This window comes from Corapipo altera, unplaced genomic scaffold (assembly GCF_003945725.1).
Source record: "Corapipo altera isolate COAL_440 unplaced genomic scaffold, ASM394572v1 0, whole genome shotgun sequence".
NCBI lineage: Eukaryota > Metazoa > Chordata > Aves > Passeriformes > Pipridae > Corapipo > Corapipo altera.
In genome coordinates, this window is record NW_020884872.1 from 18,297,286 (window position 1) to 18,369,374 (window position 72,089).

The following is a 72,089-nucleotide window of genomic DNA, read 5'->3' on the forward strand; positions in this document are numbered from 1 at the left end:
TTAGTCTTCTTTTCAAGGTGGAATTGCAGAAAAGCACCTTAAGGCCTGCACCAAGGATGTAAACATAGGCAAAAGTGACCTTTAAGCCCAGAACTTTGGAGGGCCTCCAAGGATTCAATGTGCTCCGAGGAGGATGAAGATGATGAAAGAGGGGTCCCAAAGTCCCCCAGACTCAATTCCCAAGGGGGTGTGCTGGGGGGCGGAATGAGGCAGAACCGGGAGGTGGTTGAATGGGGATTGGATGGACATCATTATAAAATCATAAAACCTGTGTCCGAACACACACGTGCGTGGGTTTGTATCCCTGTGGGCCAAGGGCTCATTAAAACTCTGCTCTCCTTATCTTATCTCCAACCTGGAGTCTTTTTTTCTCCTTGGTCTTTTAGACAACAGTTTGGCAGCAAAACTGGATATAGGGAGAGCAGAATTCTGACTGCTGAAGGAACAAATTAGTAAGGTCCCCTGGGAATCTGCTTTTGAAGGTATTGGGCTCCATGAAGGCTGGTCACTTTTTAAGAGCCATCTCTTCAGAACACAGAAGCAGGCAATTTCAAACTGTTGGAAGTCAAGCAAGCAGGCAAAAGTCCACCTTGGATGAGTAAGAATATTCTAAAACATAGGCAAAGTGGAGTTTACTGCCTTCTTCAGCTCTGTCTTCAACACAATGAGGGGCCCTGGGATCCCTGGAGCCCTGTATTGGAAGGCCATAACTGGGGGACTGATAAACTGCCAGCCAAATCTGAACCTTTATGAGACTTGTTGCTCCACCTGGCTCCATACAAGATTCATCCCAATGTACTGAAAAAGCTGGATGATGTCATGGGGTCTTTCTTCATTATTTTTCAACTGTCTTGGGATCCTGCAGGGGTCCCATTCAATTGGAAGATGGCAAATGTTGTTCCAGTTTTCAAGAAGGGTAAGAAGGAAGACCCCAGTAATTACATGCCTGTCAGTCTAACTTCAGTGCCCAGTAAAATCACAGAGAAGTTTATTCTGGGAGTTGTTAAAAAATACTTGAGAGACAATGTAGTCACTAGTCATAGCCAGCTCATAACCACAAGGGGAAATTCCTGTTTAACTAACTTAATTTCCTTTTATGACAAGCTTGTCCATCTAGCTGACAAAGTGAAACCAGTAGATGTGTGGGGATTTTTGGACTTTAAGAAAGCTTTTGATACTGTTTCTCACAGTCCCTTCTAGACAAATTGTCCAGTGTGCAGCCAGACAAGTCCATAATACACTGGTTTGGGCTCAAAGGGTTGCCGTAAATGGGGTTACATCAGATTGGTGGCCAGTCACCAGTGGGGTTCCCCAGGGCTCAGTTGTAGGACCAATGCTCTTGAATATTTTTAAAATTATCTGGATATAGGGATTGGATACACTCCAAGGAAGTTTGCTGATGGTAATAAAGTAAGAGGAACTGTGACTCCCTTGAGGGTAGAGAGGCATTACAAACAGATCTGGATAGACCAGAGAGCTGGGCAATCACCAACAGTGCAAAACCTAACAAGAACAAATGCCTGGGACAGATTAATCCTGGTTATACATACACATTGGGGGATGAGAGGTTGGAGAGCAGCCTCACAGAAAAAGATCTGGAAGTCTGGGTTGATGGCAAGTTGAATTGAATTAACAGAGTGCCCTGGCAGGCAAAAGGGCCAGCCATACCCCGGGGTGCATCAAGTAGAGCATTGACAGCCAGTCGAAGGAAGTGCCTGTCCCACTCTGCACTGCACTGGTGCAACTCCGCCTTAAGTACTGCATGCAGTTTGGGGCACCTCAATATTAAAAAACCTCAACCTACTAGATCGTGTCCAGAAGATGGTGATCAAGATGGTGAAAGGCCTTGAGAACAAGAGCAGCAGCTGAAGTTACTTGGCTTGTTCACCTCGGAGAAGGGTGACAGGTGACCTCATTGTGGTCTATAGTTTCCTCAAGGGATGCAACTGAGATGAAGGTGCTGATCTCCTCTCTCTGGTGACCAGTGATAATGATGCCTAAAATGGAAGAAAAATTTTCCAAACAATATTAGTTAGTATAGATAAGATAGAGAGCAGTTCTTTAATGAAGGTCTTCAGATGCATGCAATACATAGGTGTGCATGAGTATAATTTTATAGGACTAATCCATCCAATATGACAATTTTCTGATCCCTGATCCTCCCCAGATCTACCCCCTTGCAGAACTGGCATCATGATTTAAAGGCTATGATGGACACATTACTTGACAAAACAGAGAAAGAGACAGTTCAGTGAGCTGCTTGAGCGTAGCTTGAAGCTGGAACAGAGGCAGGAAACCTTCAAGGGACAATCAGTGATCATTTTCCTTTACGAGATCCAAGATGGGATCCCAGTGCAGTAGAACAGATAGAGAGGTTGAGACCCTATCAGAACTGGGTGGTGTATGCTATAAGACATGTTATTCTGAAAGCAATAAATCAGTCAAAATTATACAAGGTAAAGCAAGACAAAGATGAATCTCTGACACACTTCTTGAATAGGCCAGAAGAGAATTTTTCTTCCATTTTAGGCATCAAGATACAAAGAATGATATGAAGTTGTGTCAAGGGAAGTCCAGACTGGTCATTAGGGAAAGGTTCTTCACTGAGAGATTGGTCAATTACTTGAACAGGCTCCCCAGGGAAATGGCTACAGCATCAAGCCTGTCAGAGTTCGAGGGCTATCTGGATGACACTTCTAGTGATATGGTTTATTTTTAGTCCTGCAAGGAGCAGAGTGTTAAACTTAGTAATTCTTATGTGTCCCTTCTGACTCAAGATATTCCATGATTAAGTTGGGGACTCAAATGCCTCTATACAAACTCTCACAGTATGGGGAATAAAAAAGAGGAATCAGGAAAGTGTGTAAACCTAAAGGGCTACAATCTTATTGGCATCACGGAGATTAGGTGAGATGGCTCCTAAGACTAAAGTGTTGGAATGGAAGGATACAGGCTTTTTAGGAAGGACAGGCAGGGGAGATGAGGAGGGGTTGTCACCCTCTATGTCAGTGACCAGCCGGAGTGCATGGAGCTCTGCCTGGAGATGAATGAGGAGCTGACTGAGAGTTTATGGGTCAAGATTAAAGGGACAGCAGGGACAGGTGACATTATAGTGGAGGTCTGCTCCAGGTCACCTGACCAGGAATTCTGAGTGACTGAGGCCCTCTATAGATAGGTAGGAGTAGCCTCACATTCACAAGCCCTGGTCCTCATGGAGGAATTTCTCTACCTCAATATCTGTTGTATGGATAAGACAGCAGGGCACAGGCAATCCAGGAAGTTCCTGGAATGCATCGATGATAAATTCCTTCTACAAGTGGTAGAGAAGACAACAAGGAGAGGTGCTGTACTGGGCTTTGCTCTCACCAACCAGGAGATGCTGGTGGGGAACATAAAGATCAAGGCAGACTTGGCTGCAGTGATCATAAAAACATTTCAGACCCTTAGGAGAGGGAGGAGGACACAGACCAAGATCGCTACTTTGGACTTCAGGAGAGCAGACTTTAGTCTCTTCAGAGATGCCTGCTAGAGTGCCATAAAGCCCTGGAGGCAATAGGGGCCCAAGAAAGCTGTTTGGTATTCAAGGATTACTTCCTCCAAACTTAGGAGCAATGCATCCCCACAAAAAGGAAGTCAGGTAAGAATGCCAGGGCCTGTATGGATGAACAAGGAGCTCCTGGACAAACTCAAACACCAAAGGAAGCCTACAGAGGTGGAAAAAAGGACAGGTAGACTGGGAGGAACACAGAGAAATTGTCTGAGCAGCCAGGGATCAAGTTAGGAAGCTAAAGGCCAGATTTGGTCAACAGCAACAACAAAAGTTTCTATAGGTAATGTTGGTGATAAAATTAAGTCTAGACAACATGTGGGCTCTCTCTGGAAGGAAATGGGAGACCAAGGACATGGAGAAGGCTGAGGTACTCAGTGACTTCTTTACCTCAATCTTCACTGGCAAGTGCTCCAGCCACACCACCTGAATTGCAGTAGGTAAAGGCAGGGACTGGGAGAATGAAGAACCACCCACTGTAGGAGAAGATCAGGTTCAAGACCATCTAAGGAACCTGAAGGTACAGAAGTTCATGCAACCTAATGAGATGCATCCACAGTCCGGAGGGAAATGGGGGAGAATGTGTCTAAGTCACTATCCATCATATTTGAGAAGTTGTGGCAGTCTGGTGAAGTTCCCACTGACTGGAAAAGGAGAAATGTAACCCTCATTTTTAAAAAGGGGAAAAAAGAAATTCGGGGGAACTACAGTCAGTCAGTCTCACCTTAGTGTCTTTCAAGATCATGGAGCAGATCCTCTTGTAAACTACGGTAAAGCACATGGAAAATAAGGATGTGATTGGCAACAGCCAATATGGCTTCACAATGGGGCTGGAGTGTTGGTGGATGAGGGAAAAGTGACTGATATTGTCTTCCTGCACTTGTGCAAAGCATTTGACACAGTCTCACATGACATCCTTGTTTCTAGACTGGAGAGACATGGATGTGATAGATGGACCGCTTGGTGAATAAGCAGTTGGCTGGAGGGTTGCACTCAAAGAGCTCAATGTCCAAGTGGAGGCACATGATAAGTAATGTTCCTCAGGGGTTGGTGTTGGGAATGGTGCTGCTTAACATCTTTGTCAGTGACATGGACAGTGGGACTGAGTGCACCCTCAGCAAGTTTTCTCATGACACCCAGCTGTGTGGTGTGGTTGAAATGCTGGACGGAAGGGATGCCATCCAGAGGATCCTTGAGAGGCTTGAGAGATGGGCCTGTGTGAACCTTGTGAAGTTCAACAAGGACTTGCTCTACAAGTGCCAGATCCTCCACATGGGTTGGGGCAATGTCAAGCACAACATCAGGTTGGATGGAGAATGGATTGAGAGCAGAGCTGAAGAGAAAGACTTGAGGGTATTGGTTGACGAGAAGCTCAACATGACTTGGCAATGTCTACTTGCAGCTCAGAAAGCCTGTGTCCTGGGTTGCATCAAAAGGTATGGTCTTCTGAGGTGATTCTCCCCCTCTACTCTACTCTTGTGAGGACTGATGAGTCCAGCTCTGGGGCCTCCAACATAAGAAGGACTGGGACCTTTCAGAGCAAGTCCAGAGGAAGACCATAAAGATGATCAGAGGTCTGGAGCCTCTCTCCTATGAGGATAGGCTGAGACAGCTGGGGTTCTTCAGCCCAGAGAAGAGAAGGCTCAAGGGAGACCTTAGAGCTTCTTCCAGAACCTAAAGGGGCTCTACAAGGACTTTGTACAAGGCCAGGTAGTGATAGGACAAGGAGGAATGGCTTTAAACTGATAGAGAGTAACTTTAAATTAGATATAATTGATAAATTCTTTACTGTGAGGGTGGTGACACACTCAGGTTGCCTAGAGAAGCTGTGGATGCCCCATCCTTGTATTCAAGGCCAGGTTGGATAGGGGTTTGAACAATCTGGTGAAGTGGAAAATGTCCCTGCCCATGGCAAGATGTTTGAATGGAATTATCTTTAAGGTCTCTTCCAACCCAAACCATGGTATTATTCTATGATTCTACCTCATGAAGATAGCTGTATTACAGATCATGTTCTATTTAGAGACACAAATTGTTTAGGTTTACAGACAGCCATGAGAAACCACAGAATAATAGAATCGTTAAGGTTGGAAAGGCCTTTAAGAACACCAGTTCCAACTGTCAGCTCAGCACCACCACTATGTTTACCCTTCAAGCGTATCCTCAAGTGCCATATCCACATGTTTTTTTTTCATGATATCTAATGTAAACCTACTCCGGCATAGCTTCAGGCCATTTCCTCTCATCCTGTCACTTGCTACCCGGGAGAAGAGATTGACTCCCACCTCACTACAACATACTTTCAGGTAGTTATAGAGAGCAATAAGGTCTCCTGTCAGCCTCCTTTTCTCCAGCCTAAATAATCCCAGCTCCCTCAGCCATTCCTCATAGGACTTGTACTCCAGATCCTTCACCAGCTTTGTTGCCCTTCTCTGGACATTCTCCAGCACCTCAATGTCTTTCTTGCAGTGAGGGGCCCAGAACTGAACATAGAATTTGAGGTGCAGCCTCCTGAGTTCAGCTGGAAAATCACTGACCTAGTCCTTCTGGCCACACTATTTCTGATATAAGCCAGGATGCCACCAGCCTTCTTGGCCACCTGGGCACACTGCTGGCTCATGTTCAGCCAGCTGCCAATCAGCACCCCCAATTTCTTTTTCACCACCAGTGATCAGCTGCCAGCTGGATGTAACTCCATTCACCACCTCTCTCTGGGCCAGGCCATCCAGCCAGCTTTTACCTGGTGAAGAGTACATCTGTCCACATCATGATAAGACAGTTTCTCTAGGAGAATGCTATGGGAAATAATGTCAAAGGCTTTACTAATACCTAGACAATAATATCATCTGCTAAGCAGGTCATTTTGTCACAGATGGAGATCAGATTGGTCAAGTAAGACCTGCCTTTCCTAAATCCATGCTGGTTGGACCTTACCCCCTGATTGTCCTGTACTTGTTGCATGATGGCATTAGAGATGATCTTCATGACCTTCCCTGGCACCGGTGTCAGGCTGACAGGCCTGTAGTTCCCCAGATCCTTCTTCCAATGTCAAAATAAAACCATAAAACACCCACTCTTCTAAATAGGCCCTGCTCTTTCTCCTGCTTCTGTTGTTAATTAGTAACACCACTATGATAAATTTGGAAGAAAAACCCCCTTACTATCTGTAATATTACTATATGAACATTAGTTTTCTTGTTTGTGTCTGTGATCTTGCCTGCCTGCCTACAACTAAATCAAAAAGGAACTACATAATGAAAGGACCAGAAAAGAAAGCTAGGAAAGGAACCACCAGAGGCAGTTGAGACCATAGAATGGTTTGGATTGGAAGGGACATGGAAGATAATCTACTTCTCTGTGTCTGTGGTCTAATTGATTTTGTCCATCTGCCTTGTGCCTCTCCCTCTGCCTATCTGCTATCCTAATCCCTCTTCTTGCTCCCATGCAGCAGCTCCATGCACAAGGACTCCCTTTATCTTATAACTCCTTCCCACCCACAACCTACAAGCCCTTCTGAACTTGTTTCTCACACACCTTCCCATTTTAGTCCACACACATTCTTCAAAGTTTCTTCAGATTTACGAGGTTTTTGGCAGTGCAACAATGGGAGAGCTCCTGTACCAAACACAAACCTCTGACAGAAGTCTCAACAGAATTTCTTATCCCCAGAGATCAGGACTGTTCCCCACTCGGACAGAAGTGGCAGACTCAGAAGCTGGAAGCCTAACACGAAAAGAGAAGAAACCTTGTATTTTCCGAACTCCTAAGATCAAAGCATGAATTTTACTGAACGCATTTTCAGAGACAAATATGCCAGCAAGCATTTTGCTTGTTTTTCATAAATACCTCAAATACAGAAACTAAAATTTTCTATGAAAATCATGTTTACTCCAACAACGTCTGAACAGCAGCAATTTCAGGCATGGTCTCTCCTGCAGTCTGTGTAGCTGAGTATGTTGATAAAGTGTCTAACCCACACTTGACCCAACCACAGGAGATGCTAGAGGCCTCTAGTGAACTGAAAGCTGGAAGTGGTGATTTTGTTCTAAACCAGTGACTTCCAGGGTGTAGTGCATTATCTCTTGCTGTGCAGTAATAAATCCCAAGCAAGGTGCATGCACATCATAACAAATTTTATGGGGAAGGGCAGAGCTAAACAGTTTCTTGGAGAAGCTTGTTGTAAGCCAGCAAATTGTTTGTAGCTATGGCATTTTTCAGGCACTGCCAGAAGAAGGGCTGAGACTGAGGGTTAGTTGGCCATTCCAGGACAGAATTTCGGCACAGCCTCTTCCTCAGACGGACATAGCGCGACTTCTGCAAAACCTTCTCAAGAAATATCAAGATAATGACATCCAGTTTTTCATCTAGAAGCCGCTGGTGGGCCATGTAAAAGGTTGTCCTGAAACTGCCACTTTTAATATACTTATTGGTCAGCACAAATACAGTCTTTTTGCTTAGCTGAATGCTCTGGGAAAGGTTGTCAAAGACTGGCTGTCCTGGGAGCCAGTCCCTTGCTTCCAGGCACAAGTTGAACTGCCTGGCTTTTTGGTCTTCCAGCCTTCTAACCAGTTCTTCCATCACCCAGTCATTCACAGCTGGATCTTCGTTGTCATAGGCAATAAAAGCATCGTAACAGGCACCTGGTAAAGATAAACGCCGATAGCCCTTCAGCTTGGCAGTGCAGTAATGGTAACTATACCACACATCCCAGAAGTACAGATGGCTCATCACTGCAAGCACCATAAAGCTGAGGATGGTTGAAGCTGATAGAGCGTACAGGATCAAATATGAGGTGTCCAGCTCACAGGTATACAGATCCAAGAAAACCACACTCCTTCCCTTATGTGCCCCTGGGCCAGCACAGGTCACGTCTGAGGCCAGAAGAGGAATAGTCACCTGAGTCTGATTGATCCACCAGACAAACCACACGGCCTCGCAGTTGCACTTGAAAGGGTTGCCATGCAAAAGCAGCATCTTCAGGTTGTTGATGACATTTTCAGGGAAGCTAGATTTCTTAATTATTTCAATCTTGTTTGAGCTGAGGTCCAAATACCTCAGTTTAAAAGCACCTCTGAGAAAATGTTTGGTTAGCTGCTGAATATGATTGTTTCGGAGCATCAGTTCTTGCAGTGATGAGGAGCAATTGGACAGTTCTCGGGGAACAGTGGTCAGAAGGTTATTGCTCAGGTCCAGAGTTACTAGTTTCTTCAGATAGTGGAGATTTTCCCAGTTGAAACTCTTTAGTCGATTATTGGTTAAGTTGAGGAGCTTGAGTTTGGGAGGCATTGCTTCAAAAACAGTGGGAGGTAAAAAACTGAGCGAGTTGAAGGATATATCCAGGTCTTCCAGGCTGGTCAGATTCTTGAAGAAGGATAAGTATCTAGCATTGCCATCCATCCATAAAACATCTAAACGATTTCCTCTAAATTCTAAAATTTGAAGAGATTGACTTTCCATTCCTGTGTTAATGGTGGTAGAAATGTCATTATCGTTCATCATCAGCTTTCTCAAATGGTCTAGGTTTTTCACAAAATTAAGCACATGAGTAATACCTTCTGCCAGAAAATAATGTTGATTATTGCTCAGGTCAAGAATTTCTAAGTGTTCTAGCTCTTTGAAAGCAGTTTGGTATAGCAAATCGACCCTGTTGTTAGAAAAATCCAGATATTTCAATCCAGACAAGTAGGAGAATTCACTTCCATTTAAAGTTTGACTTATTGCATTATCTGACAAATTGAGACACGTAAGGGAGCTAAGTCCCTGGAAGTCTGAGGGGTTAATAAAAAATACATTATTTCTGCTCAAATCCAGAGTTTTTCCGTATTGCAGGCATTCTTCCTTAACTGAAGATTGGTAGGAAGCAGCCTCTTTATCTTTGGAACGGCAACTTCGTCCATACACATCATACCTAAAATAATGCATCTCTTGTAGTACTTGCCTGTTGTACTGCTCTACTGAAAACCTAGGATTAGAGCAGAATCCATTGGAGTTGCTTTCCCCTGAAGAAGGAGAAATTTTATTCACTGAGAGGTCTATGAACTTAAGAGCTGGGAATTCTTCGAACACTGTCAGGTTTGCAACTTTAATAAAATTAGTCCCAAGATCCAAGACGGTGAGATTCCTAAGACTGAGCAGTGGGCGTAGATCCTCCTTTCTCAGTTCTTTAAAGACATAACCCTTAAGCCTCAAGGTTTCCAGATTAGAGAGGGAAGAAAATGTCTCAGACAGTTTCAAGAAGGGTGAATACAACTTGAGTTCAAAATTAAAGGACAGATCAAGCTCCACCAGGCTGGGGACAAACTTCAAAAACTGAGCGTCTCCAATCTCCTTCATGAGGAAATTTTGGGAGAGGTCAAGTTCTTTGAGGTTCTTGATGTTTTTAAACCAACTGCTGGGTATGCTCTGAAGAGAGTTACTGTGAAGTCGCAAAATTCTTAAATTTTTCAAGGAATCAAAAGCCTTTGAATGTATCTGAATTGAGCCACTGGTGCAGGGAATGCAAGGATATGGGGCATCATAGCAACGTGGGCAGTTGCCACTCAGATCGAGAATTTCTAAGTTGGGAAGGGCACTTAAATCCTGTTCTTGAATCACTTGAATCCTGTTATTGTAAATATACAGTTCCTTCAAAGTAGATGACAAATTGGGTGGAATGTGTGTTAAGTTGTTGGACTTCAGGGATAGTATTGTTAATTTTTTCAGCTCCAGAAAGGCTGTTTCCTCAATTTCAAATGAAACATTGCATGGATTGCGGTAGTAACAGTTCTGTCCCAGATACAATACCTCTATGTTTCCTAGCTCTGACAAGTTGACTTTTTGGATAGAAAAGATAGTATTTGCTTCCAGGCTCAACAGGGTTAAGGTAGTAGGAAGACCTCGGGGTATTTCCAACAACTGGTTTGCATCCAAGTAGAGTGACTTGAGTCTTGTCAGGGCAGCAAAACTGCCATTCTCAATCTCCAGTCTTCTGTTGCAGACAAGATCTTTGGGCCCCAGTCTGACAGGCACACAGTTGCATCTGAAGTCAATCTCCATGAGGTTTTTCAGTTGAGCAAAGGATGTTGGATAGATATGGGGAATATGGTTAATACTCAGGGTGAGGTTGGTGGCGTTTTCAGGGATCCCTCTGGGGACTTGTGTGAGACGCCGGTAGGTGCAGTCCACTGTCACAGTACCTTCTGAAGATTTAACATCACAGGGCAAAGTTTTGGGAAACCAAGCTCCAGACAGCAGCATCGGAAACAGGAAGAGCAAGACAAATAGCAAAGCATCTGACATCTTTGCACGAAGTACCTAAAAATAAGGAAGCACAGGTATTAATGTAAGGTAATTAAACATTTCACCCACACACTGGGTCAGACCAAATAGGTCTACACTTGTAGATGTGCAGGATTATAAGTTTTGTTGGTATTTTGTTGGTATTCCTTACTTTATTATCACGATGTATTGCAGTGTTAATATAAATATCACTCTCTAAATAAGGAATTGGTAAAAAAATCTACTGAAAAAGTGGTAACACAGGTGATTGAAATTTAATCCCTATAAATGTTCTTTTCTTTTAAGGGGAAACAGGAGGTGTTAAACTTCCAGCAGATTGCCATTGCATTCTGGAGTAGATGAGCAAAGTTACTGTTTCATAGTGTATGATGGATAAAATCTATAGTCACTTAAAAACTGGTGTAGACTTTCGAACTTACTGAAGCGTCAGCACAGCTGGAGAGTTGACCTAAACCAGTCTATGGCTTTATTTCCATAAGGTTTAATACCACTTTGCATTTTCACTCTTCAATAAGGACAGGGGGTTGAGAAAACACTGTAGCGATGTGAAGTGTGAAAATGAAAATCAAAGACAGGTTTAAAATTGGGCATGTTTCATACAAGACTAATAAGCAATAAATACCCAGAGCCAAAATCCCACAGGCATTTAAAGAAACTTTCAAAACATTCTCTGTGTCTGTCAAGTCTTTGTGCTCTTGCCTACTTTATAGATTTATGTGTATTATGGGAAGGACAATAAGCTTTTAATATGTCACAGTTTACCCATTACTTCCTCAGCAGTGGTCAGTGTCAAAGAAACCCTGTCTGGCAAGTTGCCAGCCTTGGCTTGTATGACACAGGCAGAGAGGCCGTAACCATTTTGCTGCACTGCCCAACATCTTAACTGCTGGCATCAGGTGCTGGCCATTTCTCCCTTGAAAACTCAGTGTTGAAGGCTTGGAGATGCACGACACATAGAGGGCTCTTAAATAAGCAGGATTTATCTGGATAATATTGATTAAATGTTAAAACCCAGGTAAGCAGCAGAAAATTGGAGGATTAGGTAAAATGTCAAGGTAAGATACAAGGAAACGGTTTTTTCGCTTTAGCTGGGGCAGAAGAATATACAGAGACCTGCTCAAAGCAATCTGTGCAAACCCTGTTGAGTGTTACAAAGACATGCCTTGCAGGTGACACAGACTTGGAGGTGAAGCGAACCTTCCTGTTGCATGCTCTGTTTACTTCGACCACAGTGTCTCCTAGACAACTTTGTGTTTCTGTGTTACCTTAGAGAACTATGCTAAACCTACCTCTGCATCCATGTACCTGGAGGAGTGCTCTAGTGACCTGCAGGGCAGCAGATGTGTGAGAAGGCAGATCAAGTCTCACACAGCACTGCACTTCTGCTATCTAGAGTCCACAGCCTAATGGTGTCACTTTGGGGATTCAGAGCCTCAGAAGAAAAAATGTAGAAGTCCACTGCAGATGTAACCTAGTACAGTACTACACCCCAGCCTTTCCTATTCCACATTCTTTCCTATTCCCTGGCAATGCTACAGTGCCACTTTCTTTTCAGCAGATCCTCTTAGAAAAGGCAAGGGAGCTAAATTATATGGCTGGTAGGAATCAAAGAAACCACCATTTGGTTATTCATTGTGGAATTCACGTTGGACTCTCACCCAGATGGACGCCACTGAGTAAGAGAGTTTACCAGCATTTTCAGCTCAGTCTAGCCAATCCCCTTGAGAGGAGGATTAACTTTTCTGATTTCCTGATGTAGAAAAGTCTTTGGATGAAAATGATGCATAAGAATAATCAGAGTATGTGGGGGGCAATTTGGAAAAGATAATAAGCATTCATTTCCTCCAAGCTCCCTAGATCTTTTTCTTAAACTCTTTTTTCTCCACTAATGCAGTCAGGGATGTGAAAGGAAGAAGGGAGGGCTCTACCATTGCTATTCATTACATGGAATACTGAAGGTCTTTCTTCGAGTGACAAGTGACAGAACCAAAGAAAAATCTTTATATATTCTTGTAAATATTTTGTCTTCCTTCCTTCCATCCTTTTTTCCAGGAAATACACCATATTATGCATGTAAAAGACATTATGAGATTAAAGAAAAGCCAGAGAGTGCCTATCCAAACCAAATGGCCTATGATGTCCCAGCATCTGCCTCTCTCCATCTCTTGCTTTAGCAGACCAATGGATCCCAGGGCCAGGACCATTATCCAAGGCATGTTCCCATGGAGCATGGTAGAGAGGCTGTAGGGGAACTGCAGAGACTCTCTGCACTGCAGGACATATTGCTCCATTGTATTGATGCCAATTACCTTTATCTGTTGATGCAGAACACAGCAGAGCTTGAAGTGCCAGTCACCAGCCATGGACAAAGAACCTGCAGTCACTGAGGGAAAAATACTGACAGTTGCTGCACGTCAGACTCCAGGAGCCATTCTAACTTTAAAGGAAGGACGGAAAAGTAAATTAGATTCAACCTTTAAAGATTTGATAAGCCACATTAAGCCATTCTATCCAAGCACTAGAACAGGACAGGGGCAAGGTGTAATTGCAGTCTAGATTGACAGCACGAACTTCCTACATGAACTCATAAGCAGCCACTGCCCATAATTTCAGGTGCTTACCCAAGGTCCTCAATTCATTGTCACCAAACTGGGCTGCACTGATGTTCAAGAGAGAGTGGGAGAGGAGAGAGCGAGAGAAAGCGAGAGCCAGAGCAAGAGAGCCCCTCTGTAGGTGCTGCTAGGCTCTGGAGATGGAAGGAGCTCTGACTGACTACACACCAGAGACTCACACTGCTGATTTAGGTGCCTGAAATTAGGTGCAATGAATATGGGCCTTAAAAGTCTTCATAAATATGTTTCTAGGTTTCTTAAGAAGTCAAAGAAGACCTTTGGAGCATTTACAATACTCAGATTTTGAACTCTCACGTATTACAGTATTATTAGGAACCTAAGTGTTATTGCAGAGCTAGCCTAGCTCCTACCATCTTTATGCTTCATTTCTTTGTATATTCTTCTCTTTCCTAATATCTTTGTAATGTATTATGTATTTTAACTGTAAGCTGTTGCATTCTGGTGTTATATCTGACTATTTGCATGTGTAAGACTTAGGAGCTGTTTAAGTACCAGAACAAATAAAGACTTAAATAGGAGAAACAAGCAAAGTCTTTGCAATGAGAAGCTTATTTAAAAGTACAGCTGGAGTGTGCATGTGAACTGTTCTTTTCTCTGTGATCTACGCTTGGCTTCATAAGAAGTTCAAAAAGCAGTAATCTACTGATCCTAATGGGCATGTGCAAAAACCCTTAATGATTTAGAGTGTTCTTCAAATATTCAGCAACAGTACAACTAGGTGTTTCTGAAGAAAGTTTTTCTGTAGAGATTTCACATGTATTTTAAGAGATAACAGGAGGAAAGTGTAGAGAAAAATGAACACTTTAGAAGTTACAGCAATTAGAAAAGACATTATTATACACGTTCTGTAGCACCGCAGTACAAGTAAGTATTAGACCAAAGAAATGCTTTCCCTTCCTTTCATAATGCACTGCAGCTTCTAATTATAATAGTAAAACTGAACAGTTAGAAAGCAGAAAAGCAGAAAATGTTCTTAAAGTCTTCCACAACAGTTCAGCAAAATTTAAAAAAGCAAATTTAAAATGAAAGTTTAACATACCATTTTCTGTGTGCTTCCAGATCTGGTAGATTTTTTGTTTGAAGAGTCTGTAAATCAGAGCAGAAGAAAACAGCATAAAAGTGGTCCCCCTGGTTCAGATGAGGTCCAGAGGAGAGTAAAATATGACATAACTTACTCAAGACAACAGCAGTAATCACTGCTCTATTACTACTCTTCACCTCAACTGCAACTTGAGAAATAATTGAATGTGAAACAACTGTTGCAACCCACTTCCTCAAATATTTGTACTTAAAACAACAGTACCTCATTTTCTGCTCCACCCCTAAGAAATAATGGAGTACTCTTATTTTCCCCCTGAATGAGTAATTTTCACATTACTCATAAATCCACGTGCTTTTATTCTGCAGTTTATATGCTGCAATTTACTGTTTTCTTCGTTACTTTTGAACAGTTTTCATTTCAACTGCATTTTACCTTGCTACAGTGTCACACCATAAAGAACTATAAGACCTACTCAGAAGAGATAAATATTCAAGCCACAGGGAACTCTGAAGGGGGACAGTTGTGAAGTATTTGGCCACAAAATTTAAAATCAATCAGCTGGGAGACAAGCACACTACATAAGGGTAACCAGTCACTTCAGACAATTAACATTTGCAGGAGATCAAGTTCCTCCTTTCACCCATCCCCCTTTTTTAGTATAAGTTGCATGAATAGAGATACAGACATGGTTAATTGATGTTAAAAATTGTTTAGATTTAGAAGTTTAGTAAGTTTTATAATTATTATTATTATTTTGGCATTCATTCCTGATGCAAATAGCTTCAAGAACTGGGACAGTTCTAAGCTGAACACTTTATGGAAGAAATGTCTATTAAGTGAATGGGACTTTGAGGAAGGGAACCAAAATAAAGCATGATAAAAACGGTAGTGGTAAGGGCATAGGAAACAGCATACAGAAAGGTGAAAATTGCATGGGAGAGTGTAAAAGGGTCAGAATTAAAAATTACAAGGATAGACTTAAGCTGGTGACAATCCAGCATGACACAGAACACGGTGTCTGTCTGAGAGTTTCTTACTTAGAAGTCTCTGTGCTTAGCAGAACAGTCTAGTTCAATGATTAGGATATTTATTAGGTGGAGTTTGTGGGGGTTTTCATGTCTTCTTTCCCTACATATTTTTATTTATATTTTAAATAGCAATTCGTAATTTCTTTCACCATGATGGAGCTGAGAAACTCATTTCAGATGCCTAGAACCTGAAGAATGAACAGGGAAAGAATTTGCAGTCATATTTGCAAATTCCCTGTGTTTAGAGTCTGAGTCATTTAGACACGAACACAAACCCAAGAAAGTCATTGCCATTTTAATCAGGGCCTAGGAAAAGGCTCATTAATTCCCAACTATATTAATTCGGGACTATATTTCTCACCCTTGTGGCTGAATACTAAAATACTACAACAAAGTATGATTCCTCTGCTCTTTATTGATAACTGGATTTTGCTTTCCACGCAAGATGCACTGAGGTTTTCACTGAGTGCTACTGTAACTAATGCAGAAATCTTACTAAAATCCTACTATGTGCTGCAAGGACATTCAACACATTTCTAGTAGGATGAAAACCTGCACTACAAACACTAGTTATTCCGCTCTGGATTTTTCACACCCTATGTGACCACAAAGGAAAGTTACCTTCCACTCATTTATAATTATTCACCAAATATGCTTAATTAATCATGAAAGAAGAGACTGAGTTGGCACAAGTTTGACTGTGTATGTTGATTTCTTCAAGCACCCAGCCATTCCCTGGTACATGACACTGGAGCATGAGACGCTTAACGTCCACTTGCTTTGATTGCAAGTAGGTTTTCTAAATCACAGTGTCCAGTAACGCAACCCTGTAATCTTTGACAGGTGCTCAGTATCTTTGGAGATCTCCCTTGCAGCCTAAACCTACAAACTGTGGAAAGTTTAAGAGCTGTACTGACACTTAGCATTTCCTTTTGGAATAAGGCTGACTTTTTTATATTAGGAATTTGCTGTCACCCATCTAAGAGCTCGAGTTTCAATTCTGTTCAAAGTGAAACTGCAGCTTTTAGCTGAACACCAATAGAAATGCAGAGTACTTTTTTGCCGCCTTTTTTTCTTTTTCTTTTTTTTTACCTAAGAAATGTGGGTAAAAAATTACAATATTTTCCTTCAAAAGGTGGGAGTAAATGTACACTAGCATAGAAGTCCAGAATTTCTGAACTATAATTTGGTTTTTAAAGGCACAAGGAGTCACTGATTTACTGATTTCAAAAGTTCGGTTTCCATCAGATGCTGCACAAAATGTCTTTTGTCTGTGTTGTGAAACACAAGGAAACTGAAAGCCAGTTACTGCATCACATGTTAGGGGAAGATTCACTGGTAACACTAAATGTATATTGCTGCCTCTGTGAAAGAAGAATATCATTTAAAATAAAGCAGGAGTCCTTAATTGTCTAAATCCTTTGTGTAGAGGTTTGGTTGTCAGTTGGCTTGTAATCAGATCAGTAAACTCACATTTCCTTTCTTTTTATTCCTAATGTCTTGCAGTAAAATCTTTTCTTTATAGTGCCAACCCTCATATCAAGAATGATGATACCACCCCACATATTCATGGTTAATACAACATTCAGTGTAAGATTGCATAATTTACCCAGGAAATTATTCAAGAAAACCAGTTAGGTTGTGCACTTTTGAAATAAATAAGCTGACTCTTCAAAGTGATGTAGACAGATGTACGAAAAGAACCACAAAGAGACATGGACAGGAAAATTGAGGAAATTAAAACAAAATGACTTGCAGAAGCCTTAAAGCTTCTGTATGTATGATCTGTGTATGTAATGCAGGATCCTTGCTGATAGTAGTTGCAGAAATGTGTATTAAACACTAAAAGTAACCAAAACAATAAGGAGAAGACAGCAGTGGAGGAGACTGGCCAAAAACAAGGGCAGAGGAGTACTCAGAGCTCTGGTGAGGGAGGAGACCCAAACCACCCAGGGCGCTGAGGTACCACTGAGGGAGCCTCCTCTACCACAGAAATAGTCTTGGTCATTTCTGAAAGCTGAGGCTGCCCCAGGCTACATCTGTGCCAACACTGACTGACTGGTGTTTACAACAGGTTACACTTGTGTACTGGAAGCAAAGGTGCCTGCCACTTTTACTGAAAGTGAGTTGCCTTCAAGAGAGGTAGAAGGCATCCAGAACTACCTGAAATAAGATGGAGCTGTTTTCCAAGCTCTCCAGGGTCAGCAATGCAGCTACACCTCTCCTGTTTGTTTCTTCCTAAGGGACTGATAAGATAGAGTAGCCAGAGAGGGCATCCCTGCTTTTCTCTGGGAGATGAGGACGAGAAGGAGTGCCAAGGCAGTAATGTTGGGAGCAGTGGGGCACGCTAATGTAGGAACTGCTGGCAAATAATAAAACTGGCCGGTTTAGAGGAATTCTGGCACTTGTGAGAGAGATATCCTCAACTCCTACTTTTTATTGATAACATTACTAGCCTTTTTTAATGTTTAATATAGGTAATCTTGCCATGGTTTATGAAGTCATTCTCAGGTAAAAGCACTGAGAGAGTACTGAAATAACCTCTGCAGAACAAGATGGAACTCAGACACTGCTGGACCCAAACAAATCACGTATCAGGAAAACAGCTTCAAAGGAAATAAAGGCTTAAGATTAGGGCAAGCAAGTGTAATGAGGCTCATATTAAACATGCAAGCGTGTTAATATTCTGATTTATTATAGTATTTGATATTCCTTTTTCAAAAATTGTGCATGACATTTTTATGGCTGAGGGCTACCACTCAACAGAGAAGGAAATGGAGCTGTTGTACCAAGTCCAGAGGAGGGCCACAAAGTTGATAAGGGGACAAGAGCACCTCTCCTACAAAGACAGGTTGAGAAAATTTGGGCTATTCAGCCTGAAGAAGATCTCATAGCAGCCTTCCAGTATCTGAAAGGGGCCTACAAGGAAGCCGGAGAGGGACTCCTCATCAGGAACTGTATTGATAGGACAAGGAATAATGGATTGAAATTGAATGGGTTCAAACTGACATAGAGAAAAGAAGAAATTATTTGCTCTAAGTGTGGTGAGGCACTGGAACAGGTTACCCAAAGCAGCTCTTGGGTGGAGATAAAGCTGGGTTAATAAATAAGAAATAAAAAAGGGTAGATGATGGAAAAATGATCACTCACCACCTCCTCACAGTAAAGCAATGCCCAGCTGGCCTCACAGTGACATCTGGTTTTGCCAAACCCTCATCCCTCCACTCTCCATCCCAATTTTATTGCTGCACATGGAACTATAATGGCTTGGGTTATCCCTTTGGTCCGCTGGGTTCTGCAAACTTGGTTGTGTCCCCTGCCAGACTCTTGCTCATCCGCAGTCTACTCACCAGTGTAAAAAGGCCTTGAGGTTCTGAATCTACCCTCCCAATTCTCTCCCAAACCAGGTTGTGTGGAGCTTGGCTGCCAGCCTGGGGCAGCCACCACTCAACACACCAGAGACCAGAGCACTGGCATTGACAGCAGACGCCTGACAAGCAACTGAGAAAGAGACTTGTACAGTGAAAACATGCTCAGATTTCACTCCCAATAGTCCACTGCTTCAGCAACAGCCTCTGAACATTTGACACTTCAAACCCCTGGAGTCTATGGCAAGAGGTTCCAGAAAGGCTGCAAATGTCAGGTATTCTTACCAAGAAAGGCAAAAACGTATACTTCCACAAAGGCAGGAGAACAAGACAAAAAAAAGTTTCTAGACAAATATGAGCTAAATCCTCCAACTTATGCTATGCAATGTGGCTTTTCTTCATCATTTCAAAATGATGCTGCTGAATGAGGAATGTTTCCCACCAGGTTGAAGTGTCAGCTGATCTTCAGACCAGAATCCAGGCATGGAGGGGGGAGCATAGAGCGTTAAACGCCAAACACCTCACAATTCTCTGTTTCCATGGCTTTAATTCCGTCAAAATGGATGCGGTTTTCACAGAGCTGCTGGAATTCACCCATAACTCTTCATAAGCATTTCAAGTGCGCAAAAGGCAGCAGACACAGTAAGCTTAATTCTGCCATTTTCCTTCTGCTCTTTCCCCCATCTCATTCTGTTAAACAGCGTTGAGTAGGTTTACTTACAACCATGCGAGAAATACAAACTTCAACTGCTCATGAAATGTTAACTCGGACTCCCAAGGAAATTTAAACATTGTATCCCTTCTGTCAGACCATAAAAAGAAGAAGGACACCTTATTATGAAGATGTGTGCCAGTCTGGTGTGATTAACGGTTCATCTGTGTGTCCAAGACAGCTGCAGCACAATTCATGAACAAGGTTAGAATGTAGGCATTGACTCTCATGCTATTTGGCCTGTGCAGGGCATGGTCTCCAAAAAAAGTTTCAAAAGAATAGAAGGGCAAGAAATCTCTTGGCACAAGTAATTTTGAAGCTTTATTTATAGTACTTGTGCACAGAAAAGGCAAACGATTCAGCATTTTATTTGGAACAAAGATCTGATCTATAAAGCAACTGAATTGATATCATGTATCATATACCTTTTGTGTAGTATTAAGTTGCAAACTTTGGTATACTCAAGTCGTTACCCCCCAGGTCTGTGGCCACTTAACTGCTAAGTAATATTTTCAAGACAATAGGTTAAATCATCTTATATTTAAGAAATTTCTTTACAAAACCCCCACAATTCTGTAAATTCATTTCCACTGTGTTATAACAGTTTTGAAAATTCAACTGTAATGAGGAATTCCTCTGAGAACTAGTGGCTTAACTGAATTTTCATCACGATAACTTATATACCCCATTTGTGTATTCATCACTGAAAGCAGTACAGGTGAAATTCTGTTTTACTCATTCCCATGTAGGAGGAATAATTCCACAGAAGCAACAGAAAATTACTGGGGGGGGGGGGGGAGAATGAAGACCAAATAGATTTATTCTCAGAGAAACAAACAAACAAAATAAAAGGCTGTCTTGGCTGGAGTGAAAAAATCCACTTTATAAAACAGCATTTGATATAGGTAGAGCACCATAGGTTCAGTGGCTGCACAGTGAAGTATTGTGGTACTTTGTAACAGAAACCTGATGATCTATTGACGGTGCAGTTTGAAAATAAAAATAATAAATATTTCAGCTACTTTTTAATCACGTAGATATGGGTAGAGACCAATTCATATAAGTGTGTTTAAGTTTTCTGTTTGGACTTTGCACAGTAAACATTTACAATATTAACAGGAAAACTGCTACAAAAATATTCATATTATCACAATCAGAGAATGGTAAAAACTACGAAGAAAAAAGGAAATTTAAACCAGATTGCTAATGATTAAAGGTTGGTCCTTATTATTGAAATAAGGGATACCAATAACCCCAGGAATACCGAAACATTAGTCTTACAACTGCAGACAGTAACTGCATGGAACGGATGTTATGCAAATCATCTAATGTAATCATGTCATGTCATGGCAGGGCTTCGCGAACGAACATGAAGCGTACGAAACAATTAATACTATGTGTATGTCAACAGTTCCTCAAAATTAGCATGACCTTTACATACTGTTAGGGCTTACAAAATATTATTCATGGTAATTAAATATAAAAAACAAACAAAAAAACCAGCTGCCTGCCCAACAGATTAATACATACAAGATACTCAAGTCTGCAGCACTTAGCTGAACACAGAAAATGATCTTACATGTATACATCTCATTAAGATCTGTGAAGAATTTGTAGTTCTCTATGGAAAAATGGATCCAAAACAGCAGTTTGGCAGAAAGTGAGGACAGGCACATAAAAGAGAACTTAAGCAACACAGAAAACTTTCAGACTCTTGAGGCAATTCATAAGGTTGCTTCAAGATGGAGATTTATTGCCCATTTATAACAAACAAGTGGTGATTAAACATACAAGCTCTGGAATTGTACAAAGATACTCATTTCTTGTGGTTGATGTCCATCATTAAAAACAGTGCTAGCTTAAGGGACCTTTGCAAAGATGCAGTGTAATCTCCTGCAGTTACAAGGGCACATGACTGAACAGGTAGGACACAGATTCACCATTGTGTGTTCTTCGAATTGCCTCTGCCAGGATCATGGAAATGTCAATAAACTGAAAGAAAAATCAGTAAGAAAAATTTTATGGGATGCCAAGAACAATAAAACTATGCAGTTTATAAACATATAGACACATATTCAATCTACCATTGTGTTCTTTTATTTCTAGGAAGAATTGTAACATTAAAACTTTAGGTATTGAACATATACATAATAACTGCACTGATACAAAGTAGAACTCAAAAACTGAGTAAGAAAGCACTAAGATTGTTGCACAGTAATATCGTTAAGACTTCTGATAAAAGGCATGTTGTGAAAAACCCCCACTATTCTTGCCATCAGATGGCAGTGTCTGCTTGACACAAATACAGTTTAGAGGAAGCACACCTTTTAAGTGCTTGTCTTGTTTCAATAAATACCAAATAAATGTTAGGCTTTTAAAAAAATCCAATAATGCATTAAAACCCCTAATCTTTTATGCTTTGCTCCACTCTATACTAAAGAAAGCCTCCAATGAAACACATGACTTCCCAGAACAATTCCATTAGTGTTTTTCAAGAAAAAAGTCTAAGATTTCTGTGGCCTCCACAATAACATAAGTTCCTGCATGAAAATACTGTATGATTAATATTGATTAAAAAAAAAACCCCACCAAAATCCAGTCAATTTTACATTTGCCACTCTTTCACAAGCAAGCATACTCAAGATGTGGCAAATATCAAATATTTTGCAATGCTCTATTGTACTACCTGAATCCCCTTAAAACAGTTCTTTGGCATGTTTTAGTAAAACTTTTTGCAAACCATGTATTTCAGAATATTAATTTCCTCTCAAGGCACAAATTCTAGCACCAGTGAACAGTAAAACACAAAACCAGAGTTTAAAGAAATTAAACAAAAATACTACTGTACCTGTATTTTTGGGCAGTGTTTCATTTTCTCCTCTTGGGGGATTGTATTGGTTACCACAACAGCCTCAAACGAAGCATTATTAATCCGAGAGAGGGCAGGACCAGAAAAGATGCCATGAGTGAGAATGGCATAAACTTTAGTAGCTCCAGCAGACACCAACCTGTAGAACACACAAGAAAAGTATGACGTGATGCATGTTTACATACACAGCTATAGATAAAGCCAGATACAAATCTCTAAAATACATTTTACTCACAAATTCCTACACATAAAATACCTACAAAATAATTCAGACATTTGTATAACCTGAAAAAGTTTAGAACTGTCTCAAAAAAAACCCAAAACCAACCCCATACACTGATAATTAAATAAAAGAGTTCTTATTTGCAGCAGTGATACTAATTTAAATTGCTGCATTTTGACCCTATCAGCACAACACACAACTGAACTCGAGTACAAGTTTTCTATGTTAAAATCAAGTAGGTTGGACGGCAGCATTCACAACCCTATTGTGTTTCCATTATCGTCCACCTTTATTTTCATCTGCAATTCAAAGAGTTCTGCTTGGAAGGAGTTTCTGAGGAAGAACAAATGTTAATGATTAAAAGCCTAGTTTGCTGCAAGGTTGAGAGAAGACATGCTGCTGATGCAAGCACTCAGCAAATTGGTGCAGCAGAGGAGAAAGAAAAAAGAAAGTATAAATCAGAGAACTAGAACACCTTGTGAATAAGTCAAAATATCTTCAATTTGTTTTTTTACTGGCCTCGATGCCTCTAAATGCTCAGCTATGTCCTAACTGCTTTTCTAGCCTTGCAAACAGAGACCCTGAAGAATGGCATTTTATCGGATCATCACAAAGGCACAGGAGGAAGCATAAGAGAGGGAAAAAAAACCCCACAGAAACATCACCTCATTTTGAATGACTAAACAAAATCAGTTTTCTGGTCATTCTCAGCAATACATTTAGTAGCTGCAAGGAGGTAAGTAACCTCCAAGGAGGATGCACCTTGACAGAGTAGGTACCAAGGGTATGTGCTTAAGTTTGTACTTAAGTAAGTTGATCTGCTGTATCTGAAAATACATTTCTTAGTTCATCTGCTTGTTATGCATCTAGGTTGCTAAGATAAAAGGAGTTCTAAGAAGTATTTTGGTGATCAAGTCTAACTAAACACAAAGTACATCCCACCTAGATCTGACTTTACTGAAAAGTACTACTTCATGCCAACAATATGATATAAGGCAGCATCACTCAAGCAAATGCATCTTTCTTAGTGAACACTGCAGATACTTTGAAGGTGTTTGATGGTTTTAAAATTTGGTCTCTAGAAATCTACTGCAGGTAAATAAAGAGTGCTTCTTTCATAAGAGGAAAAAAATAACGGCCTTCTTTTTGACAGGAATTAACTTCCTCTAAGCACAGGAGTATAAAAAAAAATATTGAAGGTTAGGCAGTTTGTGATTTTGACTGTAAAGTGCATTAGACAGCCTAAATCTCTTTCAAGTTATATGACATTTTATTTATTCTGTGCTCTTCCTAAAAACAAATAATGTATTTCTGTAAATATTTTCTCAATTCCATGTTTTACAGAAGGACACAGTTTGATCACAGAACTGTGACCTATAGACTCAAGGATCAGAATGACTTCATGTTACAGATGTCAGGCTGGGTTATAGGCATGCAGGAAGACTGCATTCATCAGTTGTCTCCAGGTTGCAGTACAGTGAGAACAGTGAGCCAGTTCACAGTAATACTTACTTCTCTGCTGCATGACATATTGTGCCACATGTGTCAGCCATATCATCGACAAGAATTGCTACTCTATCTTTCACGTCACCAACCAAGACCATTCTGTCCACTTCATTTGCCTTCTTTCTTTCCTTATGAATGAGAGCAAATTCCACATTCAGTCTATCAGCAATTGAAGTAACCCTGAGTTATGAGAAGAAATACACCATATTTAGAGAACCATTTTAAAAGAAAGAACAGTCATACATATGTATTTGTCACAAAACACAGTTTTTGTTTCCTGGCTTTCAAATTACCACAGCAAAAACTTTTGCAAGGAATGAGACAGGCAGAAATAATCTTAATTCATTGCTAATAAATACAACCAGAGTGTCTTAAGCTATACTCCAAAAATTGATTTTTTTAATTGAATTGATTTTGGTTTTCTGTCATTAAGTGTCTGGCTTTGAAAACATTTCAGCTTTTCACAAGCTTTTATTAAGCTGCTGCAATACAAGTCACACTAGGTAATTTAAAGCAGAGGAAATTCTAAGTCAATTCTAAGCCTACCGGAGCATGCACTTTAATATTCTAACTGAAAAATACCATTGCAGGATGTGAAACCAAACCAAAGGGGAAAAACCAAAACAGGTAACAGAGATTAATAATTCTTTTCACAGTACTTGAATAGTAATCAAGTAGCTTACTTCATTAATAATTCCCTCAGCATCCATCTGCTTGACAAAGATCTTTTAAAACTATTCAGGGTGACCTCTGCTGGCCAGACAAACTTCCAATAATAAATTTAACTTGTTATAGACTTCCGATTGCTTTCTTCAGTTTAATATAACAGAGCTTTTAGGTATCAAGACACAGGAATAAACAATTCCATGCTGTCTTTTTAAATGCTAGTGCAACCTTGTAACATGTATTTTTAGAGTATGTTTAGAGTGTTGTTAACAAGCTTCTCAACATGTATGGTTAATAGAGTTTTGTTTCTTTACCACTTAAATATGAAGGAGTTGTTACAGTATTTCAACAACTGCATAATAAACAAAAAATCCAAAAGTTTTGAAATTTTTTGTGAATAGTGTGATTTAATAGCAAGTCTCAATACCTCAGAGGCATTAAGATATCGATAGAATTTGCATGCCTTATTTCAGTCACAACATTTAATAAGCTGGGGAACAAACAAACAAATAGTAAGAAACAAAAAGAATTCAGATATTTTAAATAAGAAGATGGATTTTTTTTTAAAATTAATCCTTACTGATTTAAATTTTGAGCCAACTCATGTTCAATTTTCACATTCTATTCACTTTCCATTAAGTATTACTTTGTAGTTCTACATATTTTAAATGGAAAGGCCAAACCATATTCTTCACATTACATTGCAGGAGGTGAAGGAGAAGCTGTGACTTTATTGAAAACAACATCTGCCCCTACTTAACCAGCAACTGTTTGGTTGCATTACAACAAAGATACTAAAGATAGACTGCAACTATCTATATTAAATACAGTGAGAGTGATCTTCAAAAAATAAACTTTTATGATTAACTTAATAATACATAAATACTGGGCAGGGGAAAAAATGCTGCCTTGTGACTTGAATTCTAAGCAAAGGTTGTATTTTGTTTAAAAACAAAACCAAACAAAAACAATTTCAAACAAAAAACAACTGTGAAAATAACAGTATCCAGACAGGAATGAACAAAGAAATTTAATCGACTGAGTCATCTGACCTTTAGAATGCTTTCTATAGTTTATATTCTTTACATCCTTAACTTGATTAATCTAAAAACGAACAACTATGGAGTTGTAATCAGTCTTATTTCCTTACTAATCACTGCAACATGAACACTCACAAAAGACCCAAAGATTTCAATTAAAAGAAAATTATGACAATCTTTCACATTTTTCCCCATACTACATTTCAGACATATAAATTGCTATGGACTTATAGGATTATTATTTCATTTTTCTTTGTTCCCTTTGCAGCAGCAGCACAACCAATAAAACTTGAGAATAAGCATCTTGCCTCAATGGCATGCTTTATCACCTCACCAGCCAGTGTGCTACCGAGCTTTTGCATTGGTTTACACTCAATCGATACCAAATAAAAGATAGTCTGCTAAGTGAGTAACACATGCTGTGAATGAAGAAACGAACTAAGTTTTCTATTTTTTCCTTTTGCCACTTCACTCCCTTTTTTCAGTATTTATAATGCAAAACTCAGGGTCAATAGGCTTACAGCTCGAATGCAATAACACAAAGAAAAAGGAAATAAGAGACAAGCAAGCTCTTACCTAAATGCCAGCAGGTACAGTGGGAATAGGTCATATGTTTTGATAGAGAATGGAAGCTTAGGCAATTCCAGAGTGAAGCAGGAAGAGGTGCAGCAACTGGACTAAAGAAGCAAGCAGCAGGAAAAATCTCTCCCCTCCTGTGGAGGGATTCAGCTAATGAGGCCACATCCAGGGAGAGAGAAAAATATTTTCTTTAGAGTATAGGAAGGTCCTGAATGTTTTCAAGCACAAACAACATTGGAAGGACTGTTTTTACAATGTAGTTGCATTCATCAGTGATGTACCCTATATCTTGCATATTTCATAGAGGAAAATAGAAGACTAGACAAACTAGTTCATTAACCACTAACTATATGTAAAACTAATAGTTTTAAGCTTGTATAGTACCTTTTTGCACCACCTGCATCAGGTGAGACTATGATACAATTTCTCCACTCAGGAATGTTCTCTTTAATCCACTGCAGCACTGCAGGTTCTGCATACAGGTTATCTACTGGAATGTCAAAGAAACCCTAGTCCAAAAAAGAAAGAATTTCATGAATATATGTTTGTATCTTACCTGAAACAAAGACACAGGGAAAGAATCAAGCCTTTGCCTTTCTGAATGGCAGAACTTGAATTAGTACTTTACACTGGCCTAATTCTGCCCTCTGGTACTACTGTCAAATGCTGCTCAAGTCAAACAAATACTAAGGTCTCTAAAAATCTCCCTCAAGAGTAGTGAATCAGAGAACAGATGTTCTCAATTGACATAAAAAAATCAGTAAAGGTGATCACCTTCAGGCACTCAAGTAAATTCATGCTAGTGAAAAGCTCTCAAAAAATCCAGTGAGTAATACATAACTTTCATAAATTTCAACTGCTTGACATGAACAGCAGTATTTCAACACAGGGAAGACTCCAGCTAGTATTACTTGAGCAGTAGAATCTTTGTTTTTGTCCAAATTGTAAAGATAAGAAACCTATGTTAAACCACAAATGAAACTACTTCTTATTTGAGTGATAGCCATCAAGCATAAGAAGAAATTCTAATTAAACAGAATGCCAGACCTGGAAGATAAGATATTTTCTAGAAAAAATAAGGTATTTTAAAACAAGGTACACATGAGAATGACGAATTATGTCTGTCCTATTACTGAGCAAAAAGTTTTGTGATTTGCTGGATTCAGCAGTAAACCAGGTAAGTGTTGCAAACCTTCATCTCCACTTCTTTTAAGAGAATACTGTACCCTTTGTTGTAGCAACAAAACTCTACCTAGGGCAACACTATAATTCTGACAAGGCTCAGATTAAGAGAACTTGCCGCAAGCCAGTATATTTTATGTTCTGGAAGCTCTTACATTAGGCTTGGCAAATTTTACTGAAGACTCCAATGCACAAATATTTGAAATGCCTGCAAAATCACCCCATAAAATCAAGACTGGTCCCTTTCTAAAACGAAATTTAATTAGAAACAGGTAGGGAGACTTTCTCTGAACCCTGTGAGTCCTGTACATAGCCTATCAAAACCATGAGAAAAGGCAGAGAATTACTACTAGCCTTTCCCATCAGTTCAGTAGAGCTCCTAGGCACAACTAGTAAGAACCAATAGTTACCTGGATCTGAGAAGCGTGCAAGTCCATGGTGATGATGTGGTCAGCCCCTGCAACTGACAACATGTTGGCAACAAGTTTTGCAGAGATTGGTGCACGACTCTGAGGAATAAAGCACAGATGCTTTAATTTTAACAATATTTTGACTAGATGCAAGGAGTAAGTAGTTTAGTTACTTTTATTGTTTTTTTTTCTTTAGAATATTTGGAATCTAAACATGAAAAGTTCCAGAACTTTTGCCAAACTATCCTGTCAATAGCTTGTCTTGCTACTAGGGTTTTGAAACTCAGCAAAGTATTCAGGTATATCTAAATCAGTTTGCACAGTCTGCCTAATAATGCTTTGTATTAAAAAGATATAAAATTGGGGATATAGTTTTCCAGTTCTTCTGCTTACAACTTTCCTATAGCAGAAGACAATCTCTATTTCTCTAATTCACTACCCTACACAGACATCCAACTCTAAAGCAACTACTCTGTTCTAAAAGCACTGCAAAAACCATAGATCAAAGGTAAAGTGAACCCAACTTTTGAGAACACTGCTTTAAAACAATATTAGTATCAAGCATTTCTTCATAACACATTAAAGTCTATAGCAGATCCTTATCGGTAAGGGTCTTCTACTCTAGCCTATTTATTTATTCTTTTTTTGTTAATTCATGTTTAATTCTTGGATGCAATTAGGAGTTTAGAATTCCCAAAAGAGACAGGAGGAAGTTAAAAAAAAAAACCCTAAGAAGTGAAAAGAACAAAAGAAAAAAAAATCTTATTAACAAGGTAATGCCAATTTCAAAAGCTCTTTAAAAGCATGCAAAACAAAGAGCAAAGTTAAAAAAAAAAAAGATAGAAACTATGACTGGAAGATACCCCACTTTTGATTTTGGAGAAACTTCAAAATTTTATCAGATTTTTTTAAGCTCTGTAAAAAGCAATGCTCCCCTGGACAGCTTTCTCTAACAGAAATACTAAACAAAACCTGCTGCTTTCTTTTTGTCAATCTTTAAATAGGGCTAATAGCTGGCAATAACACTAGCATGAAGGCAGAACTGCCATTCAGTCTCTGTCTCACGGGCAGACTGGTTTTTGCTGGCACAGTATTCTCTCCTGCGAACTCTCTTTATCAAACAGCCTCATTTAGCCGCCTAGGAACCTCCTCTCCATCCACACCCCACACACAATTACAGAGTATCTCTGCTTTACTTCCATTGATGCTCAAGGGCATAACTGACAACGACCTGAATCACTTCCAATTTAACTTAGATTCTTTTCCGTCTGTGTCCTGTCAAGGAACCAATATTTTCCTTAAAACTTCTGCTAATTTAGGTGGAAACTTGTCATTTCTGTTTTAACCTACAGATTGACAACATACTTCCAGAACAGAAACTGAGATGGTGCAGCCTTTCTCATGGCTAGATACAGCATATCACTATCATTACTGAAATTCTTCATTCTGAAAACCATGCCTTTTGGGCCCTGTGTTTCACAGAACATGACCACCATTTGGTCTGCGTAAGATACACAGAAGGCAGATACAACATCTAGCACTTCCCTAGATCTCTGCAATTCAGATGCAGAAGATGCAGATTCCATAAGAATTCATCATTACCACTTCAGCACAGTTGATTTTCCACTTACTGAGGACTGTGGTGCTCTTAATTTCAGTTCTGTAAGGTCAAAGTTCTCCAAGGCTTTCTGGATATTTCTATTATTAGTAGCAAACGTTTTGTTCGTGCCGTTTGAATTCCTGATCATAGCATCTGACATTTTTAAGCTGGACTTCAAAATATTCTCAAATCTCCGGCAACATCTAACAAAAGAAAGACTTAGTATCTACTCTTTTTATTCTATCACAATGTTCTCTTACCAGCTCTTCACAGAGATTTGTTTTAAAGCTTCCACTAAGCTGGACTAACAGGTGATACTGAAATCAGAAGTTTGCTCCCCTGCTTGTCCCACTCCTGGCTTTCCAGGCTAGACACTTTCACCACTTCCCTTGTGCTGCAGACCAGGACTTGCCTAAACCAACAGCAGCCATGTGAGTTAGCTGCTCAAGTGGAAGGGAAGGGAAAAGCAGATGGCAAACCAGGACCACCCCCACTGGTAGAAACAAGTAACTAGTTCAGGCTAGCAGCTAAAGGCAAATTACATTCTTCTCAGAGTTTGGTTTGCCATTTTCACTCCATCCAGCACACTGAATTTTGTCTTTGGTTTTTTTCATTTTGTTCAATATGAATACCATTCAGTTTTTCTCATGTATCAGTACCATGAGTATCACTATCACAAAAAAGACCCAAACAAAATACTTTCCTGCATCACATTCTAATATATACGTTACCAGTTGGTACTTCTTTCAGCTGCTGGCCTTGCAGGCTGCCTTCCCAGAAGGAAAAACTTGAAGTTTTACCACTAGGTAACTTGTTTTAGCACATATGCACACATCACAGATTGCCTATGTGTTGGTGGACAGAGGGTCTTGTAAGGCAAGTTAGCCAGACAACAATATCTGTTTTCTCAAAAATGGGCTAACAGGACATTAAGACAAAAGAAGTTTGCAGCTGACAGCTTCCTTTACCCAAAATTGTGCATTAAAAGAAAACCCACATGACACATTCAAAAGGATTTAATATTTGCATTAATATTAAATTAATATTGCTTGCATAGAACGTAAGTTTTGTGCTACAGTATGATCCAAATTGAAGATTATTTTAAAATCAAAGACAATATATTCATGGGAACTTCAGATAACCTGGCCTCATTATTCAGAAACTTGGATGACAAAGATGTGAAGTCATGATTTTCTTTATATTGCAGTTTGTAAGGTTTGCTTCTGATGACAGAGGTAAGAACAGAGATTCACAGTATTCATTGTTCCATTCTTTGATACAATTTTAGATTGGTTTCAGAATTATTAGTGTGAAATGCAGCATTAAATTAGGTACAGAAAGTAAATTGTAGAAAAATCACTTGAATTACCAGGAGCAAGGGGAATCCACAAAGCTAATGTAAACAACCTAACGAGTAACTGGGCAATGGACACACAGCTGAAAGTAAAAGTTGTCCACCAAGATCAAAGCTCTGTTGCCTTCAAGTATCTTATTACATTGTCTTGCTCAATATTCATCACATGCATGCTGAACCAAAAAAAAAAAAAAAAAAAAAAAAAAGATTTATAACTGGAATTTTCACTTCCAAGAAAGCCAGTTGTGAAGTGTACGGATACTGAATGTTCACTAATGTATTACTCAAATTTATCATTTCAAAAATGAGATATGCTTTGAAGCTTCAGAAGTTGACAGCCATTATCTTGAATGTCCAAATAAATTTTTAACTAGAATCTAGGAGTTTTCTTAAAGCAAATTATTCTAAAGGATTACTGTCATGGCCTAGGTGAAACACAACTGAAATCAAGAAGTGAAACTGGAAATGTTCCTAGTTATACATAATATAACCCAGTAAGTTTCACCCTTTAAGGCCTCATTAATGGAAAATGCATAGTGTTAGATTTAAAAAAAAAAAAAAAAAAGATACCTACCCAACGCTCCACGGACCCCTTCTACAAATCAAAAAAACAAAGTTACATAAGTGGTAGAACACCAAACTCACCTGTCACTGTACTTCTAACTTATCTCAAAGGCATCTCTGCAGTATCCTACAGAAATGTGTCCTGCCCACAGCTTGGAAGGTTAGCATAATTACAGGATATATAAATGCAGTTATGGCCAAAGCACAGACACATCTGAGCTAATTTTAAGTTAGGAAGCTTGTGCATCAGAAATATTCTGGTTTAGGGCAGCATGTGATTGAGTCTAAATTAATTTGCCAACTTTTCTAGGATTCTCAGTAAGCCTTTTTTTTAACTTCTATTTCCCATTTAAAGCTAGTCCAGGCTTAGTGCTAAAATTTCCCAAGTAGATTACTTGCTCAGAATAAGATTTGTACTGCTAAGACCTTTCCTTACATAAACAAGTCAAGAGCACTTTTATTGTTCTCAGCAATCATAACTACACAGAGGTATGAAGAATACATGGCTATTTTAAGCAGAAAGGACTCAGTCTATTTAGTTCTTAATGAATTAAAGTCAATAACTTAAATTCAAACCAGAAAATAGCATTGCACTAGTGAAGATTATACTGCTTCAGTGTATAGTCAAGCAAACTACAGCAATATCTTTCACCATAGAAGAAAATCTGTGTACAATCATAGGAAGAAAATGGCTGGCACTTTACTGACACTTCAGGCAGCATACAAAGCTTGTGCACTCAACATGGGTCAAAGAACAAGTGATGTGATGCAATCCAACAGTTGGAGGAAAGATGTCCCTGTCAATAAGCTGCCCCATGTCGACAACTATATTATAGCTTATTTTGCAACATGGAGGTCAACTACCAAGGTTAATATCCAGAGATGGCAAACATTTTCTCAACTGCAAAACAGAGGGGAGAAAAAAACCCCAACATAAACAAAAAACCGCATTTTGTCTAAAATTCTGGAATTAGAGACACAGAACAGCCTGGAAAAAAATCTCTAAATCCCTATTAATCAAAGTCATTTTCCTAGGCTATCCATCTTCACATGCCATTTCCAAAATACAAAACGCTCCTTGATGGCATGCTGTGCCACCACACTGGGGGTTTAAGTGCCTCTTGGAAGTCTACCAGATGGATTTTGACTACCCTTAACAAGACATAATCTAGATGCACGGAAAATTTGGAGTATACTCATCCTTTTCCTACACCAAGAACTTAGAGGATGGTCCGGCAGAATCTTCCCATATGAATTGGTAAAATCAAAAGACAGTGAGATGCTTTCCTTCCTTTTCAACAAAATGTTTTTTGGTTCACTTTCAAGGTCTTTTGATATAAAGAATTATTTCACCTCTCCGGATCAAGGGAAAGCATTATTCAATACAAAACACAGCAAAAATGAAGTACCAAAACATGCAGGTAAAGAACAGGGTATTACTATTTAACTCCTGAATTCCATTTTTGGAAGAATAACAAGTGGGTCTTGGTAATATTAGTATGGTGTTACAGAGCCTGCTCTTAAAGAATGAGTATACCAGAAAAAACCTCTTGTATTTAGTTTTGTTCTTAGACATCACAGGCTGAGCATTACATGTTTTGTAATAACTGCTATTATTTTTAGCTTCTGCATTACTTCTCAGTCTGTTATTTTTTTTAATAAAAGAATATAAAGAACAACAGAAGGCTTTCAGGATGGGCTTGATGCCCAAAGTAAAAGGGAGGGGGCAGTGCATTTATGGGAAGTACAGGAGAGAGGCAATTTTCCCAAAAATACAATCACTGCAATCCGACCTTTAAAGCCAAAATCACATTTCTTATTAATTCTTTTCAAATGAATTTTCAAAAGTAACATTCACATAACCAATCAAGAGAGAAAAGTCCAGTTACCTACTTTTTAAAATCAGTCTTACTTGCCATAGAGAGTTTGTTACCGTGTTACCAACTTGGCTGACCTGATATATTTATCAGTTATGACAAATCAAATTCAGGAAAAGGGCACTAAAATGAGAAGAGTATTTATGGGGTTTCCATACAATTTTTGGTCTGCATATATCAAAGTAATTGTTATAAATATAAAAACTTCTTTTTAATCTGTCTGGCAGCAAAAAATAATGTTTTTATTAATTACTGTTATGAACTGCATATTTTATCAGTTCCTTCCATTTCACTCTGTTTAACCATATAGGCTAAAACCTACCTGCATAACTGTTACAGCAGTTCTAATTTAGGATTTAATTCCATGCAATTAAATTTCTAAAAAGGGTGTATTCTCCTCATATATAGAGATGGAAAAAACCCCAAACAAACCAACCCCAAAACTTTGAAAATGCAGGCAAAACCAATCCCATAAGGTGAGGTTTGCTAGCAAAGTACTCTGCAATATACCACACAAATATAATGTACCTACTTTTGCAAACTGAAGGCATGTCAATTAGCAAAACACAAGCAAATAAAAATTGTCTCACTTCATTCACCTATAAATAAATTAATTGAACATTTTACCAAAATAAAAAAAGATATGGAGGGGAGGGGGAATCAAATCTTTCAAATCACTTAAATATTTATGAAAATTATTAATCTCCAAAAATTCCAAGTGAGCAAGCTGAACAAAAGCCTTCCAAAATGACACAGTTCTTACCTACCTTGTCTTTCTTATCTTGCCTGGCATATGGAAAACATGGAATTACAGCAGTCACTCTGGACGATGATGCAATCTTGCAAGCATTGATCATGATGAGTAGTTCCATTAAGTTGTCATTTATTTCTCCACAGCCACTCTGGATAATATACACATCTTCCCCTCTCACACTTTCACCAATCTCTACACTGAAAGAGCAGGAGATGATCATTTCAACACTTGAATTACTTAAAAAGCACTACTAAAGAATAAAAAAAAAACCAAACAAACCAAAAACAAACAACAGTTTTGTTTTAACAAACTTCCATAGGTTTTCCATAAACTCTCCATTTAGATTAGGATTTTTATTTTTTTAACAGCAATTTGGATAACTGCCTCCTTGTAACAAAGACTATTTCAAGACAAGCCAGCCTAAAATTTACTTTAGCCTAAATATCTTCTTCATAAGGTGAGCACCAACCAACTCATAATTACAGCTATAACAGTGATGCAGCTCACATTGTTATTAAATTTGATACTGCTTTTTTTAGTCTATATGTTCTGTGTCCTTGCCATCTCCCAGGTAGATGGCCATTTAAAGAATAACCTAGATGATAAGTACAGAAATAGCATATTCAACTTCAGGCATTAAGTACTCCTTGCCTCAAAATACCTCCTTAAAAAAGGCAGTTATATTTCTATAATTATGATGTTACTATGTTCAGGAAGCAGGTGTATTTTAGAAGCTGGATATATCAAACCACACTCCAAAACCAAACATGTCATTAAGATCTACACCATGATGTTCAAGTAGAGTATTTTTAAAAGAAGAAAACCTTAGAGGAAAGCTACGAGGGCTGCTCATCAACAGCTTACCATGGCTCAATTCTCATGTTGTGTCCGTTGCTCTATTCACTCTGACTGTACTTACTTGCTTTGGTTCTTCATGATAGTATTTAAAAGAAATTTTATTCTTCCACAGATTTCAAGGCAAATTTTGGGACCAGTCACTACTCACACCACAGAATTCAAAAATTAAATAGAGCTTACAAATGAACAGGAAAAATAAAACTATTGAATGTATTCTTTCCCAATTCTAGATCCAAGCAAGAGAAACATACTGCTGAACCACATTAATTTTCACATCTGTTACTCCAAAACTTATGTATAAACTCAGCAGAATAATCTTCTTTTTTCCCTAAATCCATGCACAACATACAAAAAACAGACTTCCTAAATACTGAGGTGATCAGACCTTTTAAACCCATGCTCTACTAAGTTAGTCCCAGTTATTAAACGCTAAAATATAGTGGGCCCTTATTTGAAAGGTAGCATCTTTACTTGAGGCACAAATGAGCAAAAGCTTCTACTGGAAACCTTTCTAATGGCCCAGACATAGGCAGAATAATTTCTCTGATTATAGAATCAAATGGGTTGGAAAAGACCTCCAAGACCATCAAGTCCAGTCCTTGATCCAACATGGCTATGGTCACTAGATCACAGCACTAAGTGCCACATCCAATCTCATCTTAAAAACCTCCAGGGACGGAGAATCCACCACTTCCCTGGGCCCATTCCAATGTCTGATTACTCTCTCTGTAAAAAGTTTCTTCCCAATATCCAACCTAAACCTCCCCTGGCAGATCTTTAGACCACGCCCTCTTGTCCTACTGCTGGTTGCCTGGGAAAAGAGACCAACTCCCCATCCGGCTACAACCACCTTTCAGGTAGTTGGAGAGAGTGATGAGGTCTCCCCTGAGCCTCCTCTTCTCCAGGCTGAACAACCCCAGCTCCCTCACCCTCTCCTCATAGGACTTGTGCTTGACTCCCTTCACCAGCCTCGTTGCTCTCCTCTGGACCTGCTCCAGCGCCTCAATTTTTTTGCCCAAGAATACTACTAGCAGGATTTCTTACAATCCAAAAGAAAGCGAACCATCTAACACCAGGTCTCTGGAAGGACAGAGAGTTGGTCACGGACAGAGTCATATGCAGGTATGTCTGGAAACTTTTTGGAGGCTTTTCATCATGGCACAAAGACACAATTTTCCAGATATAAAACTGTTACTTTCCTGTACAACTTCTTGATCAATGAAATAGGGCCATTTAGAGAAAAGTATTTTGATCAAAATATTTTCTTAGCTTCTTTTCCTTTTTGGAGCTGAAAAAGTTTTGGTCAACATAACTTAAGTTCAGCAAGATACTAAGTATATTACATAATTGGAAAAACTACCCAGGCTTAAGCAGAAGCCCTTCTGAACACAAATACAGCTCTAAGTAAAGCATCTACCCACTAGATGGATGTAGCCTCAATCATTATTATAGCTTCATGGTTATTATGAGGGCTCTAAAAAATTGTAATTGCCACTCGACTCAGCACTTACACAGACCTGCTTTATAACAACTGTTGTCACATACCACACCTTTGGAATACATCCAAAGAAAAATTATTTTAGTACTTAGGTAAAAAAAAAGAACAGTTAGTTCAACAGACATTACACATTAGGAAAAAAAACTGCCTGAATGACATGATCTTAATGTTCATTATATACTGAAAGAACACTGAGTTATAGCACTCGGAGTTGGTTTGTTCCCTAAAAGCAATAATTTCTAAGCACATCACTAAAAAGTAAGAGGTTTCAGAAGGTCAGGAAATATACTTTAAGATAAATACAGGTCTGGTTAATACAGTGGACCCAAAGTGATGCTTTTTCCATTGTCATTAATTGTATTTTCTTTCCTTGTGCTAAAGTAACTTTTTCCTCTTGTAAACAACTTAAAAAAACCCATGCTGCTTCTTTCTCTCTTGGTGCATTTGAAAAAATATTCGTTATGCTTTTAAGACTAGAATGACATTCTTATTCGTCACACAGAAATGTGAGTAGTCACATTTCCCAATCAGCTAGAGAAAGCTGTGCAACCAAGCAGTATCTCTTATTACCTATCTTCTCAAAGATTGGTATTGAGAGGTATTGTGTAGACTCAGCCAAGAGATACACACACAGCTGCCTATTTTACCTCCACCAAGCCAGAGAATAAAGGATAACCAGTCACTGTGTTGCAAGTATTCCATCAGATATAGCCTGTACTAACAACACTGGTGAGGTTTTGGGTGGTGGGTTTTTTTTGTTGTTGTTGTTTTGTTTTTTGGGGGAGAATGGCAGTTTGGGTTTGGTTGTTGCTTGTTTTCGGCTTTTTTTCGCCCCCTCCTTTTTTGTTTTTGTTTGGTTTGGGGTTTATTTACATATTCAGACAACCAATAAAAGGCTATAAACTACGGAATCAGATATGTGAAGTATTGTATCTCAACTATCTATTAGATAAGACTAAGCTAACAGGAGTCAAACTGTGTTAGTTACCTTATTAACATTACTACTAAATTCCCCCATCTATATCATAGAATCATAGAATAGATTGGGTTGGAAAAGACCTCCAAGATCATCAAGTCCAACCTCTGATCCAACTCCAATTACTATATCATGGTACTAAGGGCCACGTCCAATCTCTTTTTAAAAACCTCCAGGGATGGTGAATCCACCACCTCTCTGGGTAGGCCGTTCCAATGCCTGATAACCCTCTCTGTAAAGAATTTCTCCCTAACATCTAACCTAAACCTCCCCTGGCAGAGCTTGAGCCCATGTCCCCTTGTCCTATTGTTGGTTGCCTGGGAGAAGAGACCAACCCCCACCTGGCTATAACCTCTCTTCAGGTAGTTGAAGAGAGTGATGAGGTCGCCTCTAAGCCTTCTCTTCTCCAGACTAAACAACCCCAGCTCCCTCACCCTCTCCTCATAGGACTTGTGCCCCAGTCCCTTCACCAGCCTCGTTGCTCTCCTCTGGACCTGCTCCAGCACCTCAATATCCTTCCTGAACTGAGGGGCCCAGAACTGGACACAGTACTCCAGGTGTGGCCTCATCACCACTGAGTACAGGGGCAGAATCACTTCCCTGGACCTGTTACCACACTGGTCCTGATACAGGCCAGGATGGGTCCTTCAACGCTGAGGCTTGTGCTGGTCAAACCCAGTTCTAAAAACTTTCATTTATCAACTTTTAGGGTGCTGTGTAAAATTCATTAGCTTTCTGTAGAAAGGAGTTTACTGCTTTAAAACATCTTAAGGATAAGCAAACATTTGATTTATCAGCACCAAGATAGTAAGGTTCATGTTCTTAGCTCCTCTATTAGTCTCCTCTGCAGTCCCAAACAAGCTACAGTAAGATCCTGTCTTAATTTTTCTCTGTAATTTAATACATTTTTTTGCCCAAGAATACTACTAGCAGGATTTCTTACAATCCAAAAGAAAGCGAACCATCTAACACCAGGTCTCTGGAAGGACAGAGAGTTGGTCAGGGACAGAGTCATATGCAGGTATGTCTGATCCCTTGTCCATCCTGTAGCTGCTGTGTGATTTCACACAGGATAATCTGCTCCATAACTCTGCCAGCCACCGAGGTCAGGCTGACAGGCCTGTAGTTACCAGGGTCGGCCTTGCAGCCTTTTTTATGGGTTGGGGTGATATTTGCCAACTTCCAGTCATATGGGACCTCCCCAGTGAGCCAGGATTGTTGGAAGATGATGGAGAGCGGCTTGGCAAGCTCTTCTGCCAGCTCCCTCATTACCCTAGGATGGACCCCATCTGGTTCCATAGACTTGTGAGGATCCAGATGACTCAGTAAGTCACTAACTGTTTGGAAGGTTATTTAAACAATTTCACATAGTGAGGACACAGAGGAAGGACATAAGAACAAACTCTTGCCTCAAGATTACAAGCTCTGTTTGGTTTATGCAATTTAATCAAATGCTGCTATTTGGTAACAGTTTAAATAAATGTCTCATTCAAGAAGAGTCAACAGAACCTGTACATTAAAAGCCCTGACATCACACAGTTCTGTTTAAAAGTGAAATTTACAGAAATCAATAGCCCACAAAAGGAATTCACTTGGAGCGAGTTGCTTGGAATTCACAAGCACCAGGCTCTTGCTGGGAAAGATACACATATGACAGGACACAATGAAAACCAAGTTTAAGTGTTAGTATCTGCCTTCAACTTGCAAAGGCTGATTTGAGAGTTCAATTTAGTAAGCAGAAACTTAGGTGAACTAATAACCATGAATTAAGGATAAGGCTCAGAATCTACTTAGGTTACAAACATATTTCAATGGCTGAAGCATCCATTAAGCAAAAATCAGGATCAGGAGTAAGAGCAGACTGAGCTCCTGAGCTAGATTTACAGTATACTCCCATCAGAACTCAGTGATAGGAGTTTTTAATTTGTACCTTCTAACCAAAAAGTGAACAGTTGTGAGGAATTAGGGGAATAAGTATGCAGAGCCAGATTAGGATGGTAAATAATATAATATATCTGTAACTGCGATCCTGTTCAAATCATACACTTACAAGGGCTCTACATATCTTTTAAAATAATTACAATAGATTAAGTTTCTAGCCATGCTTACAAGAAGTAAGATTCTTAAGCATTTTAGGTGCCAATAAAGTAGATGTGTACTTCAGGTCCTTTTAATACCCAGAGAAGAAGCCAAAATTTAAGGTCTAGAGTCTTCATACAGTGTGCAAAAAGAATCAATATCTCAAAAGTGATCAAAAAACTCCACATGCTGAGCTTGCAATTCATTGAAACCCAGCCAATGGCAAGTGCTCAGCAGTGGGGTGTGTTTGACCTCCTACCTTTGGGAACACATTTTGCAGAGTAAAGTCTTTTAATGCAAGGCTTCCAAGTTAGTGGACAAATATTTCAACTCACATGATGTTACATAAAGTGGGTACTAGCAAAGCCCAAAACAACAAAGAAATAATAAAAATGCCAGAGTTTTAAGTTTACAGGGATCCCTTATCTCCTGGTCTCCCTCAACTCTAGGCTCTTCCACCTTAAAAGCTCTAAGAGAAACCCTCTGCTAAATCTTCATTAACAACTGCCTAATGGTGGGGACTGCTGTGGTAAGTATCAGAAGACAGGAAATATCTTCTTACTCTGGCACATAGCCTACCATTGCCAAGAGGAAAATACCCTTCCTTGAGCTAGCTCTGGGTTTAGCCACATGCAGTCCAAAAGGAACCCTCAGAAATTTGGAAACAAAGGTCTAATAAGTCTGAAAATGGGCAAAAAGTCTCCAAAAGCTGAGTACCAAACTCTGCAGCTAAGGACATGTGGGTTTGTTAGTCATTATTATCAACAGTCTTTTTTTTTTTAATTTCAAGCTTTTAGCATCTACACAAAGATAAATAAAAATATAAATAAACATAATAAAGATATCTTTGTTATAAAAGCGCACAGTAAGATCAATACAGTGGAAGTCTCAAAACAAAAGCATTGAAGGATTTGGGGGCTTTTCTGATACAGAGCAATGTAAGAGATGGCTATATTTGCTGCATCCTCAGTTCCCTGTACAAACAAAACACTGCGTTGTTGTGGCTTAAACCATGACAGACACACACAACGTGAAGTCTAGAAACAATCTTTACCTTATTCAACCAATCTGATAAAATCTGTTTCTCCAGCCTCCCCTTGCTCATGACAACGTAACTGAGTGGGGAGGGAGGGAAACAGCTGCCTCCACTGACACAGGCAGATCACAACCACTCCAGTTGCGAATCACTGCTCAGCAGCTGGGCAGTGCAAAGAAACAATTCACATCTCAGCATGTTCCCTAATCCCCACTGCCTTCAGCTGATGTAACATCAGTTTATGACCTGAGCTTGTTCATTCCATGAGTAAAGATCTGCGAACATCATAACCATCTACTCCAGAGAGGGTGATGCAGCTCCTGGTCCCCACATCAGCTGAACTCAAACCAGGTTACATGAGATGCAATCAGGTCATGTCTCATCTGAGACAACTGCAGTACAAGATTTGGAGGATGCTGAAGGGAAGATAAGAGGGACATTTTACAGCCAGGTGCTGAATTATGCATTCCTGATATATGAGTTTCTAGGTTTGTTCTTGATTCTTTCAATTATTTACTTGATAGAAAAAAAACAGTTTCATTACCCCACTTTGTGTGAAATACAGACCCAAACCCATCCTTGCATGAATTCTCCAAGGAAACATCCGCTACTTTTTTCCTAACTTCCAAGATTAAATTTCAGTCCAAGATACTAGTTTTGTTTATTTAGTTACAAACACATGGCCCTCATACCAATAGCATAGCTTTTCCCATACAGCAGGCAATGTCCCTTGGTAGTCAAGCCATATTTCCCTCTGCAAAAGCTAAATGGCATTCACTTTAAGCTGATGTTTCTGAAACAACCCAGCTTCAGTAGCTAATTAAGGCTGTGGGTAGGAAGCCTTCAAATTCACATGTGCCAGGCAGGACTTCAAATCCCCTCCTCTTGGATCAAGAAAATATTCATTTCAGACACTGAATCTGACAGGAAGAAGCAAGGAAGCTCACAGGAATGGGCGGGAGCCCCAACTTCTTTCACCAGGAGAGATGTATGTAAAAGAATGCCATCTACCACTCTAGTTTCTCCAGTTTGAGAATAAAAAGTACTTTAAGGGCAGAGTTAAAATAAATAGTCTTTAGAGAATACCATATCTTGTAAGAAAATATATTTATTTATGAAGTGATACATTCAATGATTTTTAAAAAAAAAAATCAGTTGAGTCACCAAAAATATCTGCACTGGGGTTTATTTGTGTATCAACTATAATGAAATGCCATCTCAGTGTATTTGGAGGCAATTTTGTGAAAAGCTTCAGTGTGTTTAATATCTGTATGCATTTGTTAACATGTCTGTAAAACAGAGTTTCATAATGCTGAGGCTACAACAGCCACCCCTGTTTAAGGACTTCCATTCCTTTCTTCTTCCAGCCCGTACAACTCTGCTGATGACAATTGCTTGTCGGGTTTGAAGAAGATAAACTGACAGCCCCCCACTGCAGCCCTTATCATTTTGCCAAATAAATGAGGTGGTGCCACCCAAGCTCCTACCATGGCACTGTGGCTGGCACATAACGGACACAGAAGCTTTGAATACTAAACAGACTTATCTTCCACAACCAGATATTATTGAGGTGCTCTCTCACTGCATTTGTTGGGGTTGCTTGACTTTAGTATCCAGCTGAAGGAAAGCATTTCCATACAGTTTAGAGGGAGGGAAGAAAAAAATGGGGCAGTGATTGAGTCTACGAGCAATTTCCCTTACTTCCCCTAGCACAAACATTATATTCATCAGTTATACACCTGCAAGAATACTGAATGCCTAAATCAAAAGAGAACTGTGACACCACTAGATATACCAGTCTCAGAATAAACTGAAAAGAGAAGCCTTTCTCATTTTAAATGTTCTGGAGTTGGGACTGTACCCGCCTATTTAGCCACAGTGCTTGTCAGTAGTGGTCCTATCCCTGGCTAACCTCAGCATTAGTTTCCCAAACCCACTTATACCTGCTAAGGACTAGGACTGAAACCTAAAGCCTGTTTGAGTGGAAATATAATGGCTCTTCCCTCCAGTAAAGAGCTTCCAGCCAAAACCCCTTGACAAGGATTTTAAGCCTGGGGCTGCACACAACTATCAATTTAAGCATCATTTATATTTAAGAGAATGCAGCAAAAAGTAAAATAGAGTTTTTAACAAAAGGTAAACCTTCTCTGCAACTTGCTAACTTAACAGATCTGACAAAATGAGTTTGTTGACCCTCAGACCCAGGCTTATCTGTTTGCACAAGGGTTTGTCCGACTGCCACTGGAAAGGTTTAAGGTTCTTTGAGCTTTTTAACTATCACGTTCTAGTATTCTGCAATACTGCACGTGTATTTTGTAATGCCAATACACTAGTTTATAAGTTTAAAAATGCAACAAAAATAAGGGGGAAAAAAGACTGTGCATGATTCACTTGATATGGGAAGAATTTTTGCTTACATACACACACAATGAAATTTTGTTATATAGGCACACTGAAAATCCAAATGCCTTATGAAAGGACCACTGCAGCACAAATATCAGCTTTACCTTTAGTTTAATCTCAAATACATTGTTGAGGAATTCTCTTATTACTATTGCTAATTATTTTTTTTAATTAAGGACATTATTCTGGAAAACTGGAAAGTCAATATCTCGAAATAAGTTGCTAAGGATATTGCAAAAATTACCCACTTAAAACATTATATAGAGGATACAACTTTATTTGCTGAAGGGGAAACAAGAACTTCATGTTAGAATCTCAAAAGTAGAAAGTTGTAAAAAAAACCAAACCAAATCAAACCAAAAAAAAACCAACTAAACCAAACACAAAGATTTAAAGTGGTAAGGCATTTTAGTTCAGGGAATAAAAGAAAGAATGTCAGCATCACGGTGTTGCAACAGAAGCAACTAGAAACATGTTTCTGTTAAGTACATTCCTCATATCTATACCACACTACATCCCTACTTGCCTAAGGAAATAAACTGGCACTACTAGATTAGCCAAACCACTGACATACTGTAGCCAGCACTACCTTCTTTGTTAATGGCAGAGGTCAATATTCCACACCTGGAAAAACATGGTGGAATGACAGACTAGAGATTATTGCATCCTGAAGCCTAGAGTTTAACTTACCTCATAAAATAAATATGCAAACTTTGGAGATAAACTTCTACCTTGGATGAAATCTAAATCAATTTAGTTCTGCTGTTTGTTATGTTTTAAGAAATTAAGATAAGTGTCTCTGGAGAACAAACATTAAAAAAAAATAAATTAGACAAGTTAGCAAGAAAGTCATGCAACCAAATACACAAATTAAGTTTTATCATGCAGAAAGAGATCAAAGAGCAATAAAGTGAGTATGAGGCTGGAAAGACTTGAGAGAAGATTTAAGCTTTCATTTAATCAGGAATGAATAGAAGAGCTAGAGTGTGCAAACATTAGGTTGCATAAACACGAATGGAAGAGGGTTTATAGTAATGCCAGTGAGCATAACTAGAACAAGAGCAATTAAACTGAGAATGCAAAAATGTAGACAGAAGAGAAGGACAAGCTTTGTGAGAGCAACTTTAGAATACATCATGTTAATCTCTCAAAGGAAGCAATGGAAACACACTTTTTCAGGAGTTTCAGAACAAGAACAGATAAAAATAAACATACAAGAACTTCAGAAACTAGTCAGCTACTTATAGTCAGAAAGTTGTGTTTCAGTCTAAGCTGGCAGCCTAGACTGACACATCTATATAGAAAACAGCTGCACAGTTCATGGGATGAATGTACCACTTTCACCTGAATTTAAAATTCTTCATTAAAATTGAGCAAAATAGGTGGGTCAGAAAGCTAAGATGACAAACTAGTAAAGAGAGATAACACTGGTAGAAAAAGCACTGGCAAGCACATTCTCAGAGAGTCCAGGTGAGCAAGCTATCCTGATAGCTTCATGCAGAATTTTTTGCACTGTTGCCAGAGTTATTTTCTGCATTTGGCTGGCCAGGAGCATGGTATGACTGCACTTTTAGGAATTGGTATAAAATTTAATGATCTTATCATCTGCGGGAACCTTTCGGGTAAGGCGGCGCAGGTCAGTATAAAATTTATCTTTTTCAGCGGGGTCAGCTTGGAGAGTTGGGGCATATATACTAAAGAGGACAACGTGTTGCTTGTTGTGTAGTGGAAGGCATAAGGAGATAATGTGGTCACAGTGACCTGTAGGCAGATTTTCAAGTTTAGGGACAATAGAGTTTTTAATCATGAAGCCAACTCCTGAGACATGCCTTTTGGTTCTGGGCTTGCCTGACCAAAAGAGTATGTAACCGGCACCACGTTCTCTAAGGCTGCCTTCCTCGTGGAGACGAACTTCACTGAGAGCAGCAATGTCGATGTTGAGACGCGACAGTTCGCGGGCAATTAGGGCAGAACGACGCTCAGGATGTCTGCTATCCACAGAATTGAGCATGGTTCTGATGTTCCAGCATGCGAGTGTCAATTTGGGTACACCTTTGAAGGCAGGTGTATGCCTTTGTCTCTTAAACTTTGTTTGACCACATCAGAAGATGCCCGTTGGCCACGGTTAACCAACCGAGTACTTTTAGGAGTAAGCCAAGGCCATCACAACAACTGTATTACCCTCATGCATGACCATCAGTCTTGGGCTATGGAGGGAAGCCATACGGGAGCTGTAATTGGTCCACCACACACACAACTGGCTGCTGAAGCAAAATAACGACCGGCTGCGACAAATTCTGCAAGTGTGATTTGCCCTTTTTAAAGTGTCATCACCATCCTGTCCTTACAAAACTACATAACATACTGTAGGTCATAAAATCAAGATGATTTTTTTTCGGGTAGACAAAGTTGATCAGCCACAGAGTTAACTATCTGCGAGCAGTGGGATGCACCTGTTGCAAACACCATCCTCACCTCACAGGAGGTAGGATGCTCTTTGCCCGGCCGAGGCCGTGCAAGCCCTGCTCCGGCCTAAGAGCACCCGATGGGAGCACTGCCCAGCCGGGCCAGCACAAGCCAGCCGGGACGCCTCCCGTGCGGTGCTCGTGCTCCGCAGGCGGTCAGGGAGAGTGGGGCAACCAGGAAGGGACCGGCCATGACACACCGGACCACCCCGGGTCCCCGCGTCTGCATCTGCACCTGCCGGAGGACACCCACACGCGAGACCCGGGGGTGACACCGGGGCGGGACCCGCCGGCAGCAGCAGCCCGGCCACGGGGGTGTGTCCAGGGCGCGCCCGTGACGCCGGCGGGGCGTGAGTGCGGGTAACGCGGCGAGAGGAGGTCGGGGACGCACCTGGTCTCCTGGTTGCTGAATTTCTTGGTGACCACCTTGCCCAGCTCCAGCCCGAGCCGGTCCGCCACCCGCTGGGACAGGTCGTGGTGGGAGCTGCCGCTGAACAGCACGATGTTGGGCATGGCGGGGGCGAGCGCGGGCCGGCGGGCGAGGTCCGGGCTGCGGCGAGAGCGACAGAGGAGCGCGGGCACCGCGGTGCGGGGCCAAATAGCCGCGGTGCGGGCCCGCCCCCGCCCCGCCGCCCGGAGCGGGAGGGACCGGGGCGGGGCGAGCCGGGGGCGCCGCGGGGCACAGGTAACGCCGGCGGCCCCAGCGGCCACGGGGGGGCGTTCGGGGGGGCCCTGACCCTCCTGGTCCTCCTGGTCCTCCTGGTCCTCCTCCTCTTCTTCTTCCACGTCCCGAGCCCCAAGCCCAGGTGACCCCCCATCTGCTGTCCTGCCTCTGGAGCAGCGTTCGGCCGGGCTGTGCCTTAGGCGTGCAGAGCTCTGCCCGCGCTTCGCTCCCGCACTTGAAGAGAGGCACGAAGGGAAGATCCTCACGTGAACTCAGCTATGGGAATATGTGGTTCAGGTGACACCGTCACCTAAAAAAAGCAATTGCCGAATACAGCTGTAGGTAGGTATGCGTTTAGTTAGATCTGTATCTAACTAGTTTTACTTACCAGAGCTGTCCTTAAATAACCCACGACCGATTCTATATACACACTGTTCATTTTCCACTAACATGTTTTTATCGATTGTTGCTTAGAAATAAGCTCACAAGCAAACTGCTGTCTGAAAATTGACAAAGACAAAAAGATCTTAGCTTTCAGGTGAGCTGTTTTAGGTTGTACGTATACAAATAAATAAATTGTATTGGATAAGTGACTTCAGAACTTTCTCAGTTTTCCTGCCTTAAGCAAACCTTTGCCTCAAGGAGCAAGGTCTTGAACACATGTTTAATATTGTTCTGTCAGCAGGATAATCCATGACTAAAAAAACACCCGTGTTGCATAGTTCACTAGAACAGACAGTTTTAGAGCTGCTCAAAAAGTCCCATCAGTAATTTTTCAACTGAACACTGAATTCCAGTAAGGAACTTTCTCAATTTACAAAAATAAAAATCCAAACAAAGCAAGTTTATGTCCCAAATCAAATGTTTTATTCAACAGCTGGGTAGTAAATGGTTTGGGTTGGGGAGTTAGGGACTAATAGTTTTGCGTTGCTGTCATTCCCATTCTCTGGTGGTCTATATACTTGCACAAATCATAGACACTTCTTGCTAAGTATCACGTCATTGCAGAGGCAATATAAACAAGGGATGCAGCTTATGGACAAGAATGGGAAAAATAAGTATTGTGATTTACCACAGCATAATTCCAGAATTTATTCCAGTGTTTGATACATTGCTAATACCTCAGTATATGATAACTGTTTAGTGGCCCACTCACCCTTTGTCCTCTTTGTATTTTCTCTTTATGCAATGAAAAAGAAATTTGTTTAACTGTCAGCACTGTAGGCTCATAAAAGCATCTCAAGGTTAAACCTGTGATTCATCCAGTTCATACATCCTCTTTAACATCTAATTTTGCAGGCTACATTTTATTCTAAGTTACTTGCAACTCTAAATTTTGTCCACTGTCCTGATTTTGTTGTGATTTTTAATACTGGTTATTCTAAAGTCTTTAGCTTCTATGACAGGACATCTCAGGTTCCATTAAGACTGCAGGTTTCAAATCTGTGAAAAAGAAAATTTGCTTCTATGACCTCAGGATTATCAGAACAAAAAGCATTGCTAGACAGAAAAGGGCAATTTAACTTCAAAATAATATAATAAAGGGAAACCATACTTCATTGTTGACTCAAAACAACACCAGAACTTTTAAAATGGACTGTAAAATCAGAAAAAGAAAACAACTTGGCCTGCCTAGAGTTTTTTTAATATATGTTTCTCAGTACTGAACCTTATAATGAACTTGGTGATTGTCATGACCTACTCCCTTTTTTTTTTCGTAAGGTTACCAGTTAAAACTCTTGTCCTCACATTTAGTACATATTCCATTATTTGCTGGCTTAGTAGGATGCCCAGACAATTCTTTTCAGTCTACTAAGACTTTTGTGCCCAACAGCTAATTAGTGTTTATTCAGTAACTACAATATAGAAACTGCAGTCATTAAAACTAGCTGTGGAGGCTGTAATACAAAAGAAATAATGCTGATTGACATGCTGAGTATGATTATCTTTCCTTTGGTCGTGATAGACTAAAACAGTAGGCCAGAATTCAAAAGTTAGTGCCATCCTCACTTGAAGCTTTCTACTATTCTAGAGAAAAAAAAAAATCATTTTTTTGATTCAATGAGAACAATAAGGAAAATACCTGCCTAACAGCAGAAAGTAAAACTTTCAAGAGGAAATTGCTTTCTTCCTTTTATCATCACATTGTGGTTAGAAACAGTTATGCCCGACATAGGATGTAATAATCAGCAAAGAACAAGAAAATGCTGTTTTCTGGTAACAAGTTGTCAGTAAGTATTGGTCAATTTAGCCAGGACAAAGAGTGAAACAACTATGAGTCAGCTTGACCTGAGAAAGCATATGTAATTCTGCTCCTGCAACAGAAAGCAATTCCAGCAAAGGTATGAGAGCCAAGGAAAAATAAGAGACTTTTAAATATCAGAAGCAGAAATTGGACTACCAAGAGACTTTGATTTACATAAAACTGAAAAATTTCTGCCCATCTTGCTTTCTCTGCAGTACGGTTTTGCAAATCATACCGTACAGCTTGCTCTATGATTCTCCTTCCAGTTCCCATACTAAAAATTGTTACACCCTGAAAAAATGTCAAAGTAAATCAGGGCTTTTGTAGTTTTTGTGTCACAATGACTTCTGACTGGTTTTTTTCTCTTTCTGATTAAAAAATATCTTTATGAGAGAAAAAATCAGTTGGGAAAAAAAATCAGCCTTTTAAAAGCACTGACAAAATCCCTGTTGGATCCGTGGAAATACAATCTGAATATCAAGGTGCTTCATTCCTTCCTTTCACAGTCATAATTTGTAAAAGAATCCATTGACCAGTTTCTGCCCTCAGTTACATCATTTAATTATCCAATGTTAGCAAATCGTGGCTCCGGTCTTGAAAGAGTTGATCATGAAAAATCTGATTTAAAATAAACAGTTTCAGGCTATTTTTGTTGTGTGTATTTGTAACTGTTGGTGTACATTTGAGTGATGATTTCAAGATTTTCTCAGAATCTCCCTTAAAAAAAAAAAAAAAAAAAAAACCTAATATTTGCCTCTAATCACATGTCTTCAAGCGTTTTGACTTGAAGAATAAACAGCTACTATTAGAGGCCTTGATATGGAATAGCAGCAGCTGACAGCATTACAGTCACATCTGTCCAAACATATTATCTCTGCATTTTGAGACCTGTGATTCTATTGTTTTCAAATGCTGATCTGGTTCTTCCAAAGCTTGTTCTATCCTGCAAGTATAAAAACATAAAAAGTTGTTAAATGAATAATCCTACTGAGAAAGCATAAAATTTTGTCATAAACCCCCTATAGTTGTTCCTAGTGCTCAGTAACTTACCATTTTCATCATGATCTGGGCCACCCACAGCTTTCAAATTCCCCTCGATATACCCAACTTCCACACAGCTCCAGTAATCTCCCTCCCAGCTGTCTTCCAAATCTCCATTGCTTCCTTACTTGCCTCTATGGCTTCCAATGATCATTTCTAATGTTACCTCTGGATATTTTCTGAATACTGAATATTTCAGCTGCTGCTTCTATTTCAGATCCACAGGTCTATGATGTACTGTTCAGCTGCTATTGAAATCTCTTTGATCACTTAGCTCCCTTTTTCTTTGTCAGCAGATCCAGCTCCTACTGTCTCACCTACTTTATTCTGTAAAAGAGCTTATTGCCTTCTTACATTTCTTCTGAAGGAAGACACTAAGTCAAACACCTTTCATAAATTTCTTCTAATGTGCATCATAACACACCTTTCTCAGCTCTAATCATTATCTAACATATGCACCTTATACGATGTATGATCAATGGAGAGAAAAGAAAGAATTTTTAAATTTCAGGTTATGTAAATTTAACTGTTCACTGCATGCTTTGTTATCTGGACATTTTCACATCAATGGTCTAGACTGTTCTTAGTCCCCTACTTATCACACAGTGATGTTCTCTGCTTCTCTAACAGATTTTCTCTTAGACTGCCTTTGATTGACCAACAAAAAAAATGTCTTTTGTTGCTGAGAAACCCAGAAAACTCACCACTATTTTTCCAGTCTAATCTTTGGTGGCCGCGTTTCAACTACAGTAAGCAATCACTTTGTTATTCTTGTAGCTAGGACAAGTTACAAAACTTAAATATAAATGCCACCTCATAATGCTGCAGTTTTCCCAGACGTCTTACAAAGTACCTTTCAGGTACCTTTCAAGATTCTTATATCTAAAACTGTACTATCTGGGTTCTGTTTGTCTTGAGCATAAATCTTCTGCCACATAACAGTAGCTAAAATGGTAAACTGAAAATATTTTTTAGGTAGTGTAGATATTGCTATTGTTTTGTTCTAGCAGTTTAGACTGGGATCCTTCCATTTGAGTTTCCAGTGAACCATGAAACATTTTTATTTTTGCAGGGAGATGTAGTTCCTACTACTAAATGATTTCTCAACTTTTTCAATGAAAACAACCATATACTGTTTAAATTCCTTTTCCCCCCAAGTGTTTACTTCCAGTTTCTGTAATACCTCTTTCTTTAATTCCTTTTCACGTTTTTTTCCTTTCTGCCATGATTTTGCCCACTTGAACTCCAAAGGAACAGTAGCTCATAATCTTCATCTGTGAATACTATATCTCAGCATAGTACCAGGGCTTTTAACTCTGATTCCCCCAGTTAGACAACTGCCAGTCTTAAACATCTTCTGTGTTACCATATGCCTGAGTAAATAAAGGCAAGATAGGAGACTAATCTTGGAATTAAACAAGCGCTAGAGATTGCATTATTGGAGAAAAAAAGCATATCAATGCCAAGGTAAGGTGGAAGTATAGAGCCGATCTTTATATATCATCCATTCAGGTATCAGAGGCAAAAGACCAAGACTCTCCAGAAGACTGTTTTCTACCCCTCTAAAAATAGCCTAGTTCAAGATAAAAGATCAAAGATTTCTGTTTCTTTTGTAAGACAAAATCTTGTGCATTCTGCTTCAGGCTAATTTAGAAAATTTTATCTTGTCTTTTATACATCTTGATTCTAAGAAGAGGCAGCCATAGGACTACAGCTTAGCCTGTGAGCCTATCTTATTCTTTAATCTTCTACTAAATGAACATATCACTATGCTGTGTCTCAATTCTGTCAAATCACATTTTCCAAAAGAAAACCATTCTGCATGGACATTTTTGACTGGAAAAAGATAAGGAAAGAGAAGCAAAGAAGAGAAGAAAGTAGATCACAATCTGAGACTGCACTCTTTCATATCATCTTGCACAACCACAGGCACTTGCTTTTGACTCTAGTCAGAGGCAGAATATCAGGTATGTCTCTCTCAGATTTGAGCTGACCCAGTACAGCCTTTCTAATGTTATGTTCCTGTGTTCTGACAGTATGCAAATCCAGAATGTCACTTCAAACTAAAGAAAAGTCTCCTTGAGAGTAGACAGCCCCCAGTCTATTTTGAAAGTCACAGGGTAGATTGCTGTGATGTCTGTGATGCTCACCTTACTAACATTACTGCAATACTTTTACTTTCAAAGTAAGATCGTGCATTCAGATTACACAAACTTTCCATCATCTTTGGGTAAAACTTGCCTAGGGAAGTTTTTAGGAATTGCCTTGTGATTTCTCTGGCTGTAGTTATGCAATGAGACACAAGAAGACTTCCTTGCTTCCACATCTGAGTGAGTATGCCATGTCAGGACAAGATCTGTAAGTGGACAATTACTCATCAACTACCTCTTGATAACAAAAAAGAAGCACACCAAAAGGAAGAGATCTAAAGTTCACTCTAGAAACAAAACAGGACTGAAAAAGAATTAATCTATTACTGAGTCAAAACTTCCCTTCTCCTTTGTGTTCCCACAGTATGATTGCTATTAAATATTGCTAGTTATTTTAAAAATTGGCATAGAAACTTAATATAATACCAGACAAAAAAGCTTTTTATAATATTTGGGGGATAAAAAAATCCACAGAAAATTGAACTAAGGATTTGGCAAAAAGTGGAAAAATTATTTTCCATAAATATGCTGAAGAAAGTCGAATCAACTCCACTGTAGTGTTATTATTTGAGACAGCTGTATAAGTTGTGTGTTTTACTTAAAACGGATGTGAGAAATATTTTATTCACTAGATACAGGCATGTAAATCAAGTTTCACAAACACCAACATAACAAGTACTAAAAGTTAGATGAAACATAAAAAGACCTGGTACTCCTAATTCACCTTCAGTCATTTCACCTTCAAAATGTTTCTTCATGTTGCCTGTGTTCATATATAAATCAAACCAAATTAAATATATATCACTAATATTTGTTAATTTTTTAATATCTCCGGCTGATTTCAATGATAGCTTCGTTAGTTATGTGCAGAATTGAACACATGGGGTTTTACTTCATTTTTACTCCAGAGAGAAATTACAGTGTCTTGTGTTTATTAGCTTCATTCTCATGAAAAATAAATTCTTTCATGCCCCATGATCAGGTGAAGACTTATTATGAAGTGGAAGGAAGGAGAGTGAGAGACCAATATAGAAGTGCTGCTTCTGTGGTGCTTGAATTCCCAAGTGAAGTAGGAGCTGCCATGGGCCCGCTGAGACTGCCAGTGGAACTGCTAACCTCCTTAGTGAAAGGTCATTGATTTCTAAGGAGGAACATATATGTAGAGAACATTTCCATTTTAAAGCAGACCTACTTAATTGTGGAATTTTATATCACGATTCTTAGGAGACACATACTGGTTTGAGGCATTTCTGTTCAGTGTCAGGACTGACAGTTAATTTTCAGTGCTTAAAACGGATTGCTCTACATAGAAAGAGTGGAGAAGATAGACAAATGTAAACATTCCTAGAATGTGGAATGCTTTTGATAGAGTCTTCCACAGTATCCGATAGCCAAAATAGTGAGATGGGTACTACTGAGGTGAATGATAAGTTGGGTGGAATATTGGCTCGCTCATCAGGCTTGGAGGGTTGTGGTCAACTGTACAATGTTCAACTGGCAACTGGTTACCTGCCACATGCCTGAGGGTTTGATACTGGAGCTAATACTGTTTAATTTATTTATTAACAACCTGAGCAGTGCAACAGAGGTGCACTCAGGAAGTTCATGCACAATACCAAATGGAGGAGAGGGGCTGATATGCTGGAGGACAGGTCTGCTATTCAGAGAAACTTCAATGGACTGTAGAAATGGGAACCTCATGAAAACCTCAACAAAGGTAAATGGCCTGAACCTGAAGGGCAGTAAGCCCAATACATGCTGGGGGCAGACCAGCTACAACACAGTTTTACAGAAAAGGATCTAGGGTTCCTGGTGGAACACACTGAATATGAGCCAGGAATGTGCCTGAGGCAAAGGCAGCATATGGCAACCTGGGCTGCATTAGCAAGAGTGTGGCAGCAAGCTAAAGCAAGTGTTTCCTTCCTCCTCTGCTCACCCCTTCTGGGGCACTGTGCAGACCTTTGAACTCCCCAATACAAGAAAGACAGACTGGAATGCATTTATCACAGAGCCGCTGGGATGGTTAGAGGGACAGCACACATAAAGGAAGAGGAGAGGGCAAGAGAACTGGGCTGGTTCAGCCTGAAGTAAAAACAGGAATATTGCTGCTGTCTCCAAACACCTACTGAGAGGATGCAGAGATGGTGGAGCCAGACTCTTTTCAAAGGTGCACAGTGATAAGAAGCAATAGATACAAGTGGGAACATGGGGAATTCTGATCAGAGACAAGAAAACCTATTTCACCTTGGGGTGGTCTGACATTGAAACAGGTTAGTCAGGGAGGCTGTGAAATATTTGTCCTTGGAGATAATCAAAACTCAACAAGTCCTTGAGCAACTCAATCTGATTTGATCTACTTTGAAAAGGAGTCTGGACTTAAAAAGTTCATTAAAACATATGTGATTCCATGATTTTAAAAAAGTGCTGAGTGATTTTTAAGGCAGTCAAGAGTTAGAACTGCTAGATATCTGAGAGGAGCTATCCCTTTCCTTCCTCAGAAAATGTTTCCTCAGACAACTATAAACTTGCCTGCAGTAGAAACTCTTCTTTGTAAAATCTGTGTAGATTTCATGTTGAATCATAACATAAAAATAATTCTTTCAAGATGGTAAAACCTTGATATTCCTCTCCTGACTCCTCCCTGCCTGTCATAATGGAAACAAGAGTGAAGCCAAGCCTAACATGTCCAAGGAGGCAATATCGCTTTTGCCAGCAACCTGAAAATTAGAGGTCTTGTCATCAGTTGAAATAATTCTTGGTCTAAAACCATCCAGAGGAGTTTCTCTGCTTCAGAGATATGCCTTTTTGCCACTGTTTTACACTTAATTAGAAATCCTTCACCCATTTCCAATAGTTCCAATCACCTATACAGCATGGAAGGATCTCTGTGCTGAGGACATAGAATTGGACCATTAATTTAGATTTTCTATTTAAAGAATTAATGTTCTGCACATAAGTATTTTATCAGTGACAGGTGCTTCAAAATTACAGAAATAATAAGCACGTCTTAACACTAAACTGCAGTACTCCCAAGGCTACACTGTGGACTGGGGGAGAACTCCTTAATATTTATTTGTTCCCTACAGGCTTGCCCAGATTAAAAAAAAAAAAATCAGACACTGCTGTCCAGCAAACTAAAGGCCATTACTAGGGGCAGAACAAAACTGCTGCTAGGGCTGGTCTATCTTCTGTAGGCATAAAAATTTTTAAGTTTATGCAATGCTGACAATCTACAGCGAGACTACAGATAAAAGGACTAATTTTCTCTCTCTAGACCTGAGTATAAGTGCTTGTGTACAACAGAATTTCACTCTCTGCTATCAGGTCTTACACAGTTTCAAAACCTAGTTCTAATTTGTCATTGTTCTCAATGATTGGAACAAAAATAAACTATACATGGTTTTCTTCAGTGTAAGGTGACTTTATGCTTTTCAGCCCTAGTATTCTTATCATTTGGCGTAAACATTCCTGTAAAAGTGAGAACCTAACCTCTACATGTAATTTAAGAGAAAATACATTATTATTCAATGAAGAACATCACTGACTAGGTTGGAAATCAGCACAAGTAACAGCAGAGTCAGGCTTTAATTACCTTGGGAAGGTGAGGCCATTGTAAAAGCTGCTCTAAAAATTTTCTATGTCTTCATATTTCAAATTGTATTTTCTTTCCACACTATGTGTGTGTTTGCCTACATTTTTATCATTTCCCCTTCACACAGTAGGCTGGTGCTCTGTACTCTTACCTGGGTCTGATCACAGTTGCATGCATACTCCATTTCAGTAGCACTCCGTAAGAGAGACAGAGAAACAAGACAATATGCAATCTTTTTTTCATTAAATAAATCAGTTTCAACCTGATGTAATGCTTTGGTAACATCTCAGTTTTTCACAGTTTCAGAACTAAATTCCTGACTGCAAGGTCTATGGGACAAGGCTACTGTTTTCCCCTTATTTTTTAGTACAAAAGTTGTATATTATGGACATTATATAAGATACAGCTATCATAATCTGAATTTCATTATTTCCTTCTGGAGTAGCTATGGGATTTTATGCAAAAGGTTATGTAGTCTAGCTAAGCTCCTTATATCCCCCATCCTCCAGGAAAGAAAATCAAATGGACATGGACAGAACAATGATCTCGTTAGGGAGAGGGCGCTGTGTTCTCACGAGAAGAAAGCTTGCCAGTTTTCTTTGAGTGTTTTCAGCTGAGGCTGGTATGTGCCTTGCCTTTCTATAGGAGGAATTGGTCCCAGCTTTTTGTAGATCCTGAGGGAGGGCTGGAAGATGACTACTATCACACAGCTTTATAAATCTGCTGGATTTTATTCAATTTTTTTCCTTGAAACACAGAGTAATCTTTAGGGTACTGAAGCAGAATTGTAGCTCTAAACAGTATTATGCCTTTTTTCACCCCCAGTATCCTTAAAAGCAAGGGACGATGATGCATCCTTTCCCTTCCATCTTCTGCACAACCAGATAACTTTGCCTCCAGTCACCACATCACTCAGCAAAAGAACACTGGGCAAAAAGTATGTAGAGATGTTGCCACTTCTTCCACCTCTATAGACATGAAGCATAGAGGCTAGGTATGAACTGTGAGGTGTGGGAGAGGACCTACCAAAGAGCGAAGAAAACTTTTATTTCTACTTTTACCTTTTGCAAAAAACATTCTAGTATTATTAAGTGAACATTCATAAGGCCTTCAAAAGCCTCTGGAATAAGAACAAAATATTATTGCTTTTTGGTATTTTGCAGACAGGCCTTATGCTCGTACCTGGACGATTAAGATATAAAAATGTCAATTCAGTTTTATTGCAGAAAGTAGCTTAATCTAGTTTATTGTGAACATGGAGAAGTTCTTCAGTAGTTTTGCAAAGGCAGTTTCAGGCACTGGATTGTTTAACCTATTTTTTATTTTATGTTAATATTTAAATTTTATTTTTATGTATATAGTTATACTGCAGCCAGATTAGAATGGCCCAATTACTTTTTATCTCATTGTCATTCTACAATGTTCTGGTACTGTAGTATGTGATACTGTAAAATAAACAGTATTTAGGATTCAGATGATAAAACTCTGGATCATCAGCAAGAGGATCCTTTTAGTCCAATTTCAAACCTAGTGACTCATTATTCTTCAAAGGCAATTTCAGATTCAAGTAGTACTCAGTTCACATCACATTTATCGAAAGAAGAGCAATATTTAAGTAAATATTACCCATGAAACACAGTGCAGAGGCTGAGGAAGGAATGAAAACAAAAAGAAAAGATACTCTTAAAATACATAAAGAGAAAAAGGGAACCAAAAACAGAAAGAGAAACACTGCTGAAACCTCCATGCCTAAGTTTCAAAAGGAAAAGATTATCTGCAATTCTCAGCAATGACTTGCAAACCACTTGCTTGGATCACAACATAATAGAATGACTATATGACTAAGCCCTTCAAACTCGCCTGTATTATTTATCTTCTCCAGTCACTGATATCCAGCAGGTCAAATGCCTATTTCTGAGAGCCTAAAGGGATCATTAAAAGCAAAATTATTCAGCAATCGTATTTATTGTAGCAAGTTGAAAATTAGCTACTTTGTGGCTCAAATTTAAAGATAAGCAGAAAAAAGAATGCAAATTTTACCTACCATCCATAATGTTTTGAAAGGACTCAGTGAGACACAAACAGAGAACGCCCAGTGTTTCTCTGTCTGTCCTCGAAAGTAACAACATGCTGATAAAAGTCTAGTTTGATTCTCTTCTGAGTTTCCACATGTTTATTAATTTCAGATACAACAAATTGCAACCATGCTCTGAAAACTAAATTAGGTTCTTCCCAGCTCAATACTGCTTCTGAAGCCCTCATTTGTGCCCTTATATACACCCAAAATGTTTTGGGATGACCCAACCAGATTTATGAACACTGATAGAGTGAGAACATGGGTGTTCCACAGTGCACATTTATCTAGTGTATTTAGCCCAAGGGACATATCCTATGGGACAGGAGGAGTGAAAACTACATGCAAACAGAACAAATTTATATTGTAAATGAAATTATTACATGTGGATGGAGTTGATATAATGGCTCATCCACTATGCTAGAGACTCCTATTCAAGCACACAGTGTAAAATAAAACTGCTGTCACAGGAGCAACAGTGGGACACATATTGTGGTTATACCCAAAGTAGGTTTAAAATCATCAAAACCACACAAAACAATGAATCTGAATTCACCTCATGATATCTCTGACCACTGAACTACAAAATATAAAGATAAGACTGCTTTCTTCACAATCAGTGGTGCTTGGTTGTTTCTAAACCTGAACATTTTTCTTAGCAAAAACTATTTAGAGAATTTGACCTTTAGTCACAAATTGTTTTAAGGTGGTGCAGGCAATGAATTTACTATTTTTTTGCAAATACTAAGTGTTACACATACTGATGCATGCCTATGCTTGTTTTTACTGTTAGAGCAAAGAAAACATGTACATTTATTTGAACTTCAAAATCAGAAAACAAACCTTCACATCTCCATAGAGAAATGTAATTCTTCTGATTGGTTCTATTTCTCCAAGGAAAAAAGTATGAAGGGGTGGGGACAGATGGGGGGAAGGATGTAATCTGTCTTGTTCTTTCTGTGATGTGTTTTGGTTGTGGTGTTTTTGTTTGCTTGTTTGCATGGTTGTTTTGGGGGTTTTTTTGTTTGTTTTTCTTAATGTAATTCTGGTCATAATTACAGCAACGAAAAAACCCAAAAAGCCCCAAAATCTTAGAAAAGAGAGGATGTGTCCTTTCAAAGGTCAGAATTAAACAATTTTCACAAAATAGTATTTTTAAAAGTGATGTTTTAAAAGCAGAAAAATTCAGCATAATGGAACTGACAGTTCCAAAAGATGAACCAATGAATGACATGGATTTACCCCTGAAGTTCCTTTATTGGCCAGATGTGGGGCCACCTACTAATTGTCTACTCAGACCACAACTCAGTCTCTCATCATGCCAAGATGGTTTTATAGAATAAATCCTTGTCTGAGATGCTTTGCTGATATATTAAGTGATCATTTACAGCTTTTATAGCTGTATGGATTTTACAGTAGATTGAAAACTTTAATGAAAAAAACACGAATCACACAAACCAATTTCAAACTAATTTCCCTCTAGATGTTACAGACAGTAATTCTTATTTACCTTTTTTTAATTATTATGTTAATAGCATTAATAAAATGTTAGTCATTAATGTTTGTCCATAATTCTGCAGAGAATAACTAGCAATTCACCAATGCTACAAGCTTCTGTGATTTGACTCAGTCTCACAGGCTTAATGGATGTGATTAAATTATTTTATGCAGAGTAAACATTTGCAGTGTTTCCCTTCTTGCTCCTGTCCCAACCTAAGCAAATAAACTGACTGCCAGCATCAGTCTCATGCTTCTCATGTGAAACCTATTGTGAACTTTCAAAGCCCAGTACTGTAAGAGAGAACTTGATGTACTTCTAAATAAATTCACAGATTATTTGCTTAACAGTTTTGAACAATAAGGGTTATGGCCCCAGTCATTTGTCTAAAAAGTTTTCTGTGGGAAATTAAATGCAATTAGGGAAGAAAATAATTCTTCCCCTTTTCTTTCCCATTGCTTCAAACGCATCTCCAGAATAAAGTATTTTCCCCACATCCATTTTTCACTACACAAATAGTTTTTCTTTCTTGGAATTTGAAAAGAATTTTCAGGAAATACTGGGATCCTCTGCAGCTTTTAAAACCTAGGCTATGACACAGCACACTCATTGCTGGAGACATACCTAAAAGCAGAGCGAGACTGAAGTCCTGCACTTCTATAGCCAATGTGTTTCCAAAGGCCCTGGGCTCTGTGATTTCTGCTTCTGTTGATGCTGTAAAAATAATATTGGTGAGATGGCAGTAATGTGCCCACAGCTGCAGCAGACAGATACACTGGGGGTCAAAATTTTTCTTGTTGAGTGTTTTCAAAGGACAGTTGTTTCTTAATCCCAGATCAAAGACCTCATTCTGGGTGCTAGCCCATTACCTGGAGGGTGAATGCTCTTCCCCTCTGCCCCCGCCTCGTGGCCTGTGACCCCGTAAGGAGCTCACAGACCACCAGGGAGGGACGGATGAAAGAGGAAGTTTATTGTGGGGTTGGGGTTTATAAGGCTTTTAGGAGGGTCAAAAGAGGAACCAATTACAAGTTCAGGGGCACACAGAAAAAACCAATCAGGTAAAGAGTCAAACAGCCAATAGGAAGGGGTTAACAAAGGCCAATGAGAAACACCTCATGACATCTTCCCAGGGCACTCCTGTGTGGGAGACAAGTCCCTCACAGGGGGTGTTGGGAAAAGGGAGCAATGACTCTGCAGAAAAGCAAGAGCCATTTTAAACCCTGTTTAAACCACCTTAAAGACTTCTGTTTCTATAACATTTGAGCTGTTTTCTTTTTCTTCACTAGTCCATCTCTGACAGGACTTCTTCCATCCTATATATGGCAAATCCATTGCCACACCTCATGAGAGAAAGGAGAAGACTGGGGCCTGGTGCTAATGTTCCCTGCCCTAAATCTCACCTCTTATAATGACTTCCTGTACATTGTCTCTTCTATTAGGATACAAACAAACTTTCTAAGATAGACCTGTCTTGCCTACTTAGGCTTGCAACCAGAGGATATTATAGAATCATAGAATCATAGAATCAGCTGGGTTGGAAAAGACCTCCGAGATCATCAAGTCCAACCCTTGATCCACTACTGCTGCGGTTACTAGACCATGGCACTAAGTGCCACATCCAGTCTCTTTTTAAAAATCTCCAGGGATGGAGAATCCACTACTTCCCTGGGCAGACCATTCCAATGTCTGACCACCCTCTCTGTAAAGAAATTCTTTCTAATATCTAACCTAAACCTCCCCTGGCACAACTTGAGACCATGCTCTCTTGTCTTGCTGATAGCTGCCTGGGAAAAGAGACCAACCCCCACCTGGCTACAACCTCCTTTCAGGGAGTTATAGAGAGTGATGAGGTCTCCCCTGAGCCTCCTCTTCTCCAGGCTGAACAACCCCAGCTCCCTCACCCTCTCCTCATAGGACTTGTGCTTGACTCCCTTCACCAGCCTAGTTTCTCTCCTCTGGACCTGCTCCAGCACCTCAATATCCTTCCTGAACTGAGAGGCCCAGAATTGGACACAGTACTCCAGGTGTAGCCTCACCAGCGCTGAGTACAGGGGCAGAATCACTTCCTTGGACCTGCTGGCCACACTGTTCCTGATCCAGGCCAGGATGCCATTGGCCTTCTTGGCCACCTGGGTACACTGCTGGCTCATGTTCAGCCTCCTGTCAATCCAAACTCCCTGGTCCCTCTCTGCCTGGCTGCTCTCCAGCCACTCTGTCCCCAGCCTGTAGTGCTGCAGGGGGTTGTTGTGGCCAAAGTGGAGGACCCAGCACTTGGCCTTGTTGAATCTCATCCCGTTGGAATCAGCCCAACTCTCCAGTCTGTCCAGGTCCCTCTGCAGAACCCTCCTGCCTTCCAGCTGATTGACACTCCCCCCCAGCTTAGTGTCATCTGCAAATCTGCTGATGATGGACTCAATCCCCTCATCTATGACAAGATTAAGAGCTTCCTTTCAACAGGGTTATTTGTTTGAGGGTTTTTTTCTTCTTGTTAATTCAGTTCCCAGTGGATGACCTTCAGGAGTTACAAAATAGAGATGGCAGCAGGAGTAACCAGGACAATCGCCTTTGCTAGGCAGGCGTTTCAACACTTCTGTATACAAACAGTGTCTAAACTGTTCTCATTCAGGGTGGCCCTCAAAATCGTGGGTCAGGGGAGCTGAAGCAAACTGGAGGCTTCTTCTAATTAGGGGGCATTAGGGGACTGTCTTGGTGACAAGTTTTCCTTGGCTTGCTGGGAGTTTGCAAAAAGAATTTAGGGTGCTGCTCTTGACCTAGAAAAGCACTTAGGGACAGTTTTTATGGCCACCCATGTCTTTCCTTTTGCAATACCAGTCAATATTAGCAAAGGCATTTAGCTTCTAAATGTTCAAAAAAAAAAGATACTTTTTCTCCCTGGAATTCATGAAGCTGCTGGAATTCACACTGAGTCAGTGTAGCCAAAGATCTCAAGATGTCCCCATTCAAATAAAACTGGGCTATAAAGCAAAGAAATTCCTGCAAATGAGAAGCAAACTGCTGGTAGGATTCATCTCATCAACATCTACATATTTACAAACTAGACTTCTATAACTGCACTAGCACCCTGGACCCCCTACACAGCTCCCTTTTACAGGCCGTGGAGAAAAAAACCCAGCATTTCTCAAGCACAAATAATCTGGCTTCTTTTAAATATCTTCATTAGGATGAGAGGGATTCTGTTGCAGAATTGCCTATTGTTTATCTGTTGCCTATAAAGTAAAGGTAGAATGATTCGTATTTGTCTATTAAATGCCACACTGATTGTTAACGCAAAAACAACGTAGTTGGAGTTCTGTTTGAAAATAAACAGATGCAACAACCAAATCTCCTTGCCTTTCACTGTGACAAAAGATGCATCCATAAATTTAGAATAAGGCTCTTTTGGTCCAGAAGTGGCAGTAGAATAAGTAACAAAATGAATAAGCAGAGCCAGTTCATCTCACATTTTTAAAGGTATATTCAGTTAAAATAATCTGTACCAAATTTTTATATTTTATTGTGGGATTCAGAGGCTCATATTAAATATTTGCTTTCCACTTCATCTCCATTTAGGCTGATACAAAACAGATGCTAAAATCTTTGAAAAAGTTCAGATCTTCCTGTCACTCTCATAATTTGCATGCAAAATACTATGTCTAGGATTTTCCTTAAGTGATTTCTGTGCTTTTTCTCGATTGTTCTAGCTCTTGGAAGAAAGATAAATATGCCCCTTCTGATTTTCTTGTTTAACCTGATAAGGTACTAAGATTAATTTTTCTTTCATACACTGGCTAATAAGGAGACATTAGCAATCAGAAGATAGTCTCATTAAGCATTTGATTCACACTGGATAGAGGTGTAGCATTACATTTCTCTAGCAGCATTGGCCTCATTCAACAGATTTTAATGAAGGATTGATTTTGATGCCATCTTTAATGAATACATGAACTAAAAGATTAAGTTCTTCAGTCAAGCTTATGTAAGACACTGAAAATAACTGAAAAGCTTAAAGTGACAGAATGGGGCAAGACTAATGTAAAGAAACCACTAAAAATATCAGGCTGTCAATATGGCTATCAAATATTGATTGAGTGTTTGCACAGAAAAAAACAGAAGTGAATATTCATTTCAAAATTAATTAGGATATATTCCAGAATGATCATTGTTCTCCTCCACACTTTGTATATACTCAAGAGATGTCAATAAAGCCGCAAAATACATTTAACAAGTGCAGATGCTGCCGCTTACAGGATTACCTGTTCAAACTGGAGCAGCATCTAGTTTTCCTAGGTAGTTTTAGATAATATAGAATGAGAAAAGACAACTGAAAACAGCACCACAATTTAACTTTAGATTTTTGCATCTTTTCAGAACGTAATCTCTATATTCTAATCTTCTATCACTAGATTTTTTTTTTACTAAACGAAAAATAATTTAGAAAAATTACTTTTCTTATTTTCTGTGTGCTTTTTGTTAAAAGTCATGTCATGATTTAAGTATCAAACCTGAATATGTCAGAGATAAGATACATTTGCCAGTTTGAATGAATTTTCCTTCTATAATAAAAAGTCTTGACAAAACTAAATTTGCCATTTTTTTTATCTGTAACTATTTCTTTGTCATGCACTATGACTTGCAATATTCTTCTTATGACCTGATAGTTTTATCTTTTGAGGTCAGACAGTGATATTGCAGCAATACATGAGGGTGAGCTGTATATACGGAAAATAACAGGAGAGCTTAAAAGTTTTTCCTTGTTGTGAATCATGTAGGATAGGTTAGCAGCAGTGAAACAAATATTTAAATAAAGAATCAACTTTTCTTTTTACCTCCCAATTGAAGTGATTTTTTTCCTTCTCTGTGTTTCTCCATTCTTTAGTCTAATGGGCCTTACAGACCTACACAATTGATGAGACTGTAGAACAGGAAACCTTTGGAATCACAGTCTTGGAAAAACTTATTTGTAAATAGAGACACATACACGCACTTTGGAAATCCATGCAAATATCTATTCATTTCTACAGCAAAGAGTACAGAATATTTCAAGGTGGATACAAGACAATTTATTTCTTCCTAGTTTTTTCTGTTGATCATTTTATACTTTGTATTACCTTTCATTCTTTGTTCCCATTTCCATTTAACTTCTTCTCTTGTTCAAAATAAAAGTGCAGAAAAGGGACAAATGTCTGTACTCAAATATTTGATTTCATTTTGATTGCTGCTTTGATTTCCGGAAGACTTGAGGTAATATTAGAAATATTTCTGAACAATTACACTGTTTCTTTTTTCTCCCCCCAACTGAAATCTAAAGATAGTAGACTGACTGTAATAAGAAGCTGTTGAGCTTTCATATTACCTGATCTAGCAGACAAAAAGAAAACAAATTTTTCATTTAATGCTTCAACACATGCCTTGCTTGAATGCATGACTGTAAAAAGAGTTTTATTTTTCTTGCAAAGAATTGTCACAGTCTTTTCTCAGTTCCACTTGCAGATATTTAATGTATAAGGGAACTAAGAGTTTGGCTATGAAAATAAAATAAAAGACTCAGTCTTACTGTAAAATGACTTGATTTCTCCCAGTGAAATCAGGAACGTTTTAATGAAAAAAAATATTTTAAAACGTCTCTCTTCAAAGAACCCTTTTTTTCTGAGAATCACCATCCAGCAACCAATGCTCAGTAGTGGCACTGCTGTAATACAGCAGAGATCTTGAAGTACCCTAGACCCTTCAATATGAACACATTGGCTGTACCTGCCTCTACCTATTCCCCAGCCTTAGTTCACACTTTTAAATGAAAAAATGGCATGAGTTTTTATATAATAGTGGAACCATTTCCAGTCACTTTCTTTCCCATCCTGCTTGGAAAAATGGGATATTCTACGTGGATGGGCCACACAATTCAATGCTGCAAAGAGGTTCCAATGGCACCGAGTCCCCATCCTCACGTCTGAAATTCTCGTCCTACTTTTCAGTTTTTTCTGCTTTTCCCTACCGCCAAGCTTTGCCAATGTTTCATCTGCTTGAAAAAAAATTCATTTTTGTATTCAATACTTTTGGTTTGCTGGGACTGGCAAAGCTCCTAGTCTGCACTGTTTTTAAGACTGAAAAGTGACAACAAGTTTCTTTGCTAGTGTTCTTTTTCTGCTTCCTCTGGGAACTCTCTCCTTGGGATTTCAGGTATCTTTAAATCTATGTCACCATCCCTCCCCAACTGGGCTTTGACACCTTGCAGGAAAAGCCCAATTCTTTGAGAACTCCCTAAACTCTGCACCTTTGTTTTCCTTTGAAACATTGAAATAGCTTTAAAGCTATTCATGTGTCTGATGAGTTTTTTGTTTATGGGCTTCATTGTTCTGTTTCTTTGCTATTTGTGAAACAGAAATGTCCCCAGTTTAAAAACACCATCAATATTACTCTCATGACAGCTTTCATCTACAGCTATGTAACTTTCTCATTTTGCCTAGCACAGCTGTTTGGCATGCCTTTTGTTAAAGGCACACTGAACTTAAGATAATTGCAAGACATCTGCTCTTTCTTCACAGAGTTCCAGAAGCCCATCCCTTATTACAAGACTTTTTCTACATTCCAATGAGACATTTTGGAAGTTCAGCCAAGTTCAGTTTAAGACCTAGTTTTAAATAAAATCTTCCAGACAAAATCCTCCAAGTCAAAACTCAAAAATTATACAAAAAGTTAAAAACAATGTAACTATGAACACTGGCTACAAACATTAACCATGCTACCGACTAAAAGTTCTCACATACTCTCTGAACTCTTCTACAAGGATACATAAAAGCACTGGGCTTTTGGGAACACCACCATGAATGGGCTAAGAACAGCAGACTTGCTTGTCTGTGTACTGGGGACAACTGGCTGGAAGACACCTTTGTAGAAAAGGGGGTGCTGAAAGCAGGAAGTTTAACATGAACAGCATCCTTGGCTTCATTAGCAACAGTGTGGCCACCAAGCCAAGGCAAGTGCTTCCCTCCTCCTCTGCTCAGCATTCATGAGACCCCTTCAGGGGTGCTTTGCAGAGCACTGAACTCCCCTGCACAAGAAAGACACTGTCTCATTGGAGTGCAGCTATCACTGAGCCACTGGGATGGTCAGAGGGACAACACACAGGAAGGAAGGGGAGAGGCTGAGCAAACTGGGCTGGTTCAATTCTAAGAAGACCCAGAAGGATACTCCTGCTGTCTCTAACTATATAGTAACTACTGGTAGGCTATAGAAGTCGTGGAGCCAGACTTTTCAAAGGCGTACAATAAAACAGGATGAGAGACAATTGATAGAGGCTGAAACATAGGGAATTCTGATTAAAGACAGGAAAATCTGTTTCACCTTGAAGTGGTTTGACACTGCAACAGGTTGCCCAGAGGGGCTGTGAAATATTTGTCCTTGGAGATATGAAGAAATCAGTTTGTCCCAGAGCAACCTGACCTTCAAACCTCAGTTGATGCTGTGACTCTGCATCTCAGATATTGCAGAAGTAAGGCCCTATGGCTTCATGGGATTCAGAAGGCATAATATCTGTTAGTTGTGTACATAATTTGAGTGATGACCTCATGTGACTGGGAAAGAACCTCTTATGACATCCTTTGCTTTTTATGAATCTTGCCTTCAATGTGGCAATTCTGTGCCTCATTTTCACACTAGAAAATTATTTTGATTGTTACTTTTCCCTCTTTTCTGTCTTTAACTCTACTGCAAGTCTCCAGTGTTTACAAAAGAAGTGTAGAAAAGTGTAAAAATATTTTGGTCTTTTTCCATTTGGTGATAGAAACATGCCCAGCAACATGGATCTCAATTGTAACTCTTCTGTACTTCTCATTAAGTGAAATTTTCCCTCTTTATTTCTTTACACTACAGAGCCATAGTGCTGTCTACTCTTTTATATGGATTCGAATCATGGGTCATTTACCGCCAACCACCTGCAACTCCTAGAACGCTTCCATCGACGCTGCCTCCGTACAATCCTAAACATCCACTGGTCAGATTATGTGACCAATACACCTGTTCTTGAACAAGCAGCAGTCACAAGCATTGAGGCCATGTTGCTGAGAACACAGCTGCACTGGGCAGGGCACGTCTCAAGGATGAAGGACCACCGCCTTCCTAAGATCTTGCTCTATGGAGAACTTGCCACCTGCTGCCTCAAGAGAGGAGCCCCGAAGAGGAGATACAAGGACTCCCTGAAACAACATCTCAGCCTTGGCCATATTAATCTTCATCGCTGGTCTACTCTGGCCTCCAATCAGGAGGCCTGGAGACACACCATCTATAACGCTGCTGCTTCCTTTGAGAACACACACAGGATCACCATCGAAGAGAAAAGACAACCCAGAAAGAATCGTGCCTTGCCAAGGAGTCTTTCTGCTGTGCCTTTTGCAACCAGATGTGTCTATCCTGCACTGGCCTCTTTAGCCACCAGTGCGCTTGTAGCAAATGTGGGTAGAGCCCTTCCCAAATCTTCGTTTGTGAAGCCTAGCCATGATGATGATTTCTTTACACTAAGCAAACTCACTTTTGAGGTACTTTAATATAGATTTGACAACATTTTTATAGGACTGTTATTTTCTTGCTGTTTTTGTCTTGTATTGGTTATTTGTTTGGTTTGGTTTGGTTTCATTTCATTTTGTTTTGGTTTAGGGAGGAATGTGAGCATAAAATTTAGGAAGAATCAAATATCATTCAGGACTAGAAGTGATAGAAGTGGGATAAATGTGCAGTGTCAACAGATAATGGTAACAACCTTAACTGCTGGCACTAATCAATGCCAGAATGATTAGGAGCTACTGATGTGCTGATACTGAAAAATGTAAATGAGATCATATTATATACATATGAGGTACTGTCAGTAGAGATAGATGATTATCAATGGCCTGATTAAGTATATTCTGAAGAATCTCCTATATCAAAATGTTAAAAGAGTTTGCTGACTAGACTAAAGAAAACCAGAGGGAACCTGACTATGTGAATTGGAAAGATGCTATCAGCGGTTGGAAAAGAACTGTTTAAAAGGTCCCAGGAAATAAAAATGAAGTTTCTAGCTATGGAAGGAGCGAGGTTGCAGAACAGCTATCCAGGAGGAACAGGTAAAAACTCTGTGTGAATATCAGTACAGCATGTAAAGAGATTTGTTGGGGGTTTGTAACTCTAGAAAATTGCTTCAAAAATTCACCAGAAGTATCAGGAAACATCTTAAGTCAAGCACTCAAAAGTTAGGACATTTCAAAATTAAACCCGTCTTTCTCTGCAAAATTGTAGTGCTGTTTCCCATATGTATGATTTCCACAGCACTCTTGCTCAATGCACAAGCACTAGGATGTCAGTGGTATACGAAGCAGTACATGCAGAAAGAAAAGGTGTATAAAGAAGGCAGTATGGTAACTGCCTTCTATATAACCAGATTGGGATTCTACTCTTTTCTCTGTCAAAGAAGTTGTTATTTCTAGGATGGCTCACAGCATTCTCTATAGTTTTCTGCCTGCATAACACAAGAGCAAAAAGCCTCTGTTTTTTCCTGATGTAACCCAAATCTCAGTATCGACACTTCAACATTTTTCACTAAGTGAAATGGGGAAATCTAAAGAGGCAAGTGCTGATCATTGTTTTAAATTAAGGGAACAATTACTCACAAAACAATTTGCCTTAATAAATTAAGGATATTGTAATAATATCTATTTTTCAATGTTTATTCCATGCAGGTTTCTTCCAACTTTGAATAAAATAATACGGGGAATTAGGGTTTAGGGTTTTTCTTCGGTCTGTTTTACTTTCTGATCTTCATACAAGAACCACCATTATGCTCTGATTGTCTATTTGCAGGACAGCTCATAAAACAACTTCAATTCAAATTAATTTAAATTAATTTCATTTTAGGTTTGCAACCTCTCTTTTTTTCTGTTTGCAAAGGTATAACTCAAAAGGGGACTGTCTCTCTAAGCTGCCAGCCAAAAACTAGGTCAGGAAGTGTTCACAGGAGCAAGTGTTACAGTAACTCTTGTATCATAATGATTCCAATGGAGCAAGATTCATGGGGTCCAGTCTTAGAAATGTTGCCACAGGTTGGGAGACTTTGATAACATTTCTGGATAAATTATTAATAAAGAAACAAACAAACTAATGTTTGCTCTTCAGATTGCTCCTACAACATTTTGTGCTTTTATTCTGCAGCACTGAAAGAAGGGACATAAGTTAATTAACAACTGTTTTACTAGAGTCCCACTGACATCACTGATGATGCGCATTCAAAGCAAAGAGCGAAGAGGTCTGGTTTGCTTTTGATGCAGTTCTCTTCTGAAGTGCTGGCAGAATACTTCAAAATCATCAGAATGTACTTTGGTCTTTGTCAACAAACACTGCTTTTAAAACAGTTTAACCTTCAGGCAGATATCCTACTTGGCCATTTTGAATTGAAAAAGAGATTTAATGAAAGCTGTGAATATGCAACGTGAGTAGTTTCACAGAAATTGATGTGCATCCTAAACAATAAATGTAAATAAACAGCTGTTACATTCCCATAAAATGGCCCATCTGAGAGTGTGAGATCCATTTGTACAAAACCTCAGGCTTCGAATTGGAATGTAAGAACTATGCAAGGATTTTGTGCACTTCTGCCAAATTATCAACATATGTTCTAAGAAAAAACATGGCATTTGCCTAAGAAAAGGGAAACAGTCTTTTGACTTCTCATTTACAACTATGGCATTATTCCTGAAATAATGTTTCACATTCTCCATCTGCCTCTTTTTCTGCTATTTATCACTGGTAGTATTTACTAATACTGACCTGTAATTTACTTGAAACAGAATTTAGAAATATGAGAAAAGATCTAGTTGTGAATTCTGCCTACTGTAAATCCTGCAAAATACAATTTATTTAATTTTTGCACAAAAACTAATGAGGATTCCGAGAGATCTATTGTTAAACTGTGAACAATTATGCAGTGCTGTTAATCACTCCTATTTAAGTATAAGGCTAAATAAAATATTGAGATTTATGCAGAAACTAAACCCTCCTTTTCGGTTTACCAAAGCTCATTGCTTTATCTCCAGCACTGGTGATACGAAGCACTTAGGAAGGCCACGTGTTGCACATGTACAACGAGCTCTGGCAGTCAGTGCAAGGTCTGAGCATTCAGAGAGACTGGGAAGGCTGGTACATCCCAACTCGAATGAGTACAGACATGATTGTGATAAAATCAACACTAAATTGTAGAGTATTATCAAAGTTATTCTTCCATGCTTTCCTCTACTGGCTTGACTATGCTTTTCAAAAGGGCTAACAGGATACCATGACATAAAAGTAGGAAGGGAAAACACTATGAAATGAATGATATATGTTAAACAAAAAAACCAACCAACCACAAAAAAACCCCCAAAAAACCCACCAAAACCAAAACCAAACCAAACCAAACCAAACAAAAAAACCCCACGAAAACACAGAAAGCTTCATGGACATTTCTCAGCTAAATTCTTTCATTTGCTGGCTGTAAGAACAAAAAACTTTAAACATCTACAAGGCAAGCATGAGGATTTGAGCTGGTTAACTTGGACTTCCTTATTAATTGATCAGAAAGAAATGGGCATTTCCAAGACGTGAATTCACTTACAGATTTTTTATCTCTACTTCCAAGTAATATGAGTAGCATCTAATAGTGCCTACTTCTCTCCAGTTCAAAGGAGTCCAGCATGACCAGCTCACATTTGGAAGACCTCCAATAAAAACATCTCCAGTTACTTAAATGAATCCTACATTTTCCTCTTTCCCTAACCATATTCTGCTAGTGATCCAGTAAAAGAAATTTTGATTCAAGAACCTCATATGCATTTAAGCACACAATATTCAGCCCTAGCAACTCAAAGAAATCCTTTAATATTACTAGTTCTGGAACAGTTTCTTACTGTTCACTGCTAAGTGAGCTGTAGCTTCACTCTTAAGCACCTTTGGTGGAATTCATATTCTGTTCAGCCTTAAGCAGCAGGATGATCGAACAAAGGACACCAATTTCAGAATAACGTGGCATGAAAAATATGAAAAGTGATCACACAAATTTCTCCAGTAACTTTGGATACGTTTTCCTCTAAATTCTTGTTAAAACTTTGAAAGCAAAACATTAAGAAATGCAAGTATGAATAAGGCAAACAATTAAAACAATTAACAACTAAAAAAATAAAAAAATAAACAAGAAAAAAGTCTAAAAATCTGGAATATGTGTTCAAACTGGCTAAACAACATCCTCAAACATACTGGAAACAGCTGCACATCACTTGACTTAAATGCATTTCTTCTGGAGAAACAATGTGCTTGGTGCCTTTCAAAGCACTTTGTTGACTCAAAGATGGGAGGCATACTCAATTCAGTGATGATCACATGCCACTAGCAAAAGTGAAGAGTAGGTGACCTTGACAAACACTAATTGATGTGAGTTAAAATTTAAAATAGTACAGTGTGAAGAAAAATGGGGTTTGTGAGGAGGGAGCAGAGATCTTCATCTCCATATATTCATCACTGAGATGAACTGGTTGTCTAGGCTCTCTATATTGTCAACAGAAAGAGAGAAAAAAACACATCCAGGAGGTGATTTATCCCAGACATCTTTGAATACGCCTCTGGAGATGCCTCTTTCTCTTCCTGCATTGACTAGAGAGTTTTTCCATGATTTATACAAGACACCCAGCATTTAGACAATTAGAGTCAAGCAAGATGAATTCTGCCCTGAGGAAAAAGGGTCCACTGTAACTCAGGAGTTCATCAGTTTTAATTCATTAAGGAGAAAGAACAGCGCATAATAGTAATTCACAGAACGACTCTAAGCCACCAGAGTGCTTCAGGCATGAAAGGTAAAAGGGATCCTGTGATATGCCAGACAAGAATTTCCATAGACAGAGAAGAATTATTATGACTATATAAAGATGGGTCAGATCTCATCTGGAATTTGATGCACCAGTAACAGAAGAGACCTATTTAAATAAAAAATGTAGTATTAGAACTACCTTTTTATCCTAGGCTTTGGTAAGAAATTAAAGTCAATGATGTTCTGGAATAGCCATCTACAAAGAAAGACTATCAAAACCCCAAGTGCTGTTAAGACGGGTCTTGATACTGCCTGTCTGCACTGAGAAAACACAACTAGACTAAGTGAGAAAAAGGCATCTTTGAATCCAAAGGTACTATTGACATAAGAGATATAAATAGTGCAAACTTTCTGCAAGGAAAAAGACTCTCAACATATTAATGTGTAACTTGTGAAGTACAAATAAGGACATTCAGGAG

At 39.3% G+C, this 72,089-nt stretch overlaps 2 protein-coding genes and 1 long non-coding RNA gene across 4 annotated transcripts; all 3 read right to left on the reverse strand.

Annotated features, from left to right (window-relative positions):
- Positions 1 to 7,322: 7,322 nt before the first annotated feature.
- LOC113946184 (toll-like receptor 7) lies at positions 7,323 to 17,458 on the reverse strand. Its single transcript, XM_027641170.1, is given in 5 exon segments — positions 7,323 to 10,840; positions 13,135 to 13,218; positions 13,221 to 13,258; positions 14,498 to 14,587; positions 14,590 to 17,458. Coding segments are annotated over 5 exon segments (3,390 nt in total). The 5' UTR covers positions 14,627 to 17,458; the 3' UTR covers positions 7,323 to 7,699.
- Positions 17,459 to 21,316: 3,858 nt separating this feature from the next.
- PRPS2 (phosphoribosyl pyrophosphate synthetase 2) lies at positions 21,317 to 46,130 on the reverse strand. Of its 2 annotated transcripts, XM_027638860.1 has the most exons (8): positions 45,939 to 46,130; positions 34,246 to 34,429; positions 31,612 to 31,632; positions 28,084 to 28,182; positions 26,876 to 27,000; positions 24,213 to 24,386; positions 22,457 to 22,616; positions 21,317 to 21,600 (listed from the first exon to the last, which is right to left on the reverse strand). In XM_027638860.1, the coding sequence occupies exons 1-8, from the start codon at positions 46,058 to 46,060 to the stop codon at positions 21,508 to 21,510; spliced, it is 978 nt and encodes a 325-aa protein (XP_027494661.1). In that variant the 5' UTR covers positions 46,061 to 46,130; the 3' UTR covers positions 21,317 to 21,507. The 2 variants fall into 2 exon arrangements, with proteins under 2 accessions (XP_027494661.1, XP_027494672.1); XM_027638871.1 differs by lacking the exon at positions 31,612 to 31,632.
- LOC113945039 lies at positions 41,825 to 44,947 on the reverse strand. The gene is made up of 2 exons (XR_003526927.1): positions 44,298 to 44,947; positions 41,825 to 43,881 (listed from the first exon to the last, which is right to left on the reverse strand). It is a non-coding gene; the product is annotated as an uncharacterized LOC113945039 (long non-coding RNA).
- Positions 46,131 to 72,089: the final 25,959 nt, after the last annotated feature.

What these genes read in the sequence shown, in the direction of transcription:
- PRPS2 (XM_027638860.1), bottom strand. Translation starts at nt 46,060, where the DNA reads ATGCCCAACATCGTGCTGTTCAGCGGCAGCTCCCACCACGACCTGTCC. An exon ending in GATGCAGGTGGTGCAAAAAG is followed by an intron (nt 24,387 to 26,875) that starts GTACTATACAAG and finishes CTCATAACTCAG; the next exon opens with GGTTACTTCAATTGCTGATA. An exon ending in ATATGTCATGCAGCAGAGAA is followed by an intron (nt 22,617 to 24,212) that starts GTAAGTATTACT and finishes TGTGTTCTACAG; the next exon opens with GTTGGTGTCTGCTGGAGCTA.